General features: G+C 38.8%; 7 protein-coding genes across 9 annotated transcripts; 4 read left to right on the top strand and 3 right to left on the bottom strand.

The window, feature by feature from the left end:
- The first annotated feature begins 11,471 nt into the window (after positions 1–11,471).
- On the top strand, positions 11,472–13,493 carry LOC112173724 (WAT1-related protein At1g44800). 2 transcript variants are annotated; one of them, XM_024311405.2, is made up of 7 exons: positions 11,472–11,753; positions 11,892–11,954; positions 12,058–12,177; positions 12,276–12,504; positions 12,633–12,791; positions 12,876–13,027; positions 13,096–13,493. In XM_024311405.2, the coding sequence occupies exons 1-7, from the start codon at positions 11,548–11,550 to the stop codon at positions 13,295–13,297; spliced, it is 1,131 nt and encodes a 376-aa protein (XP_024167173.1). In that variant the 5' UTR covers positions 11,472–11,547; the 3' UTR covers positions 13,298–13,493. The 2 variants fall into 2 exon arrangements, with proteins under 2 accessions (XP_024167173.1, XP_024167174.1); XM_024311406.2 differs by having other exon boundaries at positions 11,474–11,753; positions 12,061–12,177.
- A 25,109-nt stretch (positions 13,494–38,602) lies between these two features.
- On the top strand, positions 38,603–40,013 carry LOC112171531 (WAT1-related protein At1g44800-like). Its single transcript, XM_040508040.1, has 5 exons — positions 38,603–38,706; positions 38,793–39,021; positions 39,151–39,309; positions 39,393–39,544; positions 39,613–40,013. The coding sequence occupies exons 1-5, from the start codon at positions 38,609–38,611 to the stop codon at positions 39,758–39,760; spliced, it is 786 nt and encodes a 261-aa protein (XP_040363974.1). The 5' UTR covers positions 38,603–38,608; the 3' UTR covers positions 39,761–40,013.
- Positions 40,014–42,093: 2,080 nt separating this feature from the next.
- On the bottom strand, positions 42,094–45,719 carry LOC112169317 (CDT1-like protein a, chloroplastic). Its single transcript, XM_024306332.2, has 7 exons — positions 45,232–45,719; positions 45,026–45,145; positions 44,666–44,921; positions 43,242–44,144; positions 42,647–42,848; positions 42,464–42,551; positions 42,094–42,360 (listed from the first exon to the last, which is right to left on the bottom strand). The coding sequence occupies exons 1-7, from the start codon at positions 45,549–45,551 to the stop codon at positions 42,303–42,305; spliced, it is 1,947 nt and encodes a 648-aa protein (XP_024162100.1). The 5' UTR covers positions 45,552–45,719; the 3' UTR covers positions 42,094–42,302.
- Positions 45,720–45,880: 161 nt separating this feature from the next.
- LOC112169316 (autophagy-related protein 9) lies at positions 45,881–52,094 on the top strand. The gene is made up of 10 exons (XM_024306327.2): positions 45,881–46,194; positions 47,186–47,812; positions 47,950–48,270; positions 48,831–49,053; positions 49,793–49,972; positions 50,072–50,278; positions 50,376–50,453; positions 50,543–50,613; positions 50,735–50,845; positions 51,028–52,094. Exons 2-10 carry the CDS (start codon positions 47,235–47,237, stop codon positions 51,938–51,940), a joined length of 2,682 nt encoding a protein of 893 aa, XP_024162095.1. The 5' UTR covers positions 45,881–46,194; positions 47,186–47,234; the 3' UTR covers positions 51,941–52,094.
- Positions 52,095–55,622: 3,528 nt separating this feature from the next.
- Positions 55,623–58,324, top strand: LOC112174660 (protein KINESIN LIGHT CHAIN-RELATED 1). The gene is made up of 2 exons (XM_024312459.2): positions 55,623–57,389; positions 57,755–58,324. Exons 1-2 carry the CDS (start codon positions 55,705–55,707, stop codon positions 57,969–57,971), a joined length of 1,902 nt encoding a protein of 633 aa, XP_024168227.1. The 5' UTR covers positions 55,623–55,704; the 3' UTR covers positions 57,972–58,324.
- A 1,134-nt stretch (positions 58,325–59,458) lies between these two features.
- LOC112173435 (hyoscyamine 6-dioxygenase) lies at positions 59,459–61,070 on the bottom strand. The gene is made up of 4 exons (XM_024311054.2): positions 60,761–61,070; positions 60,412–60,662; positions 59,991–60,306; positions 59,459–59,900 (listed from the first exon to the last, which is right to left on the bottom strand). The coding sequence occupies exons 1-4, from the start codon at positions 60,971–60,973 to the stop codon at positions 59,640–59,642; spliced, it is 1,041 nt and encodes a 346-aa protein (XP_024166822.1). The 5' UTR covers positions 60,974–61,070; the 3' UTR covers positions 59,459–59,639.
- Positions 61,071–66,184: 5,114 nt separating this feature from the next.
- On the bottom strand, positions 66,185–68,970 carry LOC112173649. Of its 2 annotated transcripts, XM_024311333.2 has the most exons (5): positions 68,534–68,967; positions 68,310–68,360; positions 67,593–67,726; positions 66,944–67,044; positions 66,185–66,824 (listed from the first exon to the last, which is right to left on the bottom strand). In XM_024311333.2, exons 1-5 carry the CDS (start codon positions 68,876–68,878, stop codon positions 66,649–66,651), a joined length of 807 nt encoding a protein of 268 aa, XP_024167101.1. In that variant the 5' UTR covers positions 68,879–68,967; the 3' UTR covers positions 66,185–66,648. The 2 variants fall into 2 exon arrangements, with proteins under 2 accessions (XP_024167101.1, XP_024167102.1); XM_024311334.2 differs by lacking the exons at positions 66,185–66,824; positions 66,944–67,044 and adding an exon at positions 67,079–67,268 and having other exon boundaries at positions 68,534–68,970.
- Positions 68,971–69,684: the final 714 nt, after the last annotated feature.

Genomic DNA, 69,684 nt, shown 5'->3' with positions numbered 1-69,684 from the left:
AAGCCTTATTAAGAGCCATAATATTACGAACTCCAAGACCACCCTCCTTCAATGGAGCACAACACTTTTTCCAAGAGACTGGATAATAGGCTCTAGAAGACACATTGCCAGTCCAAATAAAATTCCTCATCAAATTTCGAACTTGTTGCAATACAGACCTTGCCCAAGCATATATTGTGAAACTATGGGAAAGCATACTAACCACCACAGAATTGACCAGAGTTACCCGTCCTGCCATGGAAAGAGAATGCCCTCTCCAATTAGACATAACATTATGAATTCGATCAGCCAAGACTTGGAATTAAATTCGCTTTGGTCGGCCAACAAAAATTGGCACACCAAGGTACATGAAAGGCAATTTACCCACTGAAACACCCAACCAAGAATATATTAGAGTACGACGATGAAGAGTTGACTTCCCCAAATAAACATGAGACTTGGTTTTGTTCATCAATTGACTCGAGTTGAGTCTGTACTCCTCAAAGAAAGCCATAAGATTTAGTAGGCTTCTTTTATCTCCCTTACAAAAAACCATTATATCATCAGCAAATAAAACATGAGAAGGAACTTTCACAGCACGAGGAGAGGATATAGATTGGACATGCCCCATATCAACCAGACGCAAGATACCACGGCTAAGAACCTCTTCAGCAAGGCAAAAAGGAATAGGAGACAATGGATCACCTTGTCGAACTCCACGGCTACAACTAAAAAATCCCACTGGAGAGCCATTAAATAAGATAGAGAGCCGAGCTGAAGCCAATATAGAACTAATCCATTCCACAAAAGTTGCATGAAAACCAAAAGCATTAAGAACCCTTCGAAGGAAGTCCCAATTCAGAGTATCAAAGGCCTTTGCTACATCAAACTTAATGGCAACATTCCCACCACGACATTTATTATCCAACAAGTTAACACACTTATTAGAAGTCAGAAAAATGCAATCAGAGATTTGTCTTCCTTTCAAAAAAGCAAATTGATTCGGCAATATAATCCTGGAAGCAATAGGAGCAAGACGGTCTGCCAGTATGCGAGTAATAATTTTAAAAGAAAAATTAGCCATAGCAATGGGCCGAAATTGAGTGATAACATCAGCTTCTTGAACCTTTGGAATAAGCACCACAAAGCTGGAATTTAGATTAGGCAATATATAACCTGACTGAAAGAAAGATCTAACAGCACGGACCACATCCAACCCAACTACATCCCAACAAGCCTGAAAAAAGTGACCAGAGTAACCATCCGGACCTGGGGCACTATCAGCATTCATGGAAAATATAACATTTTTGACATCTTCAGCAGAAGGAATAGCAAGTAAAGAGCCATTTTCTGAATCTGAAACCATTGAAGGAATAATATTTTCAACCAAACCTGTATCAGCAATATTTCCATCATCTGAAAAGGCACTTGTGAAATGCTGAACAACATGATCACGCAAAATATTAACATCATCCACCAAGTCCCCCCCAATGCGAAGGGAAGTGATAGAGGAGCGTGCTCTTCTAATTTTTGCCAAAGTATGGAAATAGCCAGTATTTCTGTCACCTTCCCTAACCCATATCACCCTTGCCTTCTCCGCCCATAATTTTTCCTGAACCAATAAAGCATTTGATAAAGCATCCTGGGCTAAAAGCTCCTCAACATGACGCACTTCAGTAAACCCATCAAGAGATATGGCTAGTTGAATTTTTTCAAGGGCAGCGCGTGCACTATCCACAGCGGTATGAACATTACCGAAGACATTAACATTCCACTCATTCAGAATAGGTTTTAAAAGCTTAAGCTTCCTTTGTAGAATAAACATAGGACAACCACATACCTCAAAGGATTGCCATGCTACTTGAACAAGTTTAAAAAAATCTGAGTGCCCCAACCAAAGCTTCTGAAAACGGAATGGAATTGGACCTTGTGCAATGTATTTGGTGAATGAAATCAAGAGAGGATTATGATAAGAAGAGTGCCGAACCAAAGTGGAACAACTAGTCATCGACCAATAGTCTAACCATAGAATAGAACAAAAGCACCTATCCAACAACATTTCAATATGTGAGCCAACTCCTTGACCATTTGTCCATGTAAACGGTGACCCTTTAAGATCAATTTGTGTCAAATGACACACATCCACCATATGATGAAAGTCATCACAAGAAACAGCCGTTGTAACTTGCTTAATCAATTCTGCTCTATCAGTACCAAGTTGAAGAAAATCAATAACAGGAATGGTTTCAAATATAGAAACTTGTGTATTCCCAGGTCTAGTTTCCGTGGGTAATATGTAAAGTTGAGGTACAAATTGCAAGTCACTTCTATGTGAGATGAGCTTCTCCACAGTATAGTGAGATTGCAGCTAGTTGTCAACGGAAGGAAGGAAAAAACATGAATAAGTAGTGTTTCATTCCATAACCATATCCTATTCAATTGACAATGTATGGAGTGGCCCAAACCCTTATAAACCCATAGGCAAGGTGTCAATGGAAGGAAGGAAAAAACATGAATAAGTAGTGTTTCATTCCATAACCATATCCTATTCTGATAGTGACAGCTATATCCAGACAAGTTATTGTTGAGCACCTCCATGATTAATATGTCAAGTAGAGGCACGAAACAAAACAATCTTGACACTAGCTAGACTAGTTGGTCTTCTTTAATTGATTATTAGTTCTAAAACAAATTGGCAATGGATGGAGTGGCCCACCAAACCCTTATAAACTCATAGGCAATGTGTCAATGGAAGGAAGGAAAAAACATGAATAAGTAGTGTTTCATTCCATAACCATATCAATAGTGACTGCTATATCCAGACAAGTTATTGTTGAGCACCTCCATGATTAATATGTCAAGTAGAGGCACGAAACAAAACAATCTTGACACTAGCTAGACTAGTTGGTCTTCTTTAATTGATTATTAGTTCTAAAACAAATTGGCAATGGATAGAGTGGCTCAAACCCTTATAAACTCATAGGCAAGGTCTCATTTTTTCCATGTGGGATGTATATAACTTTTAGGTGACGTGGAGCACACGTGGGTAACCTGCTCTGATACCATGATAAAGTAATCTTAGGTTCACATTCAAAACTAATTGGGAATAGATGGAGTGGCCTAAACCCTTATAAACTCATAGGCAATGTCCCATTTTTCCCATGTGGGATGTATATTCTCAACACGCCCCAGATAAGAACAAAGCTGACCTTGAAAGGGATCAACACCATTTGATTCGTCCCCAGCACAAAGAAATGAATAAATAGGGTTTTAAAGAAAAGAATGATTGGATTCTTTCTTAAAGTGGAATGATTTTGTCTTCGCATCTTGGATCGATTCAAATACAGGAGGCAGAATAAAATGCATAGAAAAATATTAAGTGTCAAACCATCATAAACAAAAGCAGCAAATAAGAATGTCTTTTTGTTTTGTTCCATTTGAACTAGTTAGAGGAATGTCTAGGCATCATTCAATCCTTGAGTAGTGGTTTGATATAAGAAACACAACTTAATTTCCTAGGAGAAGTAGGTAAATTTTGATCTGGTGCCTTGCAGATGATTAATAAGTTGCTTCTAGTAATTAGACACAGTTAAATTATAAGAAGAGAGTATTGAAAATTAATGATGCTTCGAAGCATCTGTACTTCCAGCCCTCCTATTAGAGAATGAGTATAGCGGGCATAGAAATGCATATTCTCTTATACCAAGGAAATCCAAACTTGATTACATTGCTTGATGTCATGCTTGTCGACCTCGTCCTGGAGCATTAGTAAAACTTCAAGGCTGGAGCTTATACCACTCATCCCTCCAGAATATCTGTTCTATAGGTGCTAGGAAAGTCTTTGTATATATAGAATCTCTATTACTGCAGTCCTCAACAAGAAGTGCTTTTGCAGGTTCAATGTGGCAGTTTCCAGAAGGAAGGATGACGCTGGTGACAGACATCCTTGAAACCTTTTTGTTTGCCGCAACTCTGTCCTCCGCACTGCTTAGCTTCCCATTACTAATAATGATAATCTGTACTCACAATTCACAAAAATTCATGGCTATAAAATTTTGAAAGCTAGATACTATTCACTCCCAGTTCACATGCTGCAGACACTCCATAGTGACTACTTTATGGCCTTGGATGATAAACTGGGAGTGATGGTAGCATTGCCATTACCAAAAATGTTAAGAAAATAGGAGCGAGCTAGGTAGAGATGTGGATGCATCTGTTAAGTGAGGCCTATATTAACTACGAAGGCATGAGGGACAGGATCAACAGCCAACCATTGCTCCTTAATTTGAAGACTTGAAGGTCATGAACTTGTTCTTGTAGAAGAAAAGTTAAGAGATTTCCATCATAATGTTTAAGTAATCCCAAGGTTAATGTTGGGTCCGGGCATGGTTGGTAATAGTTCATACCCATTATTTGCACTTGGCTAAGTTCACCCTCAAAAAACTCATATTCAAGTTCCAATCCTTCAGTGATTAGATCCAAAAGACACAAACTCAGCTTCCTCACTCCACAGAATAACTTCCAACTACCTCTCTAAAATTAATTTAAGAAAAATGAGATTATTTTTTAAACAAGTGTTTGCTATATAGTCAAAAGTGACTTAAAATTATTACATGTTTTGGAGCCAAATTAATGGTATTTAGATGGTTTCTGAGGCCAGGCTTGCATGCGTTCCTCTAATGGATGACAAGGGTGTCTAATTTTTCTCTCCAGTAATGTACTTCCCTCTCTCTTCGGAACAGAAACTTGCTTTATCTTTAGAAGGCAGCTCAAAGAACTCATTAGCCACATCCAATATGTTATGCAACAAATTTTCTGGAACTCCTTGATTGATCAACTGCATTGTGTCAAATAGTTGTAGATAAATCCCATGAAGAAAAGAGTGAAAGAAAAAAAAAGAACGTTCTACCTGGATGAATCCGAATTCTTGTCCAGCGTCTATAATTTGCTTAATCAGCTGTGGTCCGTCAGTACCAATTAAGTTGCTCAAAATCAATAACAGGAATGGTCTCCAACACATAAACTTGTGTATTCCGGGGGTAAGATGTAAGATTCAGGTACAACTTGCAAGCCACTTCTGCTTGAGATGAGCTTCTCCATTGACCGCAAATTAGTCAAGTTTAACCAAGTGAAAAGGCCCTCGGATTTCCAGCTACTTTAACTTACTCAACTTATTATTTTCATAATGTGGCTACTCATAATTTCATTTGTACTGCAGCTTACAGAAGCAGATAAGTTCATTTTTTAAGGTGATCAGACAAATAGGTTATTGTCACTAAATTAATCAGATCGATGAATACAAAATGTTACATCAGCTGGGAGGTCTAATAACTTGTTATTCGGTTATAGATGCATAAAACTAACAACAACTAGGCCAAATCAGAACAAACATGATATATGAGGGAATCCAGAACATTGGATCCTTTTCTTATTAGTAGCAATGATAATAATAGAAATGATTTTGTTTCATTTGATGTTCAATGAATTTTTATTTGGGGGGGGGGGTGAAATTGGCACCCCCTTTCCCAGCACTACTTTTGCTTCTGCATATCTTTTCTGTCACTGTGTTTGATTATGAAGCTGTATATTTGTTCAGTTCAACTGACTCACTACCACTACATGCATGCAAAGGTTTACATTGAACTAGTTGGAGGAGTACTGTCTAGGCATCATGCAATCCTTGAATAGAGTTATGATTGACATTCGGGCAACCAACTTAATTTCCTAGGAGAACTAGGTAAATTCAGGTCTGGCGCTATGTAGACAATCAAGTCGTGTTAAATTATAAGAAGAGAGTATTGAAAATGATGCTTGCTTCTGATCTGCTGAAGTTACAGGTACAATAGAAGTGCATATTGTCTTATTTTTTAGAAAATTGAAATTTGATTACATTGCTTGATGTCATAGTTGCCTCTTCCTGGAGCAAGAAGAGCTTCAAGGTCAGAGCTTATAATGCTGAAGTGGGGGTAATCCCTCCTGGATATCTGTTATATAGATTCTGAAAAAGTCTTTATATATGAAATCTCTGTAGAGTGGAGTACTGCAGTCCTTATCAAGAAGTGCTTTTGCAGGTTTAATATGGCAGTTTCCGGAAGGATGATGAAGCTGACCACTGACATCCTCAAAATCTTTTTGTTTGTTACAACTCTGTGCTCAGCACTGCTTAGCTTCCCATTACTGATAATCTGTATTCACAAACACAAAACTCATGACTACAAAAACTTTCGAAAGGCAGCTGCTATTCATTCCCAGTTCATCATTCAATTCTGCACTCCAAAATTAATATACCTTATTGCCCTTACTTAAATGCTAAAAGATTAGTGGATGCACCTGTAATGTGTGGCCTATATTAACCACAAAGGCATCAGGGACAGGCTCAACAACCAACCACTGCTCATCTTTGAAGACCATGAACCTCTTGTTCTTGTATAAGCAGAGTTAAGAGGTTGCTATCACTATGTAAGTAATCCCAAGGTTATGCTAGGGTCTGGGCAAGGCGGGTAATGATTCAAAGCCATTACTTGCACTTGGGTAAGTTCATCACCGAAAAATCCAGATTCGAGTCCTAAACCTTCACATATAAGTTCCAAAAGGCCAAACTTAGCTTCCTCGCCTCCACAGAATAACTTCCAATGACCTCTCTGAAATTAAGTGAGGAGAAATAAAAAGATGTGTAAAACAAGGATTGCTATATGCCTACATATAAAAGGTGACTTGAAACTACATGTCTTGAAGGGTCAAAGTACCTGTATCTAGATGGTTTCTCAGGCCAGAATTGCATGTGTTCCTCTAATGGATGACAAAGGTGTCTTAATCTTTCTCTCCAGTAATGTGCCTTTCCACTAATATCGTCGTTGCTGGTGTATAGTCTACAACTTTTCTTAGTTTCTTCACAATCGAAGCTTGCTTTGTCTTTAAAAGGAAGCTCAAAGAACTCATTGGACACATCTAATACATTATGCAACAAATGGTTGAAACTCCATGATTGATCAACTGCATTGTGTCAAATATTTACCTGATTAAATACCATGAAAAACAGAATGGGAGAACTACAAAGAATGTCAAACCTGAAACAATCCGAAATTCTTGGGCAGCGTTTATAATTTGCTTAATCAGCTGTGGTCTGTCAATACCAAGTTGCTGAAAATCAATAACCGGAATGTCCTCCAATACAAAAACTTGTGTATTTCCGGGTCTAGTTTCCAGGGTAAGATGAAAGACTCAGGTACAACTTGCAAGTCACTTCTGCTTGAGATGAGCTTCTCCATTACCCCAAATAAAGTGCAGTTTAACCAAGTGAAAATGTCCTTGGATTTGCAGCTGCATTAACTAAGCATATTCCTTCCCTAATGTGGCTACTCATTGATTCATTTGTGCAGTAGCTTACAGAAGCAGATAAGATTTTTTTTGGGTGAGCTGACAAAAAGGTCATTGTTATGAAATTAGATGAATATACAAAATGTTATGTAAGCTGGCCAAATAAGAACTAGGGGCCGTGACCACTTACCCGATTTTAGGCTAAAAATTGCCCACTTACTCCACTAAGAGTTTTTTAACCCTATTTACCCAATCTAAAATCTACTAACAGTTTTGTCCATATTAATTAACTCTCAGACTCTCTCTCTCTCTCTCCTCCCAGACTCTCTCTCTCTCTCTCTCTCTCTCTCTCTCTCTCTCTCTCTCTCTCTCTCTCCATGTCTGCAGATCCGACGTCGGGTTCGGGTTTGAAAATTGGTTTGGTTTGCCGGAATCGAGGGAGAGCCAGGCAGATCGATCGGTTGCTCAGTCTAGTTTCGTACGGCCACATCGATGACGACGGTGGAGGAGATCCAGGTAGGTCGGTTGCTCGGTCTGGCTCCGTACGGCCACATTGACGACGACGACAGTGGAAGAGATCCATGCAGGTCGGTCGCTCGGCCTGGTTCCGTACGGCCACATCGACGACGACGACGACGGTGGAAGAGATCCAGGCAGGTCGGTTGCTCGGCCTAGTTCCGTATGGCCACATCGACGACGGTGGAGGAGATCCAGGCAGGTCTGTTGCTTGGTCTGGCTTCGTACGGCCACATCTACGACGACAACGGTGGAGGAGATCCAGGCAGGTCGATTGCTCGATCTGGTTCCGTATGGCCACATCGACGATGACGGTGGAGGAGATCAGGTTGCTGACGGCGGAGGGTCTGCTGACGCGAGTGGCGGGGATGGCTGCAAACTATGTGTGGCAGTGGCCGGCTGGGATTTGGTGCCCTGTTTTGGGTGCCTAAAGTAATCTGGCTTACCCAGATGGCTGGTGTTGGGCTGATTTCATGAAGATATTTCTGGGCTGTTTTTGGGTCTATAACTTTCATAGTTGCCTAGTTGGTTATAATTTGGTTGGCAATAATAAGATTATTGGGAGGCAATAATAATATTATTGGGGGCAGTAGACACATTATTGGCCCCCTGCCACTGGTCACCGGAGGCCGGCAAGGTGGAGGATGACTTCTCCCTCTAAGTGAAAAAGAAGGAGAGGGCAAAAAAGTCTCAAAAAAAATAATAAAGAATTAATTGGGTAAAGGGGAAATAATCCCTTAGAGTGTTTTGGGTAAATGGGGTTAAAAAACAGTTGGTGGAGCAAGTGGGCAATTTTTAGCCTAAAATCGGGTAAATGATCATTTCCCCTAAGAACTAATCCTTTTCCCCTGATTTTTTTATTCGTTAATAAATGCATAAACAAACAACTAGGCCAAATAAGAACAAAGATGATTATGAGGGAACCCAGAACATTGGATCCTTTTCTTAGTAGCCATGATAATTTGTTAAAAGTTCATTGAACATTTATGAATAACACCATTTCTTTCATTCCCAGCACTTTCCTCCTCTGCATATGCTTTCTTTTCACTTTGTTTGATTTATGAAGTTGTATAATTGTTCATTCCATCTTTGACTGGGAAAAGGAAAAAAGTTAACTTGCATGTTCAACTGACTCACTACTGTGCAACTGTTGATATACTTCAGTAAAATATGCAACAAACCAGTAAATGCAAAGGTTCATATTACTTCTGGAAATGAAGATACAGAGTTATTGTCTGTGCCTGTGAAAAACATTCCCACTCCATAAGAAAGACATGAACTCAATCTGTAGTATACAGCTATGCACCACAATCCACAATGTATGATTTAATAAGAATTCAAATCAAATTCATTAATCTATATATCTTAGTAAATACAGAAATCTCTCAACCAAGAATTTAGTAATCGATCGTCTCCGATCAACACATAAGCAATGCTTTTTCTTCCCCCACTCTGAAGCATGCTTTGGTTCCACTTGAATTTTCTTCTCCTACCTTTGCCATGCATGCCATGGCATCATCACCAACCTTGAGGCCACCTATTTTGAGGGTCCCATCTAGGGAACCATGACTTTTTCTTTGAACCCAAATTAGCCTTTGGCTTTGGAGATGACAAGAAAAGCTTCGATAGAAATCTTTTTCTTCGGCTCGGCGTTGGTGGACATTCTTGTTTAGGGCCAGGAGAGTTTCTAGGTAAGTAATCCATGGACTCATCTTCCTCAGCATCAGGAAAGATTTCATCACGCAGGCGAATGGTGTTGAGCTTCAGATACTTCTGTTCAAGTGACTCTTTCGGTATGTTTCTTGCTAATAAGGGAGATGCGCCACCCCAGTTGTTTGCACCCAATGATGATGGGTGTTGAGGTGTTCTAAACTCCAGCAACTCTCTTTGCCTCATTGCCTTCTCTCTTTCTCACCTCCAAAATTTTATTATGTCATTATGTTGGTATTTTGGGTATCTTTTTATCGCAGATGCCGGAACAAAATTTCCAAAGCTTCATTGGTTTCTTCAAAGTTCATTGTAAGACCTTCAATTATATTAGTGATTGGGATCTAATTTACCATAACATCCACATACACACTGCCGGCTGCCTATAATAGAAAATTAATAACATGCTAGTATGGTACCTTTCACACAGTACTCAGATATATATTCTTATGCAAGGCTAGGATTATATTCCCTATGTGTCAGAGGGTTATAGCTATGTTGGAGTTTAGCTCTTTGCTTGATCGATCACCTGCACTCACACAATTTCACAACAACAAATATGATCACTGCAGTGACAGATAACTGCAGTGAAAGCAGATGAAGAGAGGTAGAGAGAATAAAGGAGTTGTGCTCACACTCTGGCTACGACCTATTTTCCTTAATCACTAAGCAACTGACTTGTGAGGCTTAGGACATCTCCCTAAGTAAAGACTGAGGATGATCAGAGCCATACATGAGGCATATAATCTGACCATACAAAAATTCACTGCAGTAAAAAATTGCAATTACAGTAAACAGTTAAGACTTAAGAGTGTAAATTTTAACAATAATACTGTCCTAACTGGTATTTGAGTCATGCCACATGGGCCATAATTTGAATGGTATTGTTTCTCAGGAGGTCCAAATTGGTAATTCCAATTATCGGAATAGTTCAGACTCGATGAAGACAAAACGGTACGATTTCTTCAAGAACTTGCATGGTGGTGCAAATGTCCATTTCTGTAGAAAAAATTGTGAAGATGCCAACAATAGGAAGATACAAAGTAATTTCCTAGTTGGATTGTTCTTGTTAAATTCTGTTGTCTCCATCTTTATTTCATTGTTTTTTCAATGGAACTTTATTTCAGTCTTACATTACAAGAAGGCAATATATTTGATGAACAGAAGCTTCGTTCCTTGCAGATCAAGTCCAAATCTTTAGTTGATTCCTCTGTTATTCCTCTATCTTTCAATATTATCCATCTAAACTGAAAAAAATGGATTTGTTCCATTACCCAGATGGTATTCTGCAGAAGTCACTCAAATGAAAGAATAACCAACAGGAAGAATAATTCTGATTCTCCAAAGGACCAAGTGTTATAGTGTGCCACTATATCGTGCATCAGAAAAAATGTGCACAGAAGATTTATTGTGGCCTTATAGTTTAAGAACTTAATTAATTAACACAATCTAAATCACTATTAAGTATATATGATCTGATAAGCTCACATGATGGCCAAATGATCTTTTAGTAATGTTGCTCTATACAGATTTTGTTATGTCTCGCTTATGCGGCCTGTGCTTCGCTTTCTCCGATCTTATAACCTCACAAGATGGTGAAAATCAGAACTGAAGATGCATGAAGTTGTAATGTTCAGTTCATGCAAGCACAAGTCATATTTTATCAAATTTCATCAAATTTCTGTATTAGTTCTGTATTATAGAAAGTATATCAGAGTAAACGTACTTCACTTTTACTAAGCATCTACGGTTTTGAAGAGAGAATGACTATTGATCTAGTTTAAGGAATGCAATTAACTAGTGTAGCCCAGCTAACCAATTAGCAGGAATATAACAATATTTATATGTTGTACTTTGCCATTTGCATTACAAAACTCACTTTCAGAACATGATACTGTAAAAAAGAAGGCATGATCGATCAAAACAGAATCCTTTTATTCACATTCGTAAAACGAACGTGTTAAGGCTTCAATGCTTCAATTATAAACAACCTTAGTAGCAAAAAGATATGTTGCAGACAAACAAATTATGGCTCTTGTAGTGAGTCCATACATGAAGATCTACAGAAGATTCAAGCCACACCTTCTCATGGTTTTGGCACAGATCGGCTATGCATGTCTCTACTTCATTACTGATGCATCCTTCAATCATGGGATGAACCCTCATGTCTTTGTAACCTATCGACATATAATGGGTGGCTTAGTCATGTTTCCATTTGCCTATTTTCTTGAAAGGTAAAGGCCGAAGCTCCGACAGTTTCCTGTAGCCTTCTAACATGAACTAATTAAACAATCAGAACACCATTTTTTTTTTTGTGTGTGTGTGACTTTTAAGGCATACTATTCTCTCTTACATTTTTTGTTTCCCTGCAGAAAAGCAAGGCCAAAGTTGACTCTAGCATTGTTTATGGAGATATTTGTGATTTCCCTTCTAGGGTAGGAGATTGGCATTTCTTCAAATTTACATGCATGAAATGAATTTGAGCTTCTAGTTTAATTTCCCTGCTGGAAAATCTCACTTTTTTCTCTTGATGAAAAGCAGGGTTAGCTTAACCCTTAATATGTATTTTGCAAGCCTGAAGTACACATCTTCAAGCTTCGTCACATCAATAGCCAATACCATACCATCCCTGACTTTTCTGATTGCAGTCATACTCAGGTGAGGCATCGAAATCATGAACAATGGTTAGATAAGTATACATCTTACATGCCTCCTCTTGTCTTGACAAACATGTTTTTGACACTCACTACCCATAGGATGGAGGCTCTAGATGTAAGGAATCCGCGCGGAATAGCTAAACTCTTGGGAACCTTAATATCTCTGGCTGGGGTCATCACCATGACTTCGTACAAAGGACCTGCAATACAAAGCTTCTCGGGAGCATCACAACACATAAGAAGTAATTTTGTTCACAAAAGCTGGACAAAGGGTTCAATCCTTGTGATTGCAAGTTGTATAACATGGTCCATATGGTACATAATGCAGGTAGCTACCGAATTCATAGAAACACAAGAGTTTGTTACAAAACAAATAAAATCACCTTAGAAATATGAGAATGATATAATAGCATGATCAAAGAGTTTCAGTTGCAGTAATTATTCTGCTAACTGTAGGGGATCACATTGAAGAAATATCCTGCACAACTGTCACTAACCACATGGATCAATTGTATCGGTGCAGCACAATCTGCTGTGTTCACAGTTATCATACAGCACAAACGGGCAGCATGGAGAATTACATACAACAATGATTTCTGGTCCATCATATATGCTGTAAGTAACAGTATATGATATGAGTGAAATTATGATTTATTGATCAGCTACTAATACTAATATTTTTTTGATGATTAACTGTAGGGAGTTGTATGCTCAGGTATAACAATCTTCATTCAACTATGGTGTACAAAACAAAAAGGACCTGTCTTCGTGACCATGTTCAGTCCTCTTGCAACAGCATTAGTGGCTATTCTAGCTTACTTCATTCTCGGCGAAAAGCTGCACATTGGCAGGTAGTAACGCAGTTTATGTCAAACTTTTTCTTTAAGTTAATGTCTAACTTGCAATTTGGTTTACTCAGAATAGTGGGAGCGGTCATTATCATTATCGGTCTATACTTAGTCTTATGGGGCAAAGATAGAGATCAAAATCATTTCAAATCCCAAGAGCAACCTACCGTGATTAGTGATAACCAGAAGGATCCCAAGATGCAAGTGGGATCTTCAGCAGAAAGACAGGTCCTCCAAATGGACCTTGAGGAAAAAGATAAAACCGATGGTTGAATATGATTCAGAATAACATTTTAAGAGGGAAATAAGGCAATTATCAAGTTAGCTGGGTCTGTGCCTTTAGTACTATTGATTTATATCCATGACTTTACTAAATAAAAAGTTGGTAGATATGTAAGGTCCATGAGTACCATAAATATCCAAGCCTGTTAGGCGTGATAGTTACTTGAAAACTTTCACATTCACTCTATCCATTCATCTTGGAATTCAGCATTGATCTGGTAGTTTCTTTTTTTTTCATCCATTTAAGAAAACACCAGAAAATGAAGAGATCAGAAATTCAGAATAGCTGTTTCTATGTTATAAATTATAAACTTGTTACACATGTCACTCTTGACAAAAGCTTGCGTATACTAAGTTACTCACTAACTGATCGATTAGGCCCCAAAAATAAATAAATAAAATAAAGGTACCTGATTAGCTAGGACCGAAATTTACTCACATAAGTAAATAACTAAGTAACTAACCAAAACATTTCCAAGGTTCCAAATGAAATGTTCATTCTATACAGCAAAAGAGTACCCCATCTTCCAGATAGTTTAGGTGATTTTACAGAATACTTTATTAATCCATCAAGAGAGAACAGTTTTTGCGTGTGAGTATGAGTTAAGCGTCATCATTATCTAACGCATTTTCTCTTTACACTTGACCATACAAATCCCAAGTATAGGAGTATGATCTAATTAACTTTATGTTTATAAAACTTGAACTGTCTTCACAAGTCCTAGTCTAATATGATTGGACAACAACTTTTCAGAAAAAAAAAAAAAAAAACAGCTGAATTCAGGCATAAGACAACAGCAAAGTTATTCCAGTAGGGCAATATAATTCCAGATTCTGTGCTAGTGAAGGTGCAACTCACAAAGCTGGATACTGATGATAAATGATTTGATCACTTGTTAAATACCCAAGCCTCTAGATTGTTGGAACATTCAGCGCAAAATCTTAAAAGGCTTCTAAATCCGTTATTAAGACCATGCTTGTTGATTTAGTAACATGAAATGCTTTCAGAAATGAATGTTGTGCTACCTCAGGATGAAATCTTAAAACTCTACAAGCCAATCATGGAAGACCCTTCTGAAATTTACTGCCTTCTAAGTTCTAACCCTTCTTCAACTGTATAATCCCACCACCTTCAGATTTCAACTTGCCATCATTCTCTATTGCTTGAACATTCAAGGTAACATGAAGATCCTGGCTTTATACAAATTAATGCTTTGTTCTTCCAGCAAATGCACTTTCTTTATCTCAATTACCTCAGCTCTCTAAGTTAAATAACACTCTCTTGAGAAGAAAATCTCCTCCAAGTTTCTTTTCAGAATTCTAATCTGTAACTAACACTGGCAGCAAATTAAGTTGTTTTTCAACATGCTCTATGAAAAGAACAAAGACGACTTTAGGCTCAGAATGAACTTCCACAGAATAAGACAGTATTGTTTGAGAGGAAAAATCCCACATTGGAAAAGAACTTATAAGTGGGTGGATCTCACCCAATATTGTACCGAGCCTTTTTGTAATTAAAACCCAACACCTAACAGGTGGTTAAGTTGGGACAGTATCGGTACAATGGTGGGCCACGGGCCACGCTTGTCGCTGTTTAACATGGTATCAGAGTGGGTTTCTCTCCAATTGCATCTCCAATTGTCATGGGCCCGAATTTGGGTTCCTTATATTGCCATCAGAAAATTCCGATTGGATTGTTACCAAGTGTCCGATGTGGGCCTTGGATTGTTATATTGGCCAAGTCTCCAATATAAGACTTGTGTCCCAATTTCCAGTGTGAGAATTGGATTGTTAATTAATTTCACGTGCAGACCTAGAGTTAGGTTGCACGTGAGGGGGCGTGTTGGAGAGGAAAGATCCCACATTGAAAAAGTGACAAATAAAATATAACTTATAAGTGGGTGGATCTCACCCAATTGTACCGAGGCATTTTGTGATTAAAACCCAACACCTAATAGGTGGTTAAGTTGGGACAGTATCGGTACAATGGTGGGCCACGGGCCACGCTTGTCGCTGTTTAACAAGTATCATTTTACCAAAAGAATTAAGAGATTAGTTATCTGCTTACTTCTTTCAATTATGTCACCACGTTTCCAAATCTTGTGTAGCAGCTCCTCTTTGGTTAACTGACTGACGTATTGAACTAAGAAATGAGTCGTGGTGATAGTGAGGTTGAATAGCAAATATGTGTTTCACACCTATTTGGTTTGTGAAAACTTTCATGACTAGCTAGTTTGATCATACTTCTGTATACAAAATCAAAAGACACAAAGTCACACTATATAGAAATGCATGGAATACTTCTCAAGATTACAGCTATGATGGTTCATTTGGAAGTACATATAAAAAAGCACATGGGGTCGCAAGCCTTCAATTATTGATTCTGAGGTTCATTTCCAACCATGTGCATGTTTCAACTTTCAACTGCCAGTTGGTTCCTACAAACTTTCATACTAGTTGGCGCATAATCATAATGCAATTGAAACGAAAGAAAAGAAAAGTATTTACACTATTTGATATCTTAGGGAGCCAAAAAAAATGTTTGCATGCACAATAACCTATTGGAGGCTGGATGCCTAAGAAGTTAATTACTTTCCAAAAAGCTTTATGGCTATCTGCATATCGTTCATAATATGATGCAGTAATGAAAGAAACTTTTGTGGGAAAAAGGAGAATGACATACCAATTGCAAAAGATCGCCAGGAAGAAGAATATCAAGAATGTCCTTGTCAATCTGTACGTCATCTGTATCAAGAACATCTTCAGCCTTGTTGCTTTTCTGGAGCAGATCGAATGCTAGCATTTTTCTCTGGGCAATCCATCATTATCATCATCTAAAGGGTCTATCTCTTTGGTTGGGTCGAAGGAACTTGACCATGGGATGAACGAGCAATAATAGTTTCTTTAATGAAGCAAACTGTATTGAGAATTGACTCTGAAACTGAAAGCTTTGAAGCTTTGAAGCTTTGAAGGATGCCATTGGTAGGCCTTCTTATATGCAATGTATTAAAAAGCGCGCCTCCTTAAGGCTTAGAAAGCGCGAGGCGCTGTAGAAAATGAGTGTGTTTTGCAGGTGAGGCGCAGAGGCGGGCAAGGCGGCGATGCAGGCGGAAAAGGCGGCCAAAGCGCGCCTTAAGGCGTCTAAAGCGAACGCCTGAGAAATTTTTTTTTTTTCTTCTTCTTCACCAAAACGACGTCGTTTTGGTGGTTTTGAGAGTTAAAACTCCTTCAGGTCTCGAGCTGAAGTTATTTTCGATTCCTTCAGCCTCCTCCATCAAAACTCCGACTCTTTCACTTCCAAATCCCAATTCTCAAGAAACAAATTTGATAAAATCATCAAGAGCCCATGAGTTTTCTCAAGGATTTGGCTCTAAAGGAGGCTTTTTTCGCACTTGGAGCAAGAGATTTTCTCACTTGGAGATTTGGAATCGGATTTGCAGCAAAGGATTTAAGGTATGAATTTGATTTCCTCGATCTTGCTGGTGAATCCGATTTGCAGCAAATGTTTTGTTTTTTTGTTCAATTAATCACTTTGGTGCAACTGGGAATGTGAGATTATGATAATAGCATAAATGAATGAAAATCATGTATGATAGCAATCGGTGCAGTGATAGCAATTGATACTAAATGAGGGAAAGAACATGGTATTGGCAAGGTTTGCAGAATATGCAGACCATAGTGTTGGGGATTATCATGTGCTTTGGTCATATTACTCATATATAATAGCAATATGGGATTTTCATGTGTTTCTGGTAATCATTTTGTAATCAAAACAAAGGAGTGGTGTTTCATTATGGCCAAAGTTACTGGCTTTACCTCTAGCAGAATTGCTTTCTCAATTAAGTTTCTACTTATTGTAGTAATGTTCCTTGTATGGCAGATCGAACACCTTCAAGTATAGTGAGGCTGGCTAGAGTACTAATCACTGATAATTAGCTTCTGTTATTATCTTTTAGAGAAATTGACAGTTATGTTTGTGTTGTGACGTGACGGTTATGTTTGTTTTGTGAGTTTCAGGGGCACATGATGTGGCTGCATAGACAAGACTCCTAGGAGAAGTTTGAGGGATCTCAGTGAAGCCAATAACAATGATGCTGATAATCAGCTTTTAAGCTTTGAGCCATTACCATCAGAATTGTATGTAAACAATTCCCAACTTCTGTTTTTTTCAGTCTGTGTGATTGGTTTTTGAGTTTCAGTGTGTAATTGGGAGGGAGTAGTCTGATTTTGGTTGTCAAATGTTAGTTTTTGGTTACAATACATGTTCTATATATAAGACTAGTTATATACATAAATACAACTGATTTATACGTAAGGCTTACGCCTTACGCCTCAAGGCGAACGCCTTCTTGAGGCTGTCTCGAAAACGCCTCGGCTACGCCTCAGCCTTTTAAAACATTGCTTATATGTACTCTGATTCACAGATGAGACAATATTTCTGGCTACTGGCTGTTAGGTTCTTCAAGTAATGTCTTTGAAAACAGTATTGATCAGTACAAGTTAGCGATTATAATTGAAAACTTGCACATTCAATCCACGTCTCTGAGAACCTTTTGTTTGGTTTCATTTACAAAAACCCCAGAATTGGAATACAGGGAAATAGATACTTCTCGACAAATCATACTCTTGTTGTGAATCCCTCTAGACAAAAGCCTTCATGCTAACTACTTGAGTAGGCCACCCAGATTAAATTTACATGACAAATAACTAACCAAAACATAATACAAGGAGCTCAACGAAGGAGGGAAATCATACGTACACCATCCTAAATTAGTTTCTGAAGAAATTGATTTTCATTGATTTGTGCAATTGCACTCTTTACAATATATAGCAGTATACATGGTTACATTTACAGAAAGCATTCAACTGTAATTATACGTTGAGCCAAACCTTCATCTCTCAGTATTTCTGCAGTCGAATAACACAGATGTTCGACCCTCTGACCACTTTTCCCTCCATTACACAGCCTTTCCGTCTGCAAATGCGCCGTCTGTGGGAACCACTTTTCCCTCCATTACTCCGCGTTATGGCGTTATCGAATAACACCATTATCATTACTCCGCGTTATGGATTAACGCCGTCGCTCCGCGTTATGGCGTTAATCAACAACACCATTACTCCGCGTTATGGAATAACGCCATCGCTCCACGTTATGGCGTTTATCCAATAACACCATCACGTCATGTCATTACAACCGCGCCTCCTTAACGCCATATTCATTGTGTCGTTAATAACGATGATTGCCACCACATCTACGATTGTCATTGTTCGCGTATTTATGGCGAGGGTCAATTGTCATAATGGTGGGTCAAATTTGTTGATTACCCCCACAATGCCCCCAAATTTTCTCTTTGGACACTCGTCCTAAGAGGAAATTTCTAAAATCTGGCCCTGGCCCCGACCCGAGCCTAACTCTGAGGTTCCCTCTTTCAAAGTCGTATGATCTCCTACTCCTCCTAGCCTTGATGCTGCTATCACCATCACCTTGAATCTCGGCAAGATTTGACACCTCGACGAGGTGACACTTAATGCTTTTCGAATTTACGTATCCTTTAGAGTTTGCCTCCTCAGCGATAGCTTTTTCCCTCGTCGAGAGCCTTTTTCCTTGCAAAGAGATTTTTTTTTTTTTTCATCAAGAGCATTGTTCTTCTTTAAGAGCTTTCCTTTTTGTCATTGAGAGATTTTTCGTTGACGGTGTTTTTTCTTTTATTGCAAGATTTCCTCATCAAGAGATCTTCCTCGTTTATGGTGTTTTTCCTTCGATGAAGGCCCTCCTCATCGAAGACATATTTTCTTCACTAAAGGCTTATCGAGGGCTTGCTTTTCCTTCATCGATAGTCCTTGTACTCCTCATATTGCCCCCATATTTTTCTTTGCTGCGTGCTCAAAAACATAGGAAGAGTAACCTGCGTGCTCAAAAATATAGGAAGAGTAACCGTCTGTCGCCTATATATCAATGTCGTTCTTACCAAGAACCGGTGCTTAAGAAAAGTTCAATAACAATGAAAAAACACAAATTTACTCAGAGCAACAAGAGTTCGAAATCAAACCGTATATGATGAATTCATGGATTGCCCTCAAGATGAAGAATTGGTTTTTGTATGGGACACAGAGTTGCCCCCATTTTCCTTCAAGTCTAATAAACAATATATTATTTATTTTGGCCACCGGCCTCATACATTCTTTTTGGCCACCGGCCTCACACATACATTTTGGCCACCGGCCTCATACATTCCTTTTGGCCACCAGCCTCACACATACACTTTGGCCACCGGCCTCATGCATTATTTCGGCCACCGGCCTTACACCTATATTTCGGCCACCGGCCTTGCGCTTACATTCCGGCCACCGGCCTCATATATTGATTATGAAATGAGATTCGGTTATAGTTATCCCCGTTTGTTCGGCGGGCAAGGTTTACCATTAAATCACACCAGTTAAGCAAATAATATTTTATTTAATTTGGCTACTGGCCACAAATACATTACAAATACTAAAGGAAATGAAAATCAAACAAATGATTATTAAACGGAAGAACATCTGTCTATGTTACCTGGTTTTTGCCCCCTCAACCCATATTTCACCCTCGACCCTTATAATAATATCATCCATGTCTCTTGGCGGGTTGCGTAATAGATTTTCATATAAGGGGGTACCTGGGAAGAGTCCTTCACGGAAGGCGATTGCCACGCATTGAGGGTCACAATTGATGTGCATCATCTCTGCATTGAATCTCTTAAAGAAACAATCGATCTTCTCTCCTACTTTTTGCTTGGTGTTGAATAAGGTCGCCATGTCCTTTTTTTGCTTGCGACTGCAGAAATACTGAGAGATGAAGGTTTGGCTCAACGTTTCGAAATCTGGGATTGATTGGGGCTTGAGGTCTTGGAACCATGTCAACGAGGTCCATGTGAGGCTTAAAGGGAAAAGTTTGCACAACAGTTTCTCGTCGGTTGTCTCGATGGACATCTGCTGTTTGTACCCCTTAATGTGGTCTACTGGGTCAGTAGTCCCATCATACTTTTGGAAAACGGGGGTGGTGAATCTGTGAGGTTTCGCCGCATTGAGGATGTCATTGGTGAATGGAGATGCACCGACGTCTCTTGCGATTTAGGCCGCGAGTTCTCGAGGGCCAGTGCGCTTGCACTGTTCGATCATCTTCTCCATTTTCTCTCGCCATTCTTCATTGCGTGGTCGCTTGTGGCGTCCTACCCCGATTCTACCATTATCGTTCAGCGTGCCACTCAATCTCTCAACCAAGGTTTCACCTGCGCCACCAGCTATTGTGTTGGTTACCCTGTGGTTATGGTGGGCATCGCTGATCTCTTCATCCGAAGAGTCGCTGCCGAGCTGGAGGAGCCTTTCGAGCCTTCTCAGTCGACGAGTTTCTCGGTCCTGTTTTTCCCTCCTGAGTTGCTCAAGTTCTTGTCTCAGCATTTGTGCCTCACCAACTGGCGGCAAGTTTAGATCGCTGACCAAGTTTAGGAAAGGCTCATTCAAGGGTTGGTCAGAGGGTTGGACTTCGTCGCTCCCAGTCCTTAGCGACAGAAAGGGGATTCCATCAGGCACAGCTCCCGCCATCACTTTTTAGGGAAAAGTGGTTCCCACAGACGGCGCCACTTGTTGGAGGTGAAAAAATTCCGTAGAGGAGTTTGACCCAACAATTAATGCGGACTGGAGTGGGAGCTAACCTGGGAACAATCGAGAAGGTTCCCTCAAGCGTTGACCTGAAGTTTGACCGTCGGCTCGAGGAAAAGGGGGGGGGGGGTACCTGCAGAAAACCCTCCGATGCCTAAGTCAGTATGTTTCTTAATAGTGTAGTAAGAAGAGTCAGAATCCGATGTCCTACCTGGTCAGTATGCCCCCTATTTATAGATGAGAGAGAGCTTGCACCACAAGTCACGTTTAATATCGATAACTGTACTCATTATTGTCATAACTCGGCAGTATTGAATAACGCCATCGCCGTTATTCTATAATGCCATCAATAACTTAATCACTGCACGTTGTACCATTACTCCATGTCACTAATAACGCCATTGCTTCACGTTTATGGAATAACGCCATCGCTCCGCGTTATGGCGAAATTATTGTCATAACTCCGCAGTGTTGAATAACGCCATCGCCGTTATTCTATAATGCCATCAATAACGTAATCACTGCACGTTGTACCATTACTCCGTGTCACTAATAACGCCATTGCTTCACGTTTATGGAATAACGCCATCGCTCCGCGTTATGGCGAATAACGCCATTACTCCGCGTTATGGATTAACGTCGTCGCTCCGCGTTATGGCGTTAATCAACAACACCATTACTCCGCGTTATGGAATAACGCCATCGCTCCGCGTTATGACGTTTATCCAATAACACCATCACGTCATGTCATTACAACCGCGCCTCCTTAACACCATATTCATTGTGTCGTTAATAACGATGATTGCCACCACATCTACGATTGTCATTGTTCGCGTATTTATGGCGAGGGTCAATTGTCATAATGGTGGGTCAAATTTGTTGATTACCCCCACAATGCCCCCAAATTTTCTCTTTGGACACTCGTCCTAAGAGGAAATTTCTAAAATCTGGCCCCGGCCCCGACCCGAGCCTAACTCTGAGGTTCCCTCTTTCAAAGTCGTATGATCTCCTACTCCTCCTAGCCTTGATGCTGCTATCACCATCACCTTGAATCTCGGCAAGATTTGACACCTCGACGAGGTGACGCTTAATGCTTTTCGAATTTACGTATCCTTTAGAGTTCGCCTCCTCAGCGATAGCTTTTTCCCTCGTCGAGAGCCTTTTTCCTTGCAAAGAGATTTTTTTTTTTTCATCAAGAGCATTGTTCTTCTTTAAGAGCTTTCCTTTTCGTCATTGAGAGATTTTTCGTTGACCGTGTTTTTTCTTTTATTGCAAGATTTCCTCATCAAGAGATCTTCCTCGTTTATGGTGTTTTTCCTTCGATGAAGGCCTTCCTCATCGAAGACATATTTTCTTCACTAAAGGCTTATCGAGGGCTTGCTTTTCCTTCATCGACAGAAAGAGGGAACCTCAGAGTTAGGCTCGGGTCGGGGCCGGGGCCAGATTTTAGAAATTTCCTCTTAGGACGAGTGTCCAAAGAGAAAATTTGGGGGCATTGTGGGGGTAATCAACAAATTTGACCCACCATTATGACAATTGACCCTCGCCATAAATACGCGAACAATGACAATCGTAGATGTGGTGGCAATCATCGTTATTAACGACACAATGAATATGGCGTTAAGGAGGCGCGGTTGTAATGACATGACGTGATGGTGTTATTGGATAAACGTCATAACGCGGAGCGATGGCGTTATTCCATAACGCGGAGTAATGGTGTTGTTGATTAACGCCATAACGCGGAGCGACGGCGTTAATCCATAACGCGGAGTAATGATAATGGTGTTATTCGATAACGCCATAACGCGGAGTAATGGCGTTATTCGATAACGCCATAACGCGGAGTAATGGCGTTATTCGCCATAACGCGGAGCGATGGCGTTATTCCATAAACGTGAAGCAATGGCGTTATTAGTGACACGGAGTAATGGTACAACGTGCAGTGATTACGTTATTGATGGCATTATAGAATAACGGCGATGGCGTTATTCAACACTGCGGAGTTATGACAATAATTTCGCCATAACGCGGAGCGATGGCGTTATTCCATAAACGTGAAGCAATGGCGTTATTAGTGACACGGAGTAATGGTACAACGTGCAGTGATTACGTTATTGATGGCATTATAGAATAACGGCGATGGCGTTATTCAATACTGCGGAGTTATGACAATAATGAGTACAGTTATCGATATTAAACGTGACTTGTGGTGCAAGCTCTCTCTCATCTATAAATAGGGGGCATACTGACCAGGTAGGACATCGGATTCTGACTCTTCTTACTACACTATTAAGAAACATACTGACTTAGGCATCGGAGGGTTTTCTGCAGGTACCCCCCCCCCCTTTTCCTCGAGCCGACGGTCAAACTTCAGGTCAACGCTTGAGGGAACCTTCTTGATTGTTCCCAGGTTAGCTCCCGCTCCAGTCCGCATTAATTGTTGGGTCAAACTCCTCTACGGAATTTTTTCACCTCCAACACAATAATATCAAGCTACTCAATCCTAGCCTTGTAACTGATGCTAAACTCTATAGCCATAACAGATCCTTGACAATAGCTATATCAAGCTGGAGATAAATCAATTAATGGTAGAGACTTGGTTGTTGTAACTATAGAAAATTGAGGTGTTGAATACTTCTATATATCTTAACTCAATCAAGGTTACAAGGCATATATATACAACTACTGTACGTTCTGATATCCTCACATCTGGGAGCTAATCTAGGAGCTATTCTAGGTAAGCATAGCAAAGATAATAACTACAGAAGATTACATAAGATTATCTACTCAATACAAGATAATTACGGAATTAGTTGGGATCCTTTCCTTCAATACTCCCCCTCAAGTTAGGAGTGTAGATGTAGATCACTCCTAACTTGCGCAGCAATGCAGTAAACTGATTCGAACTGAGAGGCTTGGTGAAGATATCAGCTGGTTTCTCCTTCATCTTGAAATGCATTGTTCGAACCAATCCTCTTTGCACCTTCTCTCGTACAACATGACAATCAATCTCAATGTGTTTGGTTCTTTCATGAAACACGGGATTAGATGCTATGTGTATGGCTGCCTTGTTGTCACAAAACAACTTGACCGGCTGCACTTGTTTGACATTCAGATCATTCAAGAGATATAACAACTAAGTAATCTCACAACAAGTAGTGGCCATAGACCGGTACTCGGCTTCCGCACTCGAACGCGAAACCGTAGTTTGTTTCTTACTCTTCCATGAAATGGGAGCATCTCCAAGAAAAATGCAGTAGCCTGTTGTCGTCCTCCTTGTGTTCTTGCAACGCGCCCAATCCACATCGCAATATGTCTTTAATTTCAATGTTCCTTTAGAAGGTAGAAAAATCCCCAGACCTGGGGTTTGCTTGAGATATCTCAGTTATTTGTATGCTGCGTCCAAATGAGATTGTCTTGGTTTGTCCATGAATTGACTAAGAATATATATGAACTGTATACACAAGGTCCGGCTGTGTGATGGTTAGATAAATGAGGCGTCCAACAAGCCTCCTATACTGAGATGCATCTTCTATCAACTTCCCTTCTGCCTTCATAAGAACAGTATTCTGATCAACCAGAAACTTTGAGGGTTTTGAGCCAAGAAAACCTGTTTCTTCAAGTATCTCCAGTGCATACTTTCTTTGACTCAACACAATGCCTTGTTTAGACCTTGCTACTTCCAATCCGAGGAAGTACTTCAGCTTCCCCATATCCTCTAACTTAAAATGACTTGATAAAAAAATCTTGGTTCTTGTGATGTCATCTAGATTGTTGCCAACAAAGTTGTAAAGATACCTTGATGGTTTCAGACGAAAAAGGAATAGTCAAACCATGATTGTCAAAAACTAGCGAACTTGAGGGCTGAGGAGAGCTTCAAGAACCATTGTCTGGAGGCTTGCTTCAAGCAGTATAACAACTTGTGTAATTTACAGACTCTATACTCCCCCTTTCGTTTGAAACCAGGTGGAGGTTGCATGTACACATCTTCATGGAGGTCCCCATTAAGAAACGCATTGTTCACGTCTAATTAGTGGAGATGCCAATTCTGTTGAGTTGCAAGACTGAGTAATAACCTGACTGTGGTGAGTTTGGCAACCGGCGCAAATGTTTCTCGATAATCAAGACCGTCGACTTGACTGTAACCTTTTGCAACTAACCGCGCTTTATACCGTTCATGGTGCCATCAGGATTGTACTTGATCTTGCATGTACACCCATTTACAGCCAATTGGTTGTTTGTGGGCTGGAGGAGGAACTAGACTCCACGTATGATTGGCTTGTCATAGCTTCTCTCCATTTGGGATCTTTAACTGCCTGAGAAAACGAAGTTGGTTCTCTTTGCAGAGAAAGATTAGTAGCAAAGGTTCTGTGAGAAGGAGAAAGGTTGGCATAAGAAAGAACCTGAGAGATATTGTGAGCCGTACTAGGAGAGTGAACCTCATCCGAAGAAGATGATGGAGTGGGACGTGAGGGAAGGGCCGCTTCAACGTGGAAGTCCTGAAATGCCTTAGGGATTTTGAATTCTAGACCATTATCACTTCTAATGTCCTTAACAATTTTACCAAACTGAGTTTCAGCTAAATGGATGAAATGGATGAGCAAAGTGCGTGCTTCTGATTTTTGTGCCATCAAATACACCCCAAGCGCTAAGTGAATGATCATCAACAATTGTCAAAAAATACTTTGCACCCAAATAAGTTGGAACACGATAACCACCCCAAATATCAACATGAATTAAATCGAAACAAGATGCACTACGATTAACACTTAATGGAAAGGGTTGCCTAGTAAGTTTGGCTAAAGGACAAATAGAACAAGAGTTTGAATCACAAGCTTTATTTGCAAGAAAAGAAAATAATGAAGAAACTTTATTCGAAGGGTGGCCAAGCCGTTGGTGCCACAAGTTGTCCGAGCTCGCATGAACCACATTGCATGTTCCTTCCCGTTGCAGATTGAGGCTGTAGAGTCCCTCCTTCTCAGTTCCCGTCCCAATCATCCTCCCCGATCGTAGGTCCTATATGAAACAGATTTGTCTGAGAAAAATAGTAATATAGAAAGAGTCGAATGCTAGTTTGCTCACTGAAATCAGATTAAGCTAAAATAGTGGAACACAAAGAACGTTATGAAGAACAAAATGGGGAGAGAAAACAACGGTGCCAATATGAGTGACATGCGTTGTGGTTCCATCAGGGAGTTTAACTCTTCGATTAGTTACTGATTTAAACGAGGTAAGCAAACTAGGGCTGCAAATAATATGATCGCTAGCCCCACTATCTAGGATCCAAATTGGCTCTTTACTGTTTTGTGCAAGGCGGTAGATTTTACCTGAAAGTTCCTCATAATTTGAGAAGTTACCGACCAAATTGGCAGATGGAGGCTTTGTTCGAGTTATTAGTTGGTTGAAGAGATGATGACACTCCTCTCTTGTGAATGGAAAATTGACAGAAGCAGCTTCCTTGTCATCCTTTTGTACCTCGACATGATTTGCCTTGGATCGAATTTGTCCACCTTTAGCAGCAGCATTATCATTCTTCCTTTTGCGACAGTATACGTAGGTGTGCCCTTTGCCCTCGCAATATGTGCCCTTCAAGTGTGCCCTGCAATACCGCGCAGTGTGATAATTTGATGTTCCCGCACTAGGATTGAAGTTGCGGTTCTCTCCTTCTTTAGGATTGTAGCCTTTGTTCACTCGCTTGACCACAAAGGCAGAGGATTCTGACGAAATTGTGGATTTTTTAGCTGTTGTTTGACGGTTTCTGCTTGCTTTTCTTGGCGTAACACCATTGCATAAGCTTTGTCGAGGTTTGGAAGAGGATCCATTCCTATTATGGTGCTGCGGGTTTGTGCAAAACTCTCATTTAGCCCCATGAGAAACTTCATGGTCTTTTGGATTTCAATGAAAGTCTTGACCTCTGTTGCGGCCTCACAAATACAAGGAGGAAAGGAACAAAGAGCATCCTTTTCATCCCATAGACCTTTGAGTTTCATGTAGAAGGAATTGACTGATCGTTGATCCTTGTTCACATCCATGTATAGCATTCTCTATATTGAACAACAAAACTGTATTAGTTTGAGAGAATCTCTCTTGCAATTCTAGCCACATACCTTGAGCATCCTTGCAGTGAACAACGCTGCTTTGATTCTTCTTAGACATGGCTGCCAGGAGCCAAGTCCTGACAAGAGTATTACATCGATCCCATTGGTTCTGTTCATCGGCGTTGTGCGTCGGTCTTTTCTGAGTTCCGTCAATGAAACCCTTCTTGTTCTTGATAGTGAGCGCCATGTCCATTGATTGTGCCCAAGTTGTGTAGTTATCTTCCATCAATGATTGTGAGACAAGAACTGCCCCTGGTTGATCCGAATGATGGAGAAAGAGCGGGTGATTGGAATTCTCCCATGGTTCTGCGGTCCTGGAAGTGTTCGAATCCTTGTCTTGTCTGATGATCGAATGATCTTCGTCACCGGCCATGAGGTAATGGTTGTATCATGTTCTAAGGTCTCAAGAGTGATGCTCTGATACCATATAGAAAATTGAGGTGTTGAATACTTCTATATATCTTAACTCAATCAAGGTTACAAGGCATATATATACAACTACTGTATGTTCTGATATCCTCACATCTGGGAGCTAATCTAGCAGCTATTCTAGGTAAGCATAGCAAAGATAATAACTACAGAAGATTACATAAGATCATCTACTCACTACAAGATAATTACGGAATCAGTTGGGATCCTTTCCTTAAATAGTAACTGAAGCTTGATTGGAGGAAGAGATATGCAAAGAATCTGTGGTTCTAATAGTTTCTTACTGTAAACTAAAGAAAATCTAGCATTCTCCAGCTCAGTTTGCTTCTTCAAGATGGGAACGTATTGCCTCAGGACACGATCTTTTATAATGCTGCAAGAACACAGATAATAAGATCAAACACTTTGATCAAGTTTCAACCTTTTCAATGAAAAAAAAAACATGAACTTGTTTTCTAGCTATACAGAACACTCACTTGAAAAGCAAATCTCCTCCAAGTTTCTTTTCAGAAATCCAGACTGGAACCAATTCTAGCAGTAGGTTCAGTTACTCTTCAACATCCTTTGTGAAAAGAACGAAATGATTTAGGCTCAGAAGAAACTTCCATAGGATAAGAAATTATACTTTTACTAGAAAGAATGAGAGATTATCTGCTTACTTCTGTCAATCATGTCACAATGGTTCCAAATTATCTTGTGTACAAGCTCCTGTTTGGTGATAAAAGAACGGTTCATTGACTGAACTAGAAAATGAATCATGTTAAAGAGTTTGGGCAAGTTGGCAATCATTTTCTGCTGCCTCTTAGCTTGTGAGATGGCTGGATTTCTCTCCTCTTAGCTTGTGAGATACTGAGATTAATTTACAAGCATGTGTTCCAACTGTCACTTGGTTGCTAAAACTATCATGACTAATTTAAGCACAACTAAATCCATTCTATGTTGATTCCAACTGTCACTTGGTTGCGAAAACTATCATGACTAATCTGAGCACAACTAAATCCATTCTATGTTGATCCTATTATATTGGTATGAAACAAAAGCAAAAGTAAATGTCATTTACATTACATCGATATGTTAGGAAGCCGAAAAAAGGTTGCAGAAAAACACATTGCATGCAGAAAAAGTTGTGACACATACATGAATGGTTATGAGATTTTCAATTGGAACAAACAATAGGGATATTATGTAATAATTAGTACGTCTAGCAACTTTTAAGCAATTATAGAAATAGAAATGCTCAAAAAGGATTACGCAGAGGCGTATCAATTGCAAAAGCTCACATGATGGCCAAATGATCTTTTAATAATGTTGCTCTATACAGATCTTGTTATGTCTCACTTCTGCGGACTGTACGTGCTTCGCTTTCTCCAATCTTATAAGCTCACAAGATGGTAAAAATCACAACTGAAGATGCATGAAGTTGTAATGTTCAGGTCATGCAAGTACAAGTCATATTTTATTAAATTTATGTTGTAGGAAAATAGGATTCGAGAGAATGATGAGAGAAAATAGTGTGTTCTATTATTGATAATAGGAGTCTTTTATATAGGGATTTACAAAGTACATACAATGTAACAGAATCTAAATATATATAACTGGGAAATCTAGAACATTCTCCTATTACAACTCTAGAACTAAACTAGGGTTTAGAAGAGGCACACTCAATGTCGACATCCTTTAACACTCCCCCTTGTGCCGCTCAAACTTGGTAATGACGCTTTGATCGTTGCCTCACTAAAAACCTTGTCAGGTAACAAAAACCCAGTGGGACAAAAATAACCCTGGTCGAAGGACAAAAAGAGCACAACACCTCCTACACCATTCGAGATTAGACATGTAGACATCATTCCTCCCCCCTGATGTCGACATCTCCCCTGGACTACTACAATCAAGGGAGTTCAGATAATTTCCTCAATCCGATGCTCTTCACATGTTTCTCGAAGTTGGATTTAGGTAACGACTTAGTAAATAAGTCCGCTACATTATCCTCTGATCGGATTTGATTTACTTCAATCCTTAGAAGTGATTGTTGTTGCTGATTGTAAAAGAACTTAGGCGATATATACTTGGTGTTGTCGCCCTTAATGAAACCTAATTTCATTTGCTCAATGCAAGCTGCATTGTCTTCATACATGCATGTAGGTCCATTTGTGGTAGACTTCAAACTACAAGTCTCTCGAATATGTCTAATTACAGACCTCAGCCATATGCATTCACGTATGGCTTCATGTAGAGCAATAATCTCCGCATGATTCGAGGAAGAAGCAACAAGGGTCTGTTTTGTAGACCTCTAAGATATCGCAGTGCTTCCTATGGTAAGGACATAACCCATTTGGGAGCAACCTTTATTAGGGTCAAAGAGATACCCTGCACCAGCAAAACCCATCAAGACATCGCTGTCATTTTGATGGAAGGGAGGAGGAGGACGCCCGACCACTACGGCGGCGGCGCCAGCGGCTACATCACGAAAATTGGCGTTTTGCCTTATGGGGTCCGATCCCAAACTTCCGTCATTTCTTTTCTCTCTGTAGGGATAAAATAAGCCCATATCAATCGTACCCTTTAAGTATCGAAAAATTGTCTTTACACCAATCCAATGGTGGCGTGTTGGCTACGAAGTATGTCGAGCTAACAAGTTCACTGCGAATGAGATGTCTGGTCTTGTGCATTGAGCTAAGTACAATAATGCGCCTATTGCACTAAGGTAGGGCACTTCTACCTCTAACAATTTTTCGTCCTCATCCTTTGGACGAAACGGATCTTTTCCAGGCTCAAGACTACCATCAATCATGGGAGTACTCACAGGCTTTGCTTTATCTTCATTAAAGAGCCTTAGTAATTTCTGAGTATATGCTGACTGATGGATCATAATCTCATCACTACGGTGCTCGAGTTCTAATTCGAGACAAAACCGTGTCTTCCCAAGATCTTTCATCTCAAATTCAGATTTCAAGTACTTAGCAGTTTCCCTCAACTCATCTACAGTTCCAATTAGGTTCATGTTATCGACATAAACTGCTACAATTACAAATCCAGAACTTGTCCTTTTAATAAACACGCATGAGCATATTTCATTGTTGACATATCCCTTCCCAATCAAGTAGTCACTTAGACGGTTATACCACATCCGTCCAGACTGTTTCAATCCATATGGTGAGCGTTTCAATCTTATAGAAAACCCGCTCCTTGGTTTAGAGCCACTTGATTTGGGTAATTGAAGTCCATCTGGAACCTTTATATATATCTCTAAATCTAGATCCCCATAGAGATATGCTGTAACCACATCCATAAGCTGCATGTCAAGTTTTTCGAAAACTACCAAACTGACAAGGTAGTGGAACGTTATAATGTCCATTACGGGAGAATATGTCTCCTCGTAGTCGATTCCAGAGCGTTGTTAGAAACTTTGCACCACAAGGCGGGCTTTGTATCTAACAACCTCATTTTTCTCATTACGCTTTCTAACAAAGACCCATTTATGGCCAACAGGTTTTATACTTGGGGGTGTCAGCGTTATAGGCCCAAATACCTGTCTCTTTGTTAGTGAATCCAATTCAGCCTGGATCGCATCTTTCCATTTAGGCCAATCCTCTCTTCATTGACAGTCTTCAACAGAGCGAGGTTCGATATCATCATGTTCTATAATTCCTTGAGCAATAGAATATGCAAACACATCATCAAGGATAATAGAGTTTCTACTCAATGTCTCATGTACACTAGTGTAATTCATAGAGATCTTTCTGTTCTTTGAAATTGGTTCTGGCATTGGAGCATTCCCCAATAATATCTCTTGGACATAACCATAATCCGGAATATCTTTATGAGACGGATTATCTATATCGATGATTAATGGATCTTTTTGTGCCAGACTCGCTTTCTTTCTTGGGCGAGAATCCATCGAACTTTTGGGCCTCCCTCTTTTCCTTGTAAGGAGGCATGCCTTAGCCACAATGCCATCTCCACTAGGGACGGCGGCGCCATGCCTTTCTCCCCTAGGTATGGCGTCATATCCTCCATTTTTGGGGATATCGATCCTTGCAGGCACGTTTGCAGCAGGTATGTGTGATCTCGTCACTTTAGCGATATCTGAAAACGCATCAGACATCTAATCTACTATGTTCTGGAGATCGAGTATTCTCCGCACTTCAATTTCGGACTATGCGGTTCGGGGCTCAAGATGAGACAAAGTGGGGACAGACCACAACAATTCCTGTTGTTCCTGTTGAATAGTGTTCTTATCTCCCCCTAAAACGAGAAGACTGTCTCATCAAAGTGACAATCTACAAATCTAGTGGTAAAGTGATTGCCTGTCAAGGGTTCTAAGTAGCAGATAATGGTTAGAGAGTCATATCCAACATAAATGCCTAATCGTCTCTAATGACCCATTTTGGTGCGCTATGGCGGCATCATTGGCACATAAAAGGCACACCCAAATATGCGTAAGTGTGAGACATCAGACTCATATCCAGTAACCATCTGGGAAGTAGAAAAAGGTTGAGTGACAGTAGGCCTCAGACCAATAAGCACGGCTGCATGCAATATTGCATAGCCCCAAGCATAAATGAGGAGATTGGTGTGCATAACCAATGCTATAGCTACCATTTGAAGTCGTTTAATGGCGGCTTCTGCGAGACCATTTTGGGTGTGAACATGAGGAATAGGATGTTCAACTTCAATCCCAATGGACATGCAATAATCATCAAAGGTGATGTAGACTCCCCAACATTGTCAAGTCTGATAGACTTAACAGGATGATCAGGGTGGTGAGCCCTTAACTTAATAATTTGTGCGAGGAGTTTAGCAAATGCAGCGTTCCTTGTGGACAATAGCATGACATGTGACTAGTGTGTCGATGCATCAATCAACACCATAAAATATCTAAATGGTCCGCAAGATAGTTGAATAGGTCCACAAATATCACCTTGGATTCTTTGTAAGAATGAGATATTTTCTGTAGTGTCCTTTGCATAGGATGGTTTAGATCCTAACTTTACTAAATAGCAGGCTTTGCAAAATGAAAGATAAGCTTTAGAAACAGAAAAGTGGGCCAAGGAGGCATTGGTGGCGTTAAAGCCAACTTTGGGCCACAGGGAGTAGGAGACTTCGGTCAATGATGGTCGGTTTTGCATAGGAGAAGTGCCATGTGGCGCGAGTACCCTTCCTTGGACCAAATTTTGGATTTGACTTCTTTTTGTTTTGAAAATTGGATGTTCGTGTGAAGTCTTTAGTATACGGATCATCATAACACGAACTGGGTGCCCCAAAGGGTAATGCCAAAGCCTATATGTGTCAGAATCTCATAAGTCGTCTCTCCTGACATGGTTGGATTCAATGATTCGAATATTGGTTGCATACAACCCACTAGAGCGACACATGCATAAGTTTCTCTAATACTCGTTTATGTCCGTAGTCATTAGAGGTGATGCAAAGGAACTCTTGTCCATTCTCACAATGTGTTTCTACATGAAAACCATTGGCTCTTATATCTTTAAAACTCAATAGGGTTCTTCCAGCCCTAGGAGCATATAGAGCTTCGGTGACATTAATATTTGTGCCATTTGGCAACATAAATTGGGCTGGTCCTCTACCATGAATCAATTTAGATGATCCAGCCATTGTAGTCACTGAAGATCGAGTAGGCATCATCCATAGAAAAAGTTGCCTATTTCAAAGAATAGTATGTGTGGTTGCATTATCCACGAGGCAGTCTGGCTCTCCGGGAAACATACTGAAAATAATAAAGTTCGGAATTAAAATATGTCCAAGACATTAAATAACAAAACGATACTTTATTAATAAAAATAGTCAATGATTACATCAAAGTTTCTTAGCCAAAGTCTAATCCAAAAAATAAAAATCAAAGTTAGATAGATTTTAGTCACTCAATCCGTTCAGTAACTCCAATTTAGTTGTGACCAAGTAAGGTAAGGCGAGATTTTTGTAGAGCAAAACTCTCTTTTAAAACCATTCTCTCAATTCAAACCTTTCCTAGACATCACAATTAATTGGGTGAGCCTAGTGAGAAAGAATTAAAAACAAAATGTCATTTAATGACCAAGGCATAATTGCCATTACATAATACTTGGAAAATAAAAGGGACTAATCTAATCAAAGGGCTCAAAAACAAGTAGAAAATGTGTAAAATAAAAAGACTAAAATAACCTAATAAAAATGTATAGAATTAGAAGATTAGAAAACATTTTAGAAAATATAAAGAAAACCAGAGGGTAAAAGTATAAGTGAGTGTGTGTCTAGTGTGAACACAAATAAATATCTCATCCACATGTGTGATGTGTGTGAGGTATGGTCCATTATTATTATTGTCATTACATCCATTTTGAATTTGAAATTTGAATACAAAGATGTAATATAAATGAGTTTGGTCTTCACTTGTGTGCTTCTTTGGTCTTGGGTCTCGGACTTTTTGCTATTGGGCCAAGTTGACTTGGTTGACCCGATGGTCAATCAGTTGACTTTTCGTCATTTTGTCGGAAACCCCATTTTGCTCCAATTTCACACAACTTCTTCCGAAATCCACAACTCCGCTTATTTATTACAATATAAATAAAAATAGATTAATTACTTAATAATTACTTTGGAGATTAGCTTAATTCTAGTGTTTAGAACGTAATTAAGCACATGAAAATGCATGTAATCAATCTCCAGCTTTGAAGTCCTCTATGGTGAGATTGACTTCTTCACCATCTTCTTCTTCTTCTGCAAGGTAGACTTCTTCCTCCCTCAGGTCCCTGTACGCCTTGTATCTTGCAGCTAGTTGCTCGCTTGCTTTGCATTACTTGAACCAATGCTCACTTGATCCACATCGATGACACACGTCATTGTGGTTGCCTCCCTTTAATTGAGGTGCACGTTGTGGACGTTCCCTAGGAGGGTCGTGTGGCGTTGCCAGCACATGTACCCGCTCCAGTTAGGCGGTTACCTTCCTTATTAGGGCGGTTATATGGACCCACATGTCCATCATGTCCCTTATTCTTAGGGTTCCGCTCCTTGCACCCTCCTTTGGGTGCATTATAATTCACCTCATGAGCGCTCTTAGTTCCAACGGGCCTTGAATTATAATTCTTCACGAGTATGTTATCATGTTTCTCAACTACAGACATAACATTGATAAGCTGATTAAACTTCATGATCCGTCCAAGATTGTATTTGTTTCGATATTGCTTTGATACCAAGATTGCTGAGACGGGGAAGGTGGAGAGAGTTTTCTCAATTAGCTCTTGCTCTGTGACAAACTGTCCACAAAACCTCAACATGGATCTGAGGCTAAGAGCTTCTGAAGTATATTCAGCAACAGTTTTGAAGTTAGCAACACACAGATTGCTCCATTGGACCTTCAAATCAGGGAGGAGGGAATCTTGGACATTGCCAAAACGCTCTTCTAGCGCTACCCATAATTCTCTTGCATCTCTAATCGACATGTACTCCAAACGAAGTGATTTATCCATGTGTCGTTGCATCTAGATGACTGCTCGAGCATGCTTAGTGGCTGTAGGTTCGAAAACGAGATCCAGATTTAGTGGCCGGATTATGGGTAATATCCCTAAAGAAGTGAGGTGGTTCTCAACGTCGGTTACCCAGCTATGGAATTTCGAACCCGTTGAGTCAAGCATGGGAAAGTTGAGTCTTGGTTCATTCGACATCTTGAAAATAAGAAGAAGAAATAGATTAGTATCGGAGTAAAAACTTCCACGACCTCTCCCACGTGTAGTGTTGTCAGCACGTGTACCCGCTCCAGTTAGGCGGTTACCTTCCTTATTAGGCGGTTATATGGACCCACATGTCCATCATGTCCCTTATTCTTAGGGTTCCGCTCCTTGCACCCTCCTTTGGGTGCATTATAATTCGCCTCATGAGCACTCTTAGTTCTAACGGGTCTTGAATTATAATTCTTCACGAGTATGTTATCATGTTTCTCAGCTACAGACATAACATTGATAAGCTGATTAAACATCGGGATCCATCCAAGATTGTATTCGTTTCGATATTGCTTTGATACCAAGATTGCTGAGACGGGGAAGGTGGAGAGAGTTTTCTCAATTAACTCTTGCTCTGTGACAGGCTGTCCACAAAACCTCAACATGGATCTGAGGCGAAGAGCTTCTGAATTATATTCAGCAATAGTTTTGAAGTCAGCAATACACAGATTGCTCCATTGGACCTTCAAATCAGGGAGGAAGGAATCTTGGACATTGCCAAAACACTCTTCTAGCGCTACCCATAATTCTCTTGCATCTCTGATCGACATGTACTCCAAACGAAGTGATTTATCCATGTGTTGTCGCATCCAAGATGACTGCTTGAGCATGCTTAGTGGCTGTAGGCTCGAAAACGAGATCCGGATTTGGTGGCCGGATTATGGGTAATATCCCAAAAGAAGTGAGGTGGTTCTCAACATTGGTTACTAGCTATGGTATTCCGAACCCGTTGAGTCAAGCATGGGAAAGTCGAGTCTTGGGTCATTCGACATCTTGAAAATAAGAAGAAGAAATAGATTAGTATCGGAGTAAAAACTTCCACGATCACTAATAATAAGATTTCTGAGCTATGCTTCCCAGAAATCAATTTCCAAGTTTATTTAGATTAGACCAAAACAATGATGTTTAATGTGGTCAAAGATCGATGCTTGCGGATGCTCTTTGTCCGACGATCACAAACGCTCTTAGTTCGTATATAGCGTGAATCCCCACAATTCCGCTTATTAAATAATCGAACCCACGTTATAGAAAGGTGGGATGGAGGAGAAGGGAGGTTGCAAATCCCCGAATAAAATAAAGAAATTTAAAAGACAAGAAAGCGAGAACCTTAATCTTAAAGACTTACTTGTTGATTCGAGGCTTGAGAACACACACGTATTGATGCAAGTGTGTTGGAGCAGCAGCAGCGACAATGGGGCAGTAGAGGCAGCATGAGAGGGTAGCAGCTGCAGGTAGTTGTAGGAAGCAGCAGCGGCAACATAAAACGGAGGCAGTAAAGGGCTGTAGCAGTAGGAAAAAGCAGCGGCAGCAGCAACATAAAGCAGCGGTAGCAGGAACAACAACGGCAGTGCAGCAGGCAAACGAGGTTTGTGGATGATGCAGGAGGTAGTATGGAGCTGCAAGGGCAGCGCGCGGTGTGGCTAGCTAGGGCTAGGAGCTTGCGGCAGTTTTGTGGTGAGAGAAGTTTTGGGTTTAGGGTTTTTAGGTTTTTGGATTTTAGGGCTAGGGTTAGGGCTCGTGCTGATAACGTGTTGTAGGAAAATAGGATTCGAGAGAAGAGAAAATAGTGTGTTCTATTATTGATAATAGGACCCCTTTATATAGGGATTTACAAAGTACATACAAGGTAACAGAATCCGAATATAACTGGGAAATCTAGAACCTTCTCCTATTACAACTCTAGAACTAAACCCTAGTTTGAAGAGGCACACTTAACGTCAACATCCTTCAACAATTTCTGTATTATAGTAAGTATTCCAAAGTAGTTTTACTAAGCAACTAGAAAAGAGTATTGAAGAGAGAATGACTATTGATCTAGTTTAAGGAATATAATTAACTAGTGTAGCCCAGCTAACCTATTAGCAGGAAAAATGTTGTACTTTGCCATTTGCATTACAAAACTCACTTTAAGAACATGATACTGTAAACAAGAAGGTAGGGGTGTGCAAAACACGGTACAAACTGGTCAAACCGGTCAAAACCGACCGGTAAATATGGTTTGGTTAAGGTTTTTTAACTTTAAAAATTGAAAGGCGGTTCAATACCGAACCAAACCATTTATGAATTGGGTTGGTTTGGTTTCTTTTTTGCTTAAACTGCGGAACCCGAACCGACTGTTATGTTTGAAATATAATAAGAAAAAGTGTTAAATATATATATATATATATATATATATATATTCATTTGTTCAGTCGTTGTAAGTATATATATATATTCATTTGTTCAGTCGTTGTAAGTAAGTTCTAAATATCCAATTATATTCTCAAATGATATACTACCATATCGAATCCAATGCCCAAAGGCCTAGAAGTCTAATATATAATCGCTACGATTAATATGAGAGGATCATATCACATATCTCAATCTCTCATTCTCTAACCTTTAATACTACCATATTAAGCTAGTATTTATAGCTAAGCCATCAAATAATTCAATCACTTTGAATCTACTCTAGATTTGGGTTTTTGAATATTAGTTTTGGATTTAATTATTGTATTTTAAATTTAGATTATGCTTATTTAATATAATTTTTATTATTTAGATTGAATTTAACTAGAATTTTTTTGCATAAATAGTATGTTAATATAATATAGGTTAAAACCGCCTAACCAACCGAACCAAACCATCTTTAATTGGATTGGATTGGATCGGGTTAAGGTTTTTTTTTTTAATGATCGGTTGTCCAAATTGCTTAAACCGCTCACTTTAGTATAAAGACGGTTTAGAGTCAAAACCGAACCAACCCAATCCGTGTGCAGCCTTACAAGAAGGCATGACCGATCAAAACAGAATCCTTTTATTCACATTCGTAAAACGAACGTGTTAAGGCTTCAATGCTTCAATTATAAACAACCTTAGTAGCAAAAAGATATGTTGCAGACAAACAAATTATGGCTCTTGTAGTGAGTCCATACATGAAGATCTACAGAAGATTCAAGCCACACCTTCTCATGGTTTTGGCACAGATCGGCCATGCATGTCTCTACTTCATTACTGAATCAATCATGGGATGAACCCTCATGTCTTTGTAACCTATCGACATATAGTTGGTGGCTTAGTCATGTTTCCATTTGCCTATTTTCTTGAAAGGTAAAGGCCGAAGCTCCGACAGTTTCTTGTAGCCTTCTAATATGAACTAATTAAACAATCAGAAAACCAATTTTGTGTGTATGTGTGTGTGTGTGACTTTTAAGGCATACTATTCTCTCTTACATTCTTTGTTTCCCTGCAGAAAAGCAAGGCCAAAGTTGACTCTAGCATTGTTTATGGAGATATTTGTGATTTCCCTTCTAGGGTAGGATATTGGCATTTCTTCAAATTTACATGTATGAAAGGAATTTGAGCTTCAAGTTTAATTTCCCTGCTGGAAAATCTCACTTTTTTTTGTCTTGATGCAAAGCAGGCTTAGCTTAACCCTTAATATGTATTTTGCAAGCCTGCAGTACACATCTTCAAGCTTCGTCACGTCAATAGCCAATACCATACCATCCCTGACTTTCATGATTGCAGTCATACTCAGGTGAGGCATTAAAATCACGATAAGTATACATCTTACATGCTTTATCTTGTTTTGACAAACATGTTTTCGATACTCACTACCCATAGGATGGAGGCTCTAGATGTAAGGAATCCGCGTGGAATAGCTAAACTCTTGGGAACATTAATATCTCTGGCTGGGGTCATCACCATGACTTCGTACAAAGGACCTGCAATACAAAGCTTCTCCAGAGCATCACAACACATAAGAAGTAATTTTGTTCACAAAAGCTGGACAAAGGGTTCAATCCTTGTGATTGCAAGTTGTATTACATGGTCCATATGGTACATAATGCAGGTAGTTACCGAATTCATAGAAACACAAGAATTTGTTACAAAAACAAATAAAATCACCTTAGAAATATGAGAATGATATAATAGCATGATCAAAGAGTTTCGGTTGCAGTAACTATTCTGCTAACTGTAGGGGATCACATTGAAGAAATATCCTGCACAACTGTCACTAACTACATGGATCAATTGTATCGGTGCAGCGCAATCCGCTGTGTTCACAGTTATCATACAGCACAAACGGGCAGCATGGAGAATTACATACAACAATGATTTCTGGTCCATAATATATGCTGTAAGTAAAAGTATATTATATGAGTGAATTATGATTTAGTGATCAGCTACTAATACTAATATTTTTATGATGATTAACTGTAGGGAGTTGTATGCTCAGGTATAACAATCTTCATTCAACTATGGTGTACAAAACAAAAAGGACCTGTCTTTGTGACCATGTTCAGTCCTCTTGCAACAGCATTAGTGGCTATTCTAGGTTACTTCATTCTCGGCGAAAAGCTGCACATTGGCAGGTAGTAACACAGTTTATGTCAAACTTTTTCTTCAAGTTAATGTCCAACTTGCAATTTGGTTTACTCAGAATAGTGGGAGCGGTCATTATCATTATCGGTCTATACTTAGTCTTATGGGGCAAAGATAGAGATCAAAATCATTTCAAATCCCAAGAGCAACCTACTGATAACCAGAAGGAACCCAAGATGCAAGTGGGATCTTCAGCAGAAAGATAGGTCCTCCAAATGGACCTTGAGGAAAAAGATAAAACCCATGGTTGAAGATTATGCACCATATGACTCAGAATAACATTAAGAGGGAAACAAGGAAATCATCAAGTTGGCTGGGTCTGTGCCTTTAGTACTATTGATGTATATCCATGACTTTACTAAATAAGAAGTTGGTAGGTGATAGTTAATTGAAATCTTTCACATTCACTCCATCCAGTCATCTTGCAATCCAGCATTGATCATCGAAGTAGATGTTTCTATGTTATAAATTACAAATTATAAACTTGTTACAGATGTCAGTCTTGACAAAAGCTTGCATAAACCAAGTTACTAACTAGCTGATCGATTAGGCCAAAAAAAAAAAGGTACCTGATCAGGACCCAAATTTACTCACATGAGTAAATAACTAACCAAAACATTTCCAAGGTTCCTAATGAAATGTTCATTCTATACAGAAAAAGAGTACCCCATCTTCCAGATAATTTAGTTGATTTTACATAATATTTTATTAATCCAGCAAGAGGGAACGGGTTTTGCATGTGAGTATGAGTTAAGCATCATCATTATCTAAAGCATTTTGTCTTTACACTTGACCATACAAATCCCAAGTATAGGAGCATGATCTAATTAACTTTATGTTTATAAAACTTGAAGAGTGTCTTCATAAGTCATAGTCTAATATGATTGGACAACTGTTGGGGAAAAAAATTCAGGCGTAAGACAACAGCAAAGTCATATTCTAGTAGGGCAATATAATTCCAGATTCTGTGCTAGTGAAGGTGCAACTCACAAGCTGGATACTCATGATAACTTAAATGATTTGATCACTTGTTAAACACACGAGCTTCTAGATTGTTGGAACATTCAGTGCAAAATTTTAAATGCTTGTTGATTTAGTGACATTAAATGCTTTTAGAAATGAATGTTGTGTTACCTCATGGAAGACTCTACAAGCCAATCATGGAAGACCCTTCTGAAATTTACTGCATTCTAACCCTTCTTCAACTGCATAATCCCACCACCTTCAGATTTCAACTTGCCATCATTCTCTATTGCTTGAACATCCAAGGTAACATGAAGATCCTGGCTTTGTACAAATGCTTTGTTCTTCCAACAAAAGCACTTTCTTTATTCAATTGCCTCAGCTCTCTAAGATAAATAACACTCGCTTGAGAAGAAACTCTCCTCCAAGTTCTTTTCAGAATTCCAATCTGTAACCAACTCTAGCAGCAAATAAGTTGTTCTTCAACATGCTCTATGAAAAGAACCAAAAGAATAAGAGATTAATTTATCTGCTTACTTCTGTCAATTATGTTACCATGGTTCCAAATTATCTTGTGTACAAGCTCCTCTTTGGTTAACTGACGTAATGAACTAAGAAATGAATCGTGTTGATGGTGAGGTTGAATAGAAAATATGTGTTTCACACCTATTTGGTTTGTGAAAACTTTCATGACTAGCTAGTTTGATCATACTTCTGTATTTGTTGATCCAATCATATTGAAATTGAAACAAAATCAAAAGACACAATGTCACACTATATAGAATGCATGGAATACTTCTCAAGATTACAGCTATGATGGTTCATTTGGAAGTAGATATAAAAAAGCACATGAGGTCAGCAAGCCTTCAGTGATTGATTCTGAGGTTCATTTCCAACCATGTGTTTGGTTCCTACAAACTTTACACCATTTGATATCTTAGGGAGCCAAAAAAAAAGGGTTGCACAATAACCTATTGGAGGCAGGATGCCTAAGAAGTTAATCACTTTTCAAAAAGCTTTATGGCTATGTGCATATCGTTCATAATACGATGCAGTAATGAAAAAAGCTTTTGTGGGAAAAAGGAGAATGACATACCAGTTGCACAAGATCCCCAGGAAGAAGAATATCAAGAATGTCCTTGTCAATCTGTGCGTCATCTGTATCAAGAACTTCATCTTCAGCCTTGTTGCTTTTCTGAAGCAGACTGAACGCTAGCATTTTTCTCTGGGCAATCCATCATTATCATCATTTAAAAGGTCTATCTCTTTGGTTGGGTCAATGGAACTTGACCATGGGATGAACGAGCAATAATAATTTCTTTGATGAAGCAAACTGTATTGAGATTTGACTCTTAAACTGAAAGCTTTGAAACTTTGAAGGATGCCATTGGTAGGTCTTCTTCTATGCATTCTGATTCACAGATGAGATAATATTTCTCTCTACTGGTTGGAGGTTCTTCAAGTGATGTCTTAATGGGAAAACGACAGGTTGGGTATGCTGATTATGTTAAAATCCTCCAATTGATTGCTACAAGTTAGCAATGATAATTGAATACTTGCACATTCAATCCAGGACTCTGAGAAACTTTTGTTTGCTTTCATTTACAAAAACACCAGAATTGGAATATAGGGAATTAGATACTTTTCGACAAATCATACTCTTAACTTTACATGATGAAATAACTAACCAAAACATATTACAAGGAGCTCAATGAAGAAGGGAAATCATACACAATCCTATATTAGTTTCTTACAGTAAACTAAAGAAATCTAGCATTCTCCAGCTCAGTTTGCTTCTTCAAGACGGGAACGTATTGCCTCAGGACATGATCTTTTATTAATGCTGCAAGAACACAGATAATAAGATTAAACACTTTGATCAAGTTTCAACCTTTTCAATGAAAAAAAAAACATGAACTTGTTTTCTAGCTATAAAGAACACAAACTTGAAAAGCAAATCTCCTCCAAGTTTCTTTTCAGAAATCCAGTCTGGAACCAATTCTAGCAGTAAATTCAGTTGCTCTTCAACATCCTCTGTGAAAAGAACAAAACGATTTAGGCTCAGAAGAAACTTCCATATGATAAGAAATTATACTTTTACTAGAAAGAATGAGAGATTATCTGCTTACTTCTGTCAATCATGTCACAATGGTTCCAAATTATCTTGTGTACAAGCTCCTGTTTGGTGATAAAAGAACGGTTCATTGACTGAACTAGGAAATGAATCATGTTAAAGAGTTTCGGCAGGTTGGCAATCATTTTCTGCCGCCTCTTAGCTTGTGAGATGGCTGGATTTCTCTCCTCTGTTGCCTTCCTCTCCTTATCTCTAAGCTACAAAGATATTGATATTGAGAGTCATTAATAAGCATGTGTTCCAACTGTGACTTGGTTGCTAAAACTATCATGACTAATTTGAGCACAACTAAATCCATTCTATGTTGATCCTATTATATTGGTATGAAGCAAAAGCAAAAGTAAACATTTACATTACATTGATACGTTACGAAGCCCAAAAAAGGTTGCAGAAAAACACATTGCAGGCTTTATGCAGAAAAAGTTGTCACATATACATGAATGGTTATGAAACAAGTCTCAGACTTTCAATTGAAACAAACAATAGGGATATGAAATTTTATGGAGAAAAATTAAATAACTAGTACGTCTAGCAACTTTTAAGCAATTATAGAAATAGAAATGCTCAATAGGGATTACGCAGATGCATACCGATTGCAAAAGATCCCTCGGAAGAATATCAAGAATGTCTTTATCCATTGATGCCTCATCCGTATCAAGAACTTCATCTTCAGCATTTCTACTCTTCACAGGAGTGTCAAATTTCAACGACCTGGTGCGTGGAGGACGCCTGACCAACTTGTTCAGTGAGCTATCCTCTGGGCTCATAAAACATCGCTTTGGTGGGTGCGGTGCAGGTGTGATGGACATCAACTTTGCTGGAGAGGAAACAAGCTTTGCTGGAGTTGAAGCAAGCTTTCCTGGAGCAGACTGAATGGCAGTATTATTTCCAGGCAAACCATCATCCTCTAAAGGGTCTATCTTTTTGGTTGGGGTTGCAAGCACTTGACGATGGGAAGAAGCAGCAATACTATCTTCCATAACAGAGCAAACTGTATTGAGCACTTGACCATGTGAAGAAGCAGCAATATCATCTTCCTTAACGGAGCAAACTGTATTGAGATTTGACTCTGAAACTGAAAGATTTGAAGCTCGGAGGGATGCCTTCGGTGGATCATCCTGTATGTTCTCTGACTCACTGTGTTTAGCTTTCTGAGAAAAGTGCCTTCGAAAAGATAGCGAAAGATGAGATGCTATTTCTGGTTGCTGATTTTTAGGTGCTTCAAATGATGTCTTAATAGGCAATGGAACACTGGGAGTTCTGATTATGTTAAAATTCAAATCCTCCATTGATTGATTAGATGGCGTTTGATGTGTTTCATCTGGAATTTCATCACCCTGAAGGCAGGTCTTAAAAACTGCTGGTTGCTCAACTGTGTCTACATCGGTTGACACCTCCCCAGGAGAGGATGAGGAGGAAAACTTGACCCTATGTATATCTTGCTTGCCACAGTTGAATGGATGGGGCAGAGTTTCTTCCGGAATTTCATAATCCTGAAAGATGAATTAGAATTATTTGACCACATGCTACTAAAAACAGCAGTTCAAGAAGGTTATTGACATGATTAAACTGGAAGTCCTAAGTAAACAAGCGTAATCTAACTTTATTATTTATAAAACATGAAGCTTGTTTCTCAGCTAGACAACAACATCTATATTTTTGTTCAAGTCTTAGTCTAATATGATTGCACAACTGTTTGGGAATAAGTTGAATCCAGGCATAAGACAACACTGAACTTAGTCATATAATTCCAGATCATCAGCTAGTAAAGCTGTGATTCATATAGGCTATGCATCATAATCAAGATAATTTGAGCCCTTGTTGTACACAAGAGCGCCATAGATTGCTAGCATCCAGTGATTACAAAACCATTGGTTTATTAATAGCACAAAACACTATCTAAACGTAAAGGTGCCACTCAGGTATAAGATTCTGCAAAGGGCTTACAAAACCCTTCAAACCATGTAGTTGATGAATCATCATAAAACAAATGAAAGCATATTAGTTTTGTTACCTCAGGATAGGATCTGGAAACCTGCACAAGCCGATCACGGAACACCCTTCTCAAATTCAGTGTCTTCTTCAACTGCACAATCCCCCCACCTTCAGATTTCGACTTGCCATCGTTCTCTAATGCTTGAACATTCAAGGCAACATGAAGATCCGGTTTCAAACAACTGGTTCGCTCATCCAACACAAGCACTTTCTTTATCTCAATCACCTCAGGCAAAATAAACTTCATCTGAGCCAAGTGACTATATGTAAACCTCCTAAAAAAAAAAAAAAAATCCAAGATAGCCAAAAATCCATCACTTTCAATTCCCTAAATTTCTTCATAGAAAATTAAAAAGATGAGATTTTTAAAGAAAAGTACCTATCAGTCAAATCCTCAACCGCCGGGCAGATGTTCCTGAAGCTCGTCTTCAATCCCTTAGACCTCAACAACCGAATCGAACTATCCAAGCAATTGAAAAACTCACCCAACATTTCAAACCTGCATAAACCCCACAAAACCCTAAAAATCAAAACCCACCCAAATTGCCATCGCCTAATTAAATCCCAGAAATTCAAAAACCTTACTTCTCCGGTAGCTTTTTCGGGGCCCCCACACGGGCCTTCTTCGGATTCTCCTCCGGCCAAGCGATTTGCCGTCTGGCAGATCCGATCTGCTCCTTCTTCTCGCCGACGCTTTTCGCCGCGGCTCTCCTGATTTCTCCGATGGATAGCGCGAAGTTCCGGTTCCGGGCTCGAGGCGGCGCCGGCTGCAGGGTCTTCTCCGGCGTCGGCGCGGTCAAAATCGGGTCTTTCTCCACCGATTGGGGCTTCGTTTGGGTTAAGGGTTTCTTCGATTTGAATTTCAGAGCCAGATCTGAACCTTCTTGGGTCTCTGAGGAACTCATTGTAGAAAAGAGATAGAAATCTCAGTCGCACAGAGACAGAGACAGATTCAGATAAAGAGAGAGAGTGAGAGAGGCGCCGGCGAAATGAGGGTTTCGAGTATTTATTATAGTCGCTGGCGGGAAAGACCAGCGTGCTACCGTTGCCTCCCGCCAAATCAATCTGTTGCGTCCCGCGAGTTTTTATCTCGGATTCGGGTCGGGTAGGGAGCTAGTGGACACGTCCGATGGGGCTCATATTGCGAAACATGGGCCGTGTCTTGGCCCAGCCCAAAGAATTAGAAGAAAGGGGTTTAGAAAGAGTGGGGAAAGTGAAGCGGCTTCTATTAACAAAGTATTCTTCATTCTTCTTCGTCTTCCCCAATCATATTGAGAGAGACAATTACACAAGCAAAACACAGAGAGAGAGAGAAACGAAACCCAAAAAAAGGCTTCGTATTATTCTTCTCTCTTCGGTTTCTCCTCTTTTTTTTAATTTTTAATCGGAATTGATTCGTTTTGGACCATTTGCTTCTTGGTTTTCGTGCCCTCGCCGTTTTGGTTCTCACCGTCTTGGAATTCGGCGGCGTTTTTTTTTTTTTTTTTCCGGTGGAGGTGAAATTTGATTGCTTTGAACTAATCTTTTAGGGCTGTCAATTGGGTGGAGGTAAAGTTTTGTTCTTTTGCTGCTTCTTGGTTCTGGGTTTTGTTTTGTTCTGCCCAAATTGAAAAGGGAATATCTTGGAGGTGGGGTTGATTGTGGTTTAGATGATAGCTTCATTCTTGTTTATTGCTTTGTTTATAGCTGGGTTTGGATAATTTAGTTGCTAGAGTTTGATATTTGCTTGATGAATTGAGTTTGCTTGACCCAGCTAGCTTAGGGTGATCACGGTTTGCTGTAGGAAAAAACCTCAATTAGAAGAACCAGGTGAAGTCTATGGTGAAAAAGAAAGTTGGCATTAGGTTTCTAGAGCAGATATTGATATGAGAACCTATCCCCTAGGTTTGGGATGATTGGGATAATTATCTTCTGATTATGTTAGTTTCTATTTAAGGAAAGGGTTCAGCTGATTAGTTTAAGAATGCTGAAGATAATCGGAACTTTGCAATGATTATTGAGTAGCTGCTAAGCTTAGATATGTGCTTGATGAATTGACTTGTGGTCAAGTAAACTAGCTCTTAGTGCTGAGTAAATGAAGATAAGGTAGTAAGATTATGTCTTTGCTGTACAAAAGTTTGAAATCATTATAGAGGAACCAGCTGAAGGAAATGAGTGACAGATGTTTTTTTTAAAAAACAAGTTGCTACTGGGTTCATAGACTGGTATTGATACAAGACCCTCTTCTCTAAGTTTTGGTTGCATTGGTTTGTTTAGCTGCTAATTAGATTGCTTTTGATCCGAACAAAGAATGGTTCAGCTGATTAGTTTAGAAACGCTGAAGACGATATGAAGCTTGCCATGATAATTGAGTAGAAGAAGAATGTTTTCTTTTACCTTTTTTTTGTCATTTCCTGGTTGCATTTGCATATTGTTTACTATGGTTGCTACTCTGTTCTTTTTCTTTTTTACTCACTAATATGGAACTTTGTTTTCATGCCTATAGATGGGACCATATCTTATCCCCTCATTCTTACAAAATCTTGCTTAACTTTTTCAGTTGTACGTCGAATGGACAGGCTGTATCTACCCATAGTCAGTGTGTATGAATGATGTTCGGTTGGCTTAAGGGTGTGAAGTCTCTCAGCAGTTTTAAGTGGCGTGGTGAATCATCTTTGACAGCATCATTGCTTAGAGATGCGGCTCCTGAGGTTGAATTATCTGCGTATGGAAGGGCACCGAGTCCAAGTCCCGGCAGCGAGAGCCCAACTGGGCTTCTTAATGGCGAGAGTGTAAATGTGGAACCAATTGCTGATTTGGACCTGTTCTTTGAAAGGCTGTACAGCTACTATTGTGATAAAGGCCTCTGGTGTATCGTCATAAAGTGGATAGTAGAGCTTCTCAGCTTGGGTTTCACCATATGCTTCTCTGGGTTCTTCTTATTATTTGTTGATTGGAATGGTCTTCGTAATGCGAAGTGTGGGATGGATGCATTTCAATCTGGAACTAAGCCCTGTGATCTTGCTACTGAAGCTCTTCATCAGCACCCATTAAGCCCTCTGACACTTTCCAAAGCTATAATTGTTGGATATTTGTTTATATTTTCCATTTACTGGATCTTCTGTTTTCTGAGGTTTTTCGCTCAACTACGAGATACTTTGGGAGTCCGTCACTTCTATCACCACAGGTATGTCTGAAGAGTATTATAATTGAAATTATAATGCAATTACTGCAGTTGCTTAAGTTTTTTTTTTTTTTTCAAAAGCATACGCATTTATAATATTCAATTAGTAAAGAAAAGCGGGTACGGTTGTTTTCTTGCAGCCTCCATGTCACGGACAATGAAATTAAGACCATGCCATGGGCATCAATTCTGGAGAAGGTTGTCCAGCTACAAAGATCACAGCAGCTTTGTGTGGTCAAAGATCTTTCTGCTCATGATGTGGTTATGCGTTTGATGCGGAAGGAGAACTATTTAATTGGAATGCTTAACAAGGGTGTTCTTGCTTTTCCAATCTCACAGTGGGTCCCAGGTAGTGGCCCAACTGTTAAATTGCCCTCGGATGGAAAGCGAGAGCGTCTAATTCTGACAAAAACCCTTGAGTGGACTTTAAATTGGTGCATACTGCAAAGCATGTTTGATCGGTATGGTCAATCTTAATACATACTTCTTGAAATACCTGTATACTTAATTTATATTTTCAAGCCTTGATATTTATGTTCGGGTGGCATGACCAATATAGTTGTCTAGAATATGAGGACATCATTTTTCTGCCTTCTTTTTCTGGTTTTGTAAATAAAACTTTAATGTTATACATATGAGCAAACTTTAGTTTGTCTTGGTCAAAAAACGAGAAACAGCTAATCTCTCTGATGTCAAAAATGGCGAAAATTAGGGTTAGACTGGTTTAGTGGAAAAAGTCTCTTGGTCAAACTATGTTCATTATGATGGATGCTTTAAGCTTTTACATCTACTTGGTATACTTGTAGATAATGGCTCTAAAAAGAGCACAATGGGAATCTTTGTTGCCGGCTCCAAACATTTCAGGAGGAGATTTGATCAATTTGATTTGAGTTGTAGAAAATGCCTTGATTGAGTTGATTCAGAGTTGTATATTCATGCATCGGTGTTTTGTATTGTGGGCCTACCTTGGAATGGTGTGCATAGTTATGATCTTTTTTGACTATGTGTATTCTTTCTGCAGGAATTTTTGTGTTAGAAGGGACTTTGTATCAAATCCAAGAACATTACAGAAAAGACTTATGGTAGTGGGGCTTGCTATGCTTCTCCTTTCGCCATTTCTTGTCATATTCATGCTGGTATATCTCTTCTTAAGGCATGCAGAACAATTTTATAATCATCCGAGCACTGCTTCTTCTAGAAGATGGTCAAATTTGTCAAGGTGGATGTTTAGGGAATTCAATGAGGTAATATTGTTCTTTTTTTTTTTATTTTTATTTTTTTTCTCTCAAGTTCAGATGGTCCTTTGCTTGAAACAAAGTAATGCATGTTCATGTATGGTACTTGTGCTTGTGATTGAAAGATGCATTACCTGTGATTTTTTTGGCATCTTTTTCTTACTTTGATAACCACTATGTGTGAAGTTAGTTTGGAGTTTGGACATTTACTGAAAAGATGAATTGCAGTTCCAGCCAACACTGTTTTTTCCCAAAATTGATTGCATGGGTTCTTAATATGGATCAACCAACTTTCCAAAATCTTGTTTGCAAACCCTAAAGTTTTTTATTGTGCTCTTTTGTGTTCCCTTTCATTTGCATGCAAATTTGCTGCCTAAAACCTTCAATGTTTAATTGATGAGCTTGCACAAAATTTTGTTCATTAACAATACAAGGTTGGGTTTAACATGTTAGATTCAAAAAAACTTCACCTTGGTAAAGGTTTTATATGATCATTATCACTTCATCATAAATTTAGAGTTTTGTTCCCCTGTTTCATGATATGAAACTATATGAAGAATCATGGCTTTTCAAAATTGAATCAATTATCTTTGGTATGGTTGGTTTACTTTATTGAAAGGAGTTAGGCATCTATATATCTTTCTAAAAGTTAGTCTCCCTCTCCCTCTTGGTTTTGTTTCCATTGTCTATAATTATGAATTCTGTCCTCTTTTACTATAATTTTAAAACTGGCATCATAATGTGGCAGGTGGACCACTTGTTCAAACACAGAATCAATAGCAGTTTGGTACATGCTTCTGAATATTTGAAGCAATTTCCTTCTCCTATTATATCCATTATAGCAAAATTCATCTCTTTTGTTTCTGGTGGCTTTGCTGCTATTTTAATCATTATCGCGTTCCTAGAGGAATCTCTGCTAGAGGGCCATGTAAGATGTTCTTACTCCTACTTTCTTAATGACACATTTGGCTATGTTGTTTGGAACTCTGGATATGATGCTAACTTTTAGTTTAATATGAATGGGCAGATATTTGGTCGCAACTTGTTCTGGTATGCTGCTGTTTTTGGAACTATAACAGCTATTAGCAGGGCTGCAATTAGTGATGAGCTTCTGGTCCTTGATCCAGAGGGGGCAATGTCTATGGTGGTTCAATACACACATTATATGCCCAAGACATGGCGTGGCAAAGAGAATACTGAGGGTGTTCGGATAGAGTTTGAATCCCTGTTTCAGGTAATCCCCTGCAAAGCTCTATTTCCTTTTGTTTATCCTCCAATATTAAGCTGCTGTTCATACTATTCTCTTTCTTTTTCTGTGTCTTTAAATGCAGTATACTGGAATGATGTTACTTGAGGAGATGGCCTCTATCTTTCTCACTCCATATTTACTTATATTTGTTGTTCCAAAGGTCAGAGAATTGCAGATCTCATTTTTGTTTTGTTTCATCTGTGCACTTTCCGGTTTATTGATTTAGTCTGATCCATGTTTACTGTGCAGCGGGTGGATGACATTTTAGAGTTTATTGCAGAATTCACAATTGATGTTGAAGGTGTTGGTCATGTTTGCAGGTTAGTATTTGTGCACCCTGTTCTCTTGGCTTTGTGCAGATAGGGATTAGCCATTTTATGTGCTCTGAGCCTTTCACATTGACAAGATTCTAAAATTTGACTGCCTGTTCATTTCTTGCAGTTTTAGTGCCTTTGATTTTCAAAAACATGGTAATAGAAACTATGGGTCACCTTTCAATGTACCTCGCTCACAGAGGAGTTCTCAGGGTAAAATGGAGAAATCATTCTTGAGGTATGATCACAAGGCATTTCTCCTTCACTAGAGATTTACTTGGGGATGCCGGTTGTGTCATTTTTATGTTTTCCTTTTCCAATTGGGGCATAAACTACTTCTTGCGATGCTCTAGGTACATGCTAGCCAAATAATTTCCTTGCACATCTCAATTCTTAAAAATTTTCCATTTTTTGTGGCAGTTTCCAGAGTAGCTATCCTTCGTGGGACCCAAATGCACAAGGACATCAGTTTCTTTTAAATCTTAGAACTTTCAGGGAGCAAAAGTTGCAGGGACAAGAAACTAGACATGCATATTCTCCTCAGAGAATGTCACCGGGTAGCCCCAGTTTGAGAACTTTTGGTGGCATGAACTATCTCTCAAGGGAAAGGCTACATCATAATCCTAGAACTGGCTATCAATTAGGTTCTCTGTGGTTAATTGATGCAGATCAGAAGAATCATCCATACCTTCTTGATTGGTATTACACCTCTGCCCCACACCATACAACGAGTTACAAGAGGGATATTCTGGAAGAACCATTTGAAGGTGCTGAGCAGCAGTCTGTGGATTGGATGCCACCCAACTTCACAGACAATGGAGCAAGATTTGAAGATCTTTGGGACCATCATTATGAGGATCGATCACGGTCTTATCTGGGGGCTTCTACATCAGCCCCTTTCCCCCGAGATAATGTACTTCAGCATCACGATACTGGTAATCTGGCACACCAAACTCGGAGTCACTGGTGGGCTAGAACTGGCACTCATGGTACACAGCCCCAGTCAAGTTTTCTTGATCCTCCACAGTCAAGTTTCCTTGAGCCTCCTAATTTCATGTGCCGGCCTTCAGATAATTTTTATGAAAATTTCTCAGATAGAAGCTTAGAGGAACAGGATGAAGAACAGGAACAGGAACGGAATGGACGACAGGATGCAGAACAAGATGTAGAGCAGGAACAGCACTTGGATTGGAGGAGGAACTACCATAACTTATCTCGAACTACTTATATGGATGACTTAGACTTAGAGGCAGGAAAATTTAATCTTCATTTTGATGATGTATATAGTAGACGTCCCGAAACTCCCAAAGATATAACCACCAAGCTTCAGTGATATCTATTTGTTTCCTCTAGCTTTTTCAAGAGGTTCTTTATTGCTCAAGTATTTGGTTGGTTATCCACTACTGGATATGTGTTCTATTGCTCGTTAAGGAATCAGGAATCATGTATTCTTTGTTGTATATAAATTCAATCAATTCTTGATGCTCTCTTATTCTCCCAGTTGTGAGGGTTACTCAGATCACAGGAAAACCCAGTCCTCCAAAAATGTACAGATTGAACTATTTGATCATTTTGAATTGCTTTTTCATTCCACCAGTAGATCTGTGGTAGCTGATCACTTATTTAGAGTGATATATTGCTCGTGTTCTCAGGACGTCATTTTGTACTCAATTCGATGCTATGTTATTCGCATCTTTTTTTTTAGGCTGAGTAAGGGGTTTGAAACCCGGTTAAGCTGGGAATGTTTTTTGCATCTTTATACGCTCACAAAAAACGCATAGATCGAAGTGTGAATAGCATTTATGTATTTAACCAGATATTTTCTTTACTAGCAATAGCAGTAATAGAATATATTCATCTAGTGTAATTAGGGGTGTCACTCGGTCGGTTCGAATCGGTTATAGGTATTACCAACTTCAAAACCAAAGCTTTCGGTTTTAAAACTGAGCTGCCAATTACCAACCAAAATTTTCGGTTGTTAATTATATATACGAAATTCGGTATTTCGGTTTTCGGTATTACCAACTTTAGAACAACTAATTCTTTATAATATAAATTAGAATGAACAAAACTAGGTTTTTGAATTTTATAGTCATAAACTTTGTATTCATCTACTAATTATAGCTTTCTTTTGTATATGTGACATCAAGTTTTAGCAATTTTCAATAACACTAGGTTATTTAACTATCGTTGACTAGGTTACTTAAAATACGTATACTATTAGTGTAGTATATGTAGTAATATTCATACTATTATAAAAGTTTTTATGTTTATTTCTTAATATACATGTATGTGTATTGAAAACTGTAGTATATAAATCTAATATTTAGATAATCTGTAGATTCGGTATTTACCAAAACCAAACCAACTTTTTCAGTAATTTTCAATTTCGGTTTTATCGGTCTCGGTTACCAAAAAGTCGATTTACCAAACCTAAAACATCGGTTGGTATTCGGTCGGTTTGGTAATTACCAAACCAAGTGGCAACTCTAGGTGTAACAGATAAAAAGAATTATGCTCAATCACATTTGAAAGTAAATTTAATTATAGAAATACTTATTTTTAAGTTAAGTTATTTTGTTACTTAAAATACATATACTATTAATGTAGTATATGTAGTAATGTTCATATTATTATGTGTAGACCTAGCCGTCTCTGCAGCTAGGGTTTCTCGGTGTCTCCTCGCATCGATACAATTTCCAATACTTCATATTCTCCATCTGATCTCATTTCCCATTCGATGGTTAGCATCGTGGAAGATTCTGTGGCAACTTTGAGTCAGGCGGACTCGGCTTTGGTGGCTCTCGGGGAGGTCGGGGCTGCGGCGTTTCAAGATAACCATTGGTATATGGTTGGACGACTGTTGGCACCGAAGGCGGGCCTTCCAGGGTTCAAAGGTACTATCTCTAATATCTAGCATATCCGATCAGGCCTTACCATTCAAGATGCTGGTGAGCGTTTCGTGTTTCAGTTTGAGAATGAGGTTGTACGCAATCGGATTTTGCATGGGGGTCCTTGGTTCTATCGCAATACGATGCTTGTTGTGGGAGAATATGACGGACTGTGTCCACAGGAAACTGTGGCTTTGCATCTGATAGAGGCCTGGGTAGTGATGCGGGGTCTTCCTCTTGCCTTGCGGAACAAGACGGCGCTCAACATGGTGGGGGCAACGTTAGGGCAAGTGGTTAGAATGGATCTGAATGCTCTGAAACGAAAGGAAGAAGAGCAGAGGATCAAGGTAGTGTTTAATGTTCATCGTAGAATTCGCTCCTGGAAAGTTATTGAATTTTCTCCGGTGGTGAGGCCGGAATTAACTTTCATATATGAGAAGGTCAAGGGTTACTGCCGCGAATGTGGTCTGTTTCTTCATGATGCGATGGGATGTGACAAAACTTTGTTTAAAGAGAAGGAGGAGATTTTGGCTAGTTCATCGATGGAGGCCATGGCGGGTCTGTCTTTGAATTCGTGCAAGGATGTGGTGGCTTCTGTGATGGTGACGGAGGCTGGCAAGGGAAGTACTGATCTTGTCTGTGTGGAGGCTGTCTCGGGTTCGGTGGGGCAGGCTGCTGGGACTTCACGGCTTGGGATGGACGGTAGTGCTGTGGTGTCCAATGGATTTTTAAGTTCTAAGAGGATGGGCCGACAGATGGTCATGGAGCCGGTCCTGAAGCATTCATTTGCTCGTGATCCTTTGATTCTCACTCAGCAGGAGATGGGGTCAAAGGCATTGGCTTTGAATCCAATAATGGATGTGATCGGGAAGGAGAATGCTCGTGTGGAGTTCTCTTCCTTGCAAGTGATGCCAAGTGGGAGGAAACGAAAGGCTTTGTCAATGTTGAGTAGGTTTGGGAAGAAATTCTTAGCTCTTCCTGATTCAACGTTGGAGGTTGGAGAGAATGCTTCCCTGATTGTGCAACACAAAAATGGAAAATTGCTGGTCTCACCTAGAAAGAAGAAGATTTGGCGTCCAAAGGGCAGCAAGAATAAGGCTAAAGTTACAGATGACCAGGATGAGAAGAAGATCCGCAAGTATAAGAGGCGGGGAAAGGCTTTGAGTTTTGACTCAAATATGGAGGTATCAGCTGATGCGGATGGGAATGTGCATGGAACACTGCACGTAGGAGAGGATGAGGTGGTTCCATTTGTGGAGCCTCCGGTTGGAGAGGGAGAGGTGGAAGGTGAGGATTCACCTTCTATCAGTAGTTTAATTTTATTTTATTTTTGGGTCGCAAAAACCAGTGCCTTAGTTGTTACCTTTTTATGCCTGCTTCAAGGTTTCTGGTTTTTGTTAGAATAATGGTGCGTGGATTTCCTAAAAGGTGGGTGTACTCGGGACTATCTGGGATGCTATTTGAGAATAGGGTTTTGGTGGTTCTAAGGAACGATTGCTTTCTGTTGACCCCATTGGGGTGTTTCGTTTTGTACTGCTTGCTGAATCTAATGAAATGGATGACCTGTTTGCGTTCAAAAAAAAAAAAAAAGGGTTCATACTATTATAAAAGTTTTTATGTTTATTTCTTAATATACATGTATGTGTATTGAAAACTGTAGTATATAAATCTAATATTTAGATAATCGGTAGATTCGGTATTTACCAAAACCAAACTAACTTTTTCATTAATTTTCGATTTTGGTTTTATCGGTCTCGGTTACCAAAAAGTCGGTTTACCAAACCTAAAACATCAGTTGGTATTCGGTCGGTTTGGTAATTACCAAACCAAGTGGCAGCCCTAGGTGTAACTGATAAAAGGAATTATGCTCAATCACATTTGGAAGTAAATTTAATTATAGAAATACTTATTTTTAAGTTCAGTTATTTTGTTTTCCACCTTTAAATCTATATCCAACGATAATTGAACATAATTTGCTTAATTAGATCAGGTCTCAAAAAAAAAAAAAAAAATCACTTGTGAAACGATTTTACCATAAAGAAAATCTGAAAATGTGAAATAATGAGTCTATTGAACGGCGTCGTTTCGGTTTCTCATCGCCATCTACTTCGCCGACCTCAAAGTCACTCCAAAATTCAGTGCGAGGGTTTATGCAAAAGGGTTTAACAGAAAGCTAGAACCCACAAAACCTCACCCAGTTCCGACCATGAGAAAGTCTTCAATTTCACTCTTCTCCCATCTCAGTCGTCGGAGTTCCAAATCCTTTGCTCCTCTTCTCTCCAGAAATTACATTTCTGACCCTCTCGCTTCCTCTTCATCTTCTTCTTCGCCGACCCGGTTCAGGCCCTGCACCAAACTCCATGGCTTGTTCTTCAAAAACACCCAATTCCAAGCAAACCCATCTCGAAACATGGACACCCTCGCGCCTCAAATGTCCTCAAGGCAGAGAAAAATCAAGGAAAGGTCCGAGCTCGAAGACGCATTTGAATCAGCGACTACTTCCGAAGAGATGCGTAGGGCTTTCAAGGAAATGGAGTCGGTTTTCGGAGAGAAAGAGCTGGCCTTGGCTTGTTTGAAACTTGGGCTCAAGCTTGACCAAGAAGGTGAGGACCCTGAACAGACTCTCTCTTTTGCTACTAGGGCCTTTAATGCTTTTGATAAACAAGATGATGATAGGGATAGTAGTAGTGGTAATAAGCCTTCGTTTCTTGTTGCAATGGCTTTACAATTGATGGGTTCTGCTAATTATAGCTTGAAGAGGTTTAATGATAGTTTGGGGTATCTGAATAGGGCTAATAGGATGTTGGGTAGGTTAGAGGAGGAGGGTTGTAATGTTGGGGATATTAGGCCGGTGCTTCATGCCGTGCAGTTGGAGTTGGCGAATGTGAAGACGGCGATGGGGAGGAGAGAGGAGGCTCTTGAGAATCTGAGGAAGTGTTTGGAGATTAAGGAGGTGATGCTGGAGAAAGATGGTAAGGAACTTGGCAAGGCCAACCGGGACTTGGCTGAGGCTTATGTTGCGGTTTTGAACTTTAAGGAGGCGTTGGGATTCTGTAGGAAGGCATTGGAGATTCATAAAGAACAGTTGGGGCAGAACTCAGTGGAGGTTGCACATGACAGGAGGCTTCTTGGGGTTATTTATACCGGGTTGGAGGAGCATGAGAAGGCCTTGGAGCAAAACATGTTGTCACAGAAGGTTTTGAAGAATTGGGGTCTTGGTTCTGATTTGCTTCGTGCGGAGATTGATTCTGCGAATATGCAGATTGCACTGGGGAAGTATGATGACGCTATTAATACTTTGAAGGGTGTTGTTCAGCAAACGGATAAGGATAGTGAGACAAGGGCACTAGTGTTTATCTCTATGGGAAAAGCATTATGTAATCAGGAAAAGCTTTCGGATGCAAAGAGATGTTTGGAGATTGCTTGTGGAATTCTTGACAAGAAAGAGAGAGCCGCCCCGGTAGATGTTGCCGAGGCATACTCAGAAATATCAATGCAATACGAGACAATGAACGAGTTTGAAACTGCAATTTCACTGTTAAAGAGGACATTGGCATTGCTTGAGAAGCTCCCTCAAGAACAACATTCTGAGGGAAGTGTTTCTGCTAGGATAGGGTGGTTACTTCTGTTGACTGGCAAGGTCTCACAGGCTATTCCGTACTTGGAAAGTGCAGCTGAGAGATTGAAAGAGAGCTTTGGGCCCAAGCATTTTGGTGTGGGCTATATTTACAACAACTTGGGGGCAGCATATTTGGAACTAGACCGGCCTCAGTCAGCTGCACAGATGTTTGCTGTCGCAAAGGACATCATGGATGTCGCACTTGGGCCACATCATGCAGATTCAATTGAGGCATGCCAGAACCTCTCAAAAGCATATGATGCCATGAAAAGGTCTAAATACTCTTCCTCGTTCTTGTTTACTTGGCCAGTATATGGTTCTATTAATCTATGCAATAGAGAACCTATTATGTTACTGACATAGTTTCTAATTCATGTTATAAGTAATGCTTGTGCTATTTCCCATAGTTTTCTGGTTGGAAAATGTAAACTTAATATAGGTCTGGCATTTCTTGTTGGCACATGCACCCACTTTCATTTCCCTTGGTATCTAATCATCAAGCATCCATTAAAAGAGGTGATTGATGCATGTAGTGAAATTTCTAGTCTTATGTAAGGCATGATGCATTTAGTGAAATTGCTAGTCTTATGAAAGGCACAATCATGTGTATCTCATAATTGATCTCTTGGGTTTTCAGCTATGCCCTTGCAATCCAATTCCAGCAGCAAGTAGTTGATGCTTGGGAGAACCATGGACCAAGTGCTCATGACGAACTCAGAGAAGCACATCGACTTCTTGAAGAGTTGAGGAAAAAAGCCCGTGGTACATTCTTAAATGATGAGCGAACCATCAAGGCCTTGCCCTTGCCCCAAACTCATCCGTCTGCCAGGAGCTCACAAGCTGACTTCCTGTGAATTTGAAGTGATCAGACTTAATTTAAAAGATGCTCAGAGTAATAGATATACTGGATAAGAAAGCACATTGCAAGAAGTGGTTAAATTCATCCTTGGAGTGTAAGGGGGTATGGCTGCTGGTTTCAGTTCTTCTCATAATGTTTTGGCTATATTTTTTTTTTTCCAGGTGATGGGGAATGTGAACGTCTTTATAAGAAAACAATCTTAATAAGTCATTGTTCTACACTTAATAATGTATTATCTTGAAGAACACATTTTTCTGCTCATGTATATTGCTTTAGAATTGAGGAATATTTTTGTTTATTTCCTAATCATGATGAAAGTTCTATCAAATAATCAAATTGTCTTCCTCAGCATGAGTTCCTTTCTTTATATTGTGAACTGTGATGATCATCTATATAACTAATTCACTGCAATGTTTAAATAGACTAAACAGTCTGTTTACAAAGAAATCTTGGTAAAGAGCCTTGGCAGAACATTGTACTTGCTGCAGAGTGCTCTCTCAATGGGCACCGAGTTTACATGTTATGACAATTAAGCTTCGACTGATGCTACCTTCCTAAAACACAATATGTTACTGTCATACTCCTCCCATGTTATGTCAATGATAAGAAAATAAATGATTTGGTTGATATTTTTATCTTTTATTGCATATCTGCATAACTTTGTGTATAATTTTCGCACCCTATATTGTAATTTGACTTTTGTGTAGCTATCTTATGCTAGATTGATGGATTTGGAGTGGAGAGCCATTGTCAACTATATGCTTGTCTCTTAAATATGTTGATTTTAAAATGTTTATACATGCACCTATAATCAAAGTTACATGTGACAGTTCTTTAGTGAAACTAATGGTTTCTTCCTTTCCTTCACATCACAAATCGTGTGCAACACTGCAACTCCAAGTCAACAACCTAGCTGGTATTATAAATGTGCCAAGAACAATAGCAAGCTAGGCTATAGCAATGAACCTCATCGTTTGAATTTTCGACCCCTGCGTTATTTATCATATTAAATAATTCTCAAGTCTCTGAAATCTGATTAATGCATTCAATCCTCCATATGCATTATGTTCCAAACTAATCAAGTAGGCAAAGCAGCAGATATGTTGTTCTTTCTTTTAAATTCAAGACTATCATGTCTACGACAATTTTAAATCCAATTCTTTCTCTATCTGGTTGTGTAATTCCCCATGTCCTTATCTGCACAGCAATTAGATTTTTATAATGATTAGCTTGATTAGCTCAAAATAAATTGCTTTTTATAAGTTGTAACCAATAATTATAGTGATTTTGATGGCCTTTCTATAATAATGGCCTTCTATTGAATTTCTTTTTTCTGTGGAAAGTCAGCATGGTGGGATGTGTATCTCTGTATGCAGTATGAACAGCTGCACACTTTTGTGTAATAATTTGATTTCTGGCTTTCTGCATATCCTTGGTTTGTAGAAGAGATTAAAAGCAAATATGATATCAACTTCTTTCCCCCGTTACAACTTACAAATATGATAACAACGTCTCAATATTCTCACAAAAAAAAAAACCAACAACAACAACAACGTCTCAACGATGTGAAAGTGAAACTGTAAATATATGTTTCCTATATAAACTTTTCAAGTTTAATTCATTTTGCAAGGATCACCTAGTCATAAAAGTTCCTATTACAACACTAGCTACCTGAGAGGCTTATAGTCTGCAACACTGCTTCAGTACTGTCGATTTTAGATTTGAAGTTTGCCTTGAAGTTTTTAAGGAACTCCTTAAATGTCAACGATTGGTAGAGTGGCGGATTTTGGTTGCATAGAGCTTTTGCAGGTTCTATAAGGTTCTCATTAGAAGGATAAATCAAGTAAGCAATGGTTGTCCTTGCGACTCTTGAATTAGTCACCACTCTGTGTTCTGCACCTTTAAACTTTGAGTTGCTGATAATCTACAATTAATCCATGCAGATCGATTAAGTTAATTACTCATAGTCAATTTAGTACAAAGATCGAATAATCGGGTCAAGTTATATACCAACCTGGAGTACATAGCCTATGTTGACCACAAAAGCTGTAGAAACAGGCTCAACCCCAATCCAGTTCCCATCTTTGAAAACTTGAAGCCCTTCTGTATCTTGAAGCAAAATGGTTATGAGGGTAGGATCCCGGTGTTTGGTTAACCCCAAGGTTAAGCTAGGATCCGGACACGGCGGATAATGATTCGACAACAGCATTGGACTATCACTGTGCCCACCATTGAAGAACTCAGCGCTAAGTCCCAACCCTTCAGCAAGCAGCTCCAGAATCACAGCACCCAAGTTCCTCGCCTCCTCCAAATACCGCTTAACAACATCTCTGCAAAGACGTACATCACAAAATCAAGCGTATCATCGATCAATCACATGATTCGGTTCATGTTCTCATTAAGATTAGTAAGCAATAATCTCGGTATGTACTTACCGGTACTGAGTTGGTTTTTGAGGCCAATATTGCAGGTATTTTTCTGAAGTATGACCAGGGTGAGTCAATGCATCTCTCCAGTAGTGAACTTCTTCATTTGCGTAGTTTTCACTGCTTGTGTAGAGCTTGCAGTCTCGACTTGGATCCTTGGAGCATTCTCTTGCCTTGTCTTTTGAGGGCATTTCATGGAACTCCTTGAAAACACTGATTGTATCATCGATTAACTTATTCGAAACTCCATGGTTGATAACCTGATGATCATGTAATTTTTGTTTAGCATATCTTGTTGATATGCCATGAAGTTCATATAAAAAGTACAAAACTGACGCTGAAGGTGAATTTGAATTACCTGGAAAAAGCCGAAGTCCTGGCTGGCTTTGAAAATCTGCTGAATGGTGTCACGGCGATCATGGCTCCCGAGATCAACTACTGGAATGCTTTTGCATAGGGGAACGTTGAGCTTGCCGGGTCGTTTTTCGGGTGGGAAAACATATGTTTCGGGCACGGATTGATGAACGTCAAACCAGCTTGAAACAAGCTTCTGATCTAAAATCCTCTCCATGTCAATCTTTGAAACAGAATGGTTGTTTCAATGTAGTTTGTACTCTAAATAGTTAACTAAAGCAAACATGCACAACATATGATCTCACCAACTTGCCTTTTATAGGAAGCCATCTGCCATATTTCACATGCATCAACAAGTTATTAACATTAAGAATGACCAAGTTGCAATTCTTTTAGCCAATGTATAATAATTAAAATATTAATTAAAAATTTCGAGATTGAATGTTATAAACTATTTACTATATGACATGCCTTTGGAAAAATAAGACTATTACATTTACATGCCACATTTTTTTTTTTTTGAAAATTCATTATACACCCAATTTTCATAATAAATACCACAAAAAACCCATCCACATTTTCTTGTCAATATACACCCAAATATGCCAACTAAGATACATAATATATCCTTATTTTTTTCAATATTACACAAGTTGCCACTAATAGTCAAAATCATTTAGCAAATATTATGGAGTTTGATTGACGTCATTGTTGGTATTACCTTCACTTTAGGTTTTTATCAGTACTTAATTTAAGATCGATGTTTACATTAATCTCATTATTATCATGTAATGATGAATTTTTGGTATGTTTCTTCCTATATATAGAGGCAAGTGAATTCATTCATCATTTTTTCTTTGAGTGGAGACTTTTCACAAAGTTGCATATGATTTTAAAGGATGATTTCAAACAACCTATTCATGAGGTTTATTTTATCATTTTCTTATGGGTTAGAGATTTCCTTTCACATAGGTACATATAACAATCATATTCGTAATTCAAATTACCTATTCATCAGATTTATTTAGTATAATATTTTTGTTAATCTCTTGATTTTGTGTAAAGCTTGAATTGGATGGATTTTTTGTAATAAGAAATTTCAACCTGTGAATCTGGTACAAAACTTAGTTTCATTCTTTCAAAATAGAATCATTGTTTCTAATAACCTGATACTTAGATTGCTTTAATATGTATTACCTATGATTTAGATGTCTTTTTTTTGTAATTTTATATTATTTGTGTAACTCTATATCATAGTTTGTTTCTTTCCATAACCTATAGTATTGACAATTAATATAACTATAATTTAGATGGCATATTTCGAATATATGTATGCAAATCCGGCCTAATAGAGTTTTACCTTTGAAATATGTCTATGAAGGTACTTTGCAATTGTATAAGGAATCACAACATGCAGGGCACTAGTAGTTGGGAGATTTTTGAAGATTACATTACAAAGTGCTAGTTGATATGACGGATGAAGTGTTGTAATGTTCTTTATAATAGGTTTGAAAATGTAAATTTTATATTTCAATTGTAAAAACAAATTTAAAATTGTTTATTTCAATACTGGAAGAACATCATTTACGGTTGTACTCATTTTCCCTTGTTCAATAATTTTTTAGTTTTATTTCTTCAAAAAGAATTTGTGTATTTAAATTACCTTGATATTAGAAAGAAACTTTTTAATATTGTAAAGTTCATTTTCAATTGTAAAACAATCAATGGTAATAATGAGTTTGGTAAATTATAGTGCAAAAACTCTTGCAAATTATTCAATGTTGTCAAAATTAAGGAATAATTATTTATTGAGAAAACACTACAGTTACACATAACTATTATGTGGTCCTAGACCACCCCATAGAATACGGACATCTATATGGAGAAAAATCTAGGGGCAAAGAAAAAAAATCTTAAAGCGATCAATCTACAACAAGTACATTTTACATGGACTAATTACATTAACTTGACCATTTTAAAAAATTAATGAATATGGAATGATTGTATAACTACATCTGTTAGAATGAAGAAGCAAAATAATATACCTTAATGAGAAGATGTTTAATCATGTCGAGAAAGAGAAATATCTATATAATAGGAATATAACACAATCTGATGATACATAAACATATTTACTAAAAAATAGCAAATATATAGATCACATCAGAAAAGAAGAAATATAGGGTAATAATAGTTTTAAATAAGGGAAAAATCAAGGATTAAATTGACTGTATTAAATTCTAATTTTTTGTTTATATAACTGATGCCATATTTAAATTCAAAATATAGTCAACAGCTATATTTGAGATAAAGGCCTGCTCACCTAGGGACATTTTTTAAGAGACTGTGAGAAATAAGTGAATATGACGGCTTAAAATAAATGCACAGTTTTAAATTGTTATAATTTCTGCTTTTATATTTAATACATGTAGTTAAGATGCATTTGTCTTTCACAGTCCCTTAAAACTGTCCCTTTAGGTGAGCAAATCTGATTTGAGATATATGTTATTTATTCAATTAGAAGGGCAAAATAGTCAAATAAAAAAAGTGAAAAATTTTAATTACAGATTTAAGACCTATAAGGAAGGTTCGATTATGTAAATTGGGTGTATAATCAAAGAAAATATAGGGATGAGTTTTTCTTAATAGGAGCTTTGTTTTTTGGGTTTTTATCTAATTTTCTCTCTTCTTTTTTTTTTGAATTAATTTCAATGATGAAAACTCATGTCAAGATGGTCTTACATATGCCCAGTATCATTTGGTCTAGTGGCATAGTATCCCCTTCATAAGTGAGAGGTTGTGAGTTCGACTCAAAAAATGTTATTTACCTTATAAAAAAAAAAGATGGTCTTACATACCCACCCGCTACTTGACAATGATATTTAAAGACCACATTGTGTATTTCAAATACAAATAAGACCCATTAATTGTATATAAAAATGAGTTTTAGTGTATGGTTTCTCTAACATTAGTTTGAAGGCACAAATACCATCCTTAGTTACAAGTTAGATAATTATCATTATCAATCAACCAATCAATCAATCAAGAATATGATCATGAATTATAGGGAGATCTGAACCTATAATCCATCATCATCAATTGCAATATTTAACCATTTAAGGAAATTAGTTTGAAGCATATAGAAAGCAACTCGGGGCATATATTCTACTAATTCTAGTAGTGCTAGCTAGCATTTTCAACAGGCTAGAGGAATATACTAGCAAAAATTGATGCAATTTATTCATATTCCTCTCTCAAATTCTTCTCAACAAACATACAGTGCATGTAAGTTGATCCTTAAAAATTAAAATATATATGCTCCAATTGACCTGGAACCTCAAAGCCTATACTAAGATGCCAGCTTCCCTATATACAATTTAATACTGCAATTTTTCAACTTTGGCAGATCGTCAAATATTGCATGCTTTGCTTGTAGCTGTATGTCAATGACGACAGATTCTTCTGAGAACCAAACTTTTCTCAGTACGTTGGATCGTTTTCTTGAAGTTTATCAACGGCCTGTGTTCGTTGCTTTTGAAAGAAGAAAGCTGACTTAGCTCGTTTCCTAGGCCTAATATCCTTAATCTATGCTTTAATGGCTACTTACGTGAAGGAAATTGGTTAGTTTGGACCGAACAATTCTTAGGTTCACCCCTTGGGTGAATGAGCATATTCACCATCTCTTGTGATTAAAACATAATAACTTTATAATTTTTTAATCGGACCATTTATGTTGTATAACGTAATACAAAGATTAGCTCTGTAAAAAACCAATCAAATTTGAGACATTTTAGTTATTCATTTCTGCGAAGTACATGGACGGTTCAACGTAATAGTAGTAAGTGTTGTTAGAACCATCCATTTGTTTGATTCAATTTGATAATTAAACAATTTCTGATTTGATTGATTTTTTACATAGATGATCTTTAAATGCTTATTTAAGATATGGACCGTTTGATTATAAATTTATTAAGTAAAAGTATGTTAATCGATAATGGGAGTGAATATGCTCGTTCACCCTAGGAGTGAATCTAAGAATTATTCGTTTGGACCTTATAGTATGTTTACTTGCATGCAGAGTAGAGGAATGAGAATCAACACCTAAGTGTATACGGAATTGATTACCTAGCTACCCCCTCATGTAATCGAAATGGAAGGTTATTGGCTCGTTCACTTGGATTCTAATTCCCTTTGTAGCTTTGTGCATTCTAGCTAATTAAATTTGTGTTATAAATGCAACTCGTCCTTGCTTAGTGCAGCTCTGTTTTATAGACGTGATATAAGCTCTTGATGATCGGTATTCTTCAAACCTTGCAAACACGTTGCGGGGACGGGGATGGGGGTGTGGGACTTGCTCATGTACATTGCAGATGTGGGGCGACGAGATTTAAAATTTCTCATCCATGGCAGTTAATCGTCACCCCAATTCTCTGTTTTCAAATGACTCAATACCGGTTTTTATGTCAACAGTGCCAAGAAGTTGGTTTATCCTAGTTTGACCATAAAGGCATGAAGTTCCAAACATATTAAAAACAACGGAAAATCAGAGTTTAATTTTCGAGATTCACATGCCAAATTGTTTTCTGTTCCAGCTAGGAAAACTTCTAGACTCGGACGTTGCAAGGGTACCAGATGGGCGCGGGGCAGGGGGAAGGATTTCCCGATTTGTTATACGAGGGTGTGAAGAATTTTTTACGTAGGTGCAGGGATGGGCTCTATATCCCGTTTGCCCATCCCATTCCTAATCCCAACCCTAAGTCAGACGAATTCATAAGTATTAATTTTCATTTCTTTTTTGGGTTTATTTTGGGGCCAAAGTCCCAAAAATATGATTATTTTGATATGCAAATATCTAGCTGCTGGCGCCAGACCTGAGTTCTCGACCACCTCACAGTTCATTTCTACCAGCTCCCCTAAAATTGAAATACCTGGGGCTCATTTGAAAACACCAACATGACATATCACAGGGAATAACATACATTATCATCTTAAGAGTACAATAATAATAAGTCCACTACTAATAAAAGTAAATTTCACATCAACTTTAGTCTAGTTCATAAACAAAAGCCAGGTGCAGCTTTCTTTGTCTATTCTAAGCAAGCCGTTGATGCATGTGAACGGTTTATAACAAGCCAACTCCCACCGGCCATTTTCATTTTTCAAATGTTTATGGCCAATCATATCTCTTTCTCCCAAGTCAACTGCATTTTGAAATGAAACTTATAACAACCTAATTTGATTAAATTCAGGAAGGAAAAAAAACACACACACACACAGAGACCATTTTAGAGGGTTGCTTTAGACTAAAGATGACACGCAGCATATTGCCGTTCTTCCTAGTTCCCATTCAAGAATGTTGGTCATTATCAAAATAGCAAATCTAAGGCAATGCCTTGCGCATTTACACGCCCTTTTAATTTCACTTCGATTTCACATGATTCCCGAGTTCTGATTTCAATAGTCTTGTAATTGTATAAAAGCCTCAAGTTTATCCATATGAAGTTCCATCAACATTCCAACAGCAACCTTAGTTCAGAAGGGTAACATAGGATCTTACATAAGAAACGAACCACCATGGCAATAGGAGCTTAGGAAACTTCTTACAACTTTGACAGCTTTAATACAGACAAGCGGACCGCCACTGCAACAAGATCATAGGGGACTTCTATGGAAACAACGTACCTTGACTGCTTACCTTTCCACTTAACAATAATTAAGGTCTGCCCCCATGCTCTACAAGCTGTACAAAGTGCATAACCTTTTTGGTAGCAAGCGATTTTCACACGTTGCTGTGAAGAGTTCATGTCCACCTCAAGTTGAAATACTGCAGTACATACAAGTCTGTGCAGAGAGTTCCCAAAAATATAGTTGTTGCTTGTAAGTACAGCAAACTCAAATTTCCACCCTATCAATTCCAATGTCATCCTCATCCTCTGAGTCCCTTTGAGAGATTATATTCATGAACTTCTTAGTCACTTGGCCAACAGCATGAGAGGTCTTCTTTGCTGCTCCAATTACGGCAGGTTGCAAAGAGATTACTGGCAGGTTTGCCCTCTCTTGAATCATTGCTGCATCATGAAAACTAGTAGTTTAGAAGTGAAGGAAAATCAATGGAGAGCCTGCAATAAGGAAAACAGCAGCATATAATTTCTATCCAGGGGTCACAAAGATGGAGCGTATAACATACACATTGTTTGCTGCCGAGCAAGTGAGCCAATCTGCCGAATCCCAGCTTCTGCTGCTTGAACAGCTTGAGTGGATTTGTTGACCCCATCAGCTATCTCTTGGCTGTGGTCAAATCGGAATAATATCATGAAATATCATCCAACTATGAAAAAAGCTAGTAAGATGACATGAAGCATATATATTGTTCCAAATTTATAGGATTTCCCCTAAGGGACATCATGAAACATATAACAAGACTCAAAAATGAATTAGAGATTATAACAGATATGACTGATGACCAATTGCCTTTTGAAGTAGTTCCTCCAGTAAAACCTGATGTAGTATATCTGTGGGAGAATTACACTTGATCACCGTTTACAATAAACACTTTAGAAGACAAGAAGAAAAAGGAAAAAACAAAAACAGATTAGACTCAATGATCTCCCCCTTAAAAAAGCTCATTGCATATTGAATGCATGACAAGTAAAGTCATCCATTGAAGATTCATATTGGGGTTAGGAATTATAAAACTACAAATTGTTGGGTGGTCCATAGGAAGAGAATGACTTGCATGATAAAGAGGGCTTTAAGTAATGCTAAAAGGTTCAAGGGCCGATCAACTAACCAATGTACAACATATAGCTAATCAGGAAGTAAGATAAAATGATCACCTTAGGTCATTCAGTTCCAGTGTGAGATCACTTATTTCCATGCCTGAGAGCCTAATGGCAGCCATAGTACTAGGGAGTTCTTGACGAGCTGTATCTGCCAGCTTTGAAAGAGATGTTGCAGCTCTCCCCATTGCCTACAGTACATACAAGAAAAAAGAGACATATTGGAGATGCAACTTGGGCAATCTCTAAACATGATAGTTAAACCAAATAAAGGACACCAAAATGATAACATTGTCGAGTATTACGGTTCTAATTTTGGAGAAAAATCAATGACACCTTGTAAATTATCCTGAAATAATAACCTTGTCTAGTATTACGGATCTAACTTTCCTTCTTGGAATCCTGCCCAGCTAAAGGAAAGCTTATAGTGAACCAAGGTCACTAAAATGATGACATGATTGTCACACCGAACATGCCAGCAGACAATCAACCTTCTTACAACTCAGAAACCCTTTAACAGCACTCAAAGTCTTCAAAATAACCACTTACTATTATCAAGCAGTGAATGAGATAATCAATAGTGAAAATATGAGCAAACACTACAAAGATATGCATAAACTGAATAGAATCGATTCAGGTTTATGGTCCTAACCAAAAAAGGAAATCCTATGCTGAAGTCAGAACTCCCTAAAACTCTTGCTTCTTCTCTAAAACACTAATTTGATACGTTTCATTCCAATTGAAATGCGAATTTGAGCCAAGAAGAAAACTTACACATATCGTCGGGACAGCTGCAATTACAAGGCTCGTAAATGCCACCGAAGTCTGCACACAATGAATTCAATCCATTCTCATATCAACAAAATTAGCTTATTTCAGATAAAGATATAATCTTCATAGTTATCATCGAATCCAAACATTTACAAATTGATCCAAATTAAATAACTAAAAAAAAAAAAAATTGTAGAAGCACAAAAGATGATTAATTGAGGTCATACCGTGCAGGCGATGAAGGCCATGAGAAAGAAAGCCTGGTCGCCCAAGCTCAATTTCGCCACAGACGGACCCGGAACGTTAGGGCTTCCGACTTCCACATTCCACTGACTCTGCGACGGGTCGTTCTGAAACTGAAGAAACCCTTCCCTGATGGACCCCGCCGCCGCCGATTCCGACGACGGTTTGTCGGAAGTGGAAGCGCAAAGCGTGATTAAGCGGGAGGGCTTGGGAGGCGAGGCGAGGGAAAGAGAGTTGAATTTGCAGGGTCGGAGGAGAGTGATCGAAGAAGAAGAAGTGTGATTGGGATTGAGGGCACGAAATTGAGCGGAGAGGTGTAAAGATTTCATTTTGGCACCAAATTTAGGAGCTGAGAGCTTCGGAGACTTCACTGGCCGCCATTTCGGATAAACACAAGTCTGGACCGTTTATATTACTCTAACGAACTTACTAATTATACACATACAAAAGTAAATGGGAAAATGGTCCGTATGGTACTCTGTCTTTAGTTCTTTATAATTTTTTGTACCTGATAAAAAAAAATATATCAATACGGTATCTGAAGTTCTCTGCCCGACCGAGAATTGATATATATGGCCGTTAGCTCCATTACGTAGTCGGTTAGCTGGCAATTTTGATCATAAAATGATCAATTTACCCTTTATTCTCTTTTTGTTTTGTTTTTTCCTCAATTTTTTTTTGAACTTTTTTCCTCATTTCTCCTCATTTTTGTAATTTTCAAGCTTCTTTTCATGGAATTACAAACCAAATTGATGCGAATCCTTCTGGGTTTTTACTACTCTTTGCATCACGAATCCATTAAGGTATGTTTTGAATCTTATGGTTTAATCCTTTGAGAATTCCCAAAATTTTGAATTTCTAGAGTTCTTGATCAATTTTCAAATTCGGGTAACGAATTGATTCGACCGAACATTGGATATTGCTCTACTGTGTCTTACATTGATTCAAACACATCATCTTCTCCAGACCATTGCCAAAAGAAGAAACCCAAAATTGAGGCATATTAACTTCATTTCTTGGATGCCTGAATAATGGCCTCATTTCAGACTTTCAGTACATAAGCTATTTGGAATAGCTAGCAAACAAAATAGATAGTTGGACCATAAGGAAGACTAAAATATCTCTAGCTAACAAT

The sequence above is a fragment of the Rosa chinensis genome, chromosome 6 (assembly GCF_002994745.2).
Source record: "Rosa chinensis cultivar Old Blush chromosome 6, RchiOBHm-V2, whole genome shotgun sequence".
Lineage (NCBI taxonomy): Eukaryota > Viridiplantae > Streptophyta > Magnoliopsida > Rosales > Rosaceae > Rosa > Rosa chinensis.
Note: the sequence above shows the minus strand (reverse complement) of the source record. Positions and strands in the feature narration are given on the sequence as shown.

What these genes read in the sequence shown, in the direction of transcription:
- LOC112173724 (XM_024311405.2), top strand. Translation starts at nt 11,548, where the DNA reads ATGGCTCTTGTAGTGAGTCCATACATGAAGATCTACAGAAGATTCAAG. An exon ending in TTTGCCTATTTTCTTGAAAG is followed by an intron (nt 11,754 to 11,891) that starts GTAAAGGCCGAA and finishes GTTTCCCTGCAG; the next exon opens with AAAAGCAAGGCCAAAGTTGA. An exon ending in CTGATTGCAGTCATACTCAG is followed by an intron (nt 12,178 to 12,275) that starts GTGAGGCATCGA and finishes CACTACCCATAG; the next exon opens with GATGGAGGCTCTAGATGTAA.
- LOC112173649 (XM_024311333.2), bottom strand. Translation starts at nt 68,878, where the DNA reads ATGAAATCTTTACACCTCTCCGCTCAATTTCGTGCCCTCAATCCCAAT. An exon ending in TGGCCTTCATCGCCTGCACG is followed by an intron (nt 68,361 to 68,533) that starts GTATGACCTCAA and finishes CATTGTGTGCAG; the next exon opens with ACTTCGGTGGCATTTACGAG. An exon ending in TGCTCGGCAGCAAACAATGT is followed by an intron (nt 66,825 to 66,943) that starts GTATGTTATACG and finishes TTCATGATGCAG; the next exon opens with CAATGATTCAAGAGAGGGCA.
- LOC112173435 (XM_024311054.2), bottom strand. Translation starts at nt 60,973, where the DNA reads ATGGAGAGGATTTTAGATCAGAAGCTTGTTTCAAGCTGGTTTGACGTT. An exon ending in AGGACTTCGGCTTTTTCCAG is followed by an intron (nt 60,663 to 60,760) that starts GTAATTCAAATT and finishes CATGATCATCAG; the next exon opens with GTTATCAACCATGGAGTTTC. An exon ending in CAAAAACCAACTCAGTACCG is followed by an intron (nt 60,307 to 60,411) that starts GTAAGTACATAC and finishes ACGTCTTTGCAG; the next exon opens with AGATGTTGTTAAGCGGTATT.
- LOC112171531 (XM_040508040.1), top strand. Translation starts at nt 38,609, where the DNA reads ATGTATTTTGCAAGCCTGCAGTACACATCTTCAAGCTTCGTCACGTCA. An exon ending in TCTGGTCCATAATATATGCT is followed by an intron (nt 39,310 to 39,392) that starts GTAAGTAAAAGT and finishes GATTAACTGTAG; the next exon opens with GGAGTTGTATGCTCAGGTAT. An exon ending in GAAAAGCTGCACATTGGCAG is followed by an intron (nt 39,545 to 39,612) that starts GTAGTAACACAG and finishes TGGTTTACTCAG; the next exon opens with AATAGTGGGAGCGGTCATTA.
- LOC112174660 (XM_024312459.2), top strand. Translation starts at nt 55,705, where the DNA reads ATGAGAAAGTCTTCAATTTCACTCTTCTCCCATCTCAGTCGTCGGAGT. An exon ending in GCATATGATGCCATGAAAAG is followed by an intron (nt 57,390 to 57,754) that starts GTCTAAATACTC and finishes TTGGGTTTTCAG; the next exon opens with CTATGCCCTTGCAATCCAAT.
- LOC112169316 (XM_024306327.2), top strand. Translation starts at nt 47,235, where the DNA reads ATGATGTTCGGTTGGCTTAAGGGTGTGAAGTCTCTCAGCAGTTTTAAG. An exon ending in CTGCAAAGCATGTTTGATCG is followed by an intron (nt 48,271 to 48,830) that starts GTATGGTCAATC and finishes TTCTTTCTGCAG; the next exon opens with GAATTTTTGTGTTAGAAGGG. An exon ending in GGTGTTGGTCATGTTTGCAG is followed by an intron (nt 50,614 to 50,734) that starts GTTAGTATTTGT and finishes CATTTCTTGCAG; the next exon opens with TTTTAGTGCCTTTGATTTTC.
- LOC112169317 (XM_024306332.2), bottom strand. Translation starts at nt 45,551, where the DNA reads ATGAGTTCCTCAGAGACCCAAGAAGGTTCAGATCTGGCTCTGAAATTC. An exon ending in GTTGAGGATTTGACTGATAG is followed by an intron (nt 44,922 to 45,025) that starts GTACTTTTCTTT and finishes TTTTTTTTTTAG; the next exon opens with GAGGTTTACATATAGTCACT. An exon ending in TTTCCAGATCCTATCCTGAG is followed by an intron (nt 44,145 to 44,665) that starts GTAACAAAACTA and finishes TTCATCTTTCAG; the next exon opens with GATTATGAAATTCCGGAAGA.